The 72,089-nt window shown below is 42.5% G+C and overlaps 1 protein-coding gene across 1 annotated transcript; it reads right to left on the bottom strand.

The window, feature by feature from the left end:
- Nucleotides 1–25,189: 25,189 nt before the first annotated feature.
- LOC146856923 (nicotinamide N-methyltransferase-like) lies at nucleotides 25,190–70,397 on the bottom strand. Its single transcript, XM_085647391.1, has 3 exons — nucleotides 70,198–70,397; nucleotides 32,593–32,797; nucleotides 25,190–29,324 (listed from the first exon to the last, which is right to left on the bottom strand). The coding sequence occupies exons 1-3, from the start codon at nucleotides 70,343–70,345 to the stop codon at nucleotides 28,886–28,888; spliced, it is 792 nt and encodes a 263-aa protein (XP_085503517.1). The 5' UTR covers nucleotides 70,346–70,397; the 3' UTR covers nucleotides 25,190–28,885.
- Between the last annotated feature and the right edge of the window lie 1,692 nt (nucleotides 70,398–72,089).

Below are 72,089 nucleotides of genomic sequence, written 5' to 3'. Positions count from 1 at the left end.
ATGGTACACATGACGGGAGACAGTAACATGAGACAATACAAGATCTAACCTGTAGGGAAAAAAATATAATAGTCAATGCAAGGCAATAAATATTAACCAAAGAACTCTTCCAAAAATGTATATATAATTCTAATGGCCAGTTAGCTATGGGAACACATCTATCTGACATCTCCACAAATTTCAAGCAAAAAAAAGTACATAAGAAGCAACAAGTCAAAACTTTAGATCATCATTTTGAAAAACAGGATGATGCAGTAAAAATCTATATTTTTTGTCTTCTGACGCGCAAGAAAGTCTTTCAATGGAGATGGATCATCATATGTCGTAGTTTTATTATAGTATGTGTCCTTAAAGAGACAAGGGTGAAAAAGCCTAAAACGAGCTCCAAGAGAGCAAAGCATTTGTCGCATACTAAATAATTCCTTTCATCAGTATGCAGTTATCTTGGCCTAGTTCTGGAAGAAGAATAGATCATGTTTAGAACATGTTATACGCTTGAGTTGTCTTGCAGCTGAAATGGCTTGCATTAGTTCTGTATATTCTAGAAAATACAAGATGACTCCTTGAGGTTACAAAGAAGTGGTCAGAATTTTAGGAGAGTGCCATGTCTATGAGCCCATTAAATATTAAGAGATGGGCTTTCAGGAAGATTTAAAATCTGTGGCATTAAATTCCTGAAAAAGGAGATAGGGTTAGTGCCCTCTGTGCCCTCATGTAGCCCGTAAATGCGGAGGTTGTTTCTTCTGTTACGATTTTACATATCCTCAATTTGACTGTAGAAACTTTGGGGCATATTATCAAGGACAGCGTTAAAAGTTATCGCCGTATTAGCGGCATGCCGCTATAGCGGCGATAATAGGTTTGATAATATGCCCTTGAGAATTCCAATAAAAGTCCATGTTTTGGTATCAACATGGGTTTCTATGGGAATTCTCCAGGGCTTATTATCAAGCCCATAATCGCCGCTTTAGCGGCAGTTTTCTGCCGCTAAACCGGCGATAATTTTTATGCCGTCCTTGATAATATGCCCCTAGGTACTTGTCCCTGAAGAATATTAACCTTGGGAGGAGTTTCCGTTAGTTTGCAGAATTGCTGTTCCTCACTGGAGACACGTTCCTCCATAAAATTCCATTGATCCAAATGTTTTCATAACCAAACATTAGTTTCCTCCATCAATGGGCACATTGAGAACCAATTATCAATTGCTGAGAATGAATGGAGAAGGAAAAGAAACACACACCTGACTAGTGATTGAAAAAAAAAAGGTCCTGTATGAAAAGTTGCCTCAGAAAAAAGTGTTAAGTGTATTGAAAACCCTTTAGAATGTACTTGTGAGAGATGGGCAGAAAATAAAACATGGGAGGCAGAATATGTTTCTCAATTTTGGCGTTTTTATTGTGAGAAGACAATGCAACAAAGGAAAGTGAAGAGAAAACAAAAAACGTCTTGGTTCTGGGGTACTGGTTTCGGTCTTTTAGGTCATCTTCTTTCACTGATAATCCTCTTTTTCCATTTCTTCTCTTTGTTTCCAGGTAGTCCCCGGGTTATCAAGAGCAAAGACAAAAAGAGGTAGATAAGTAAATGGCCTGAACAGTAGGTTTGTGTGGGATAGGGACCATCATCAAACCCAGTTGTGTGGGAAAAAGAACCACTTTCGCTCTCTTGTTTTCACCATCTAGACCTTTGGGAAAAGTGGGGATTGTGAATAAATAGAAAATAAATTGTACAATTTGCCCGTAGGCTTTATTAATCTGTGTGCCTCTTGTTTACTTGAAGGTCGTTTTGGGCTCTCCCTAGTCTTCCACCTTGAACCTCTCTTTCTCGAGTAATCACTATTGAGAACATTTCTCTGTATGATGGTTTTTAGAAGGAATGAACATCTAGAAATACTCAGTAATAGTCATATTTTTGGCATTATTTCTGAGCAGGCTCTCTACTTACTCTTTTTTTCTTTTCTTTTTCTTCCTTAAACTTAATAACCGTGTTTGGGCTTTTATTCCTAGAAATTAATAACCGTGTTTGGGGCAGGGACTTTTCTTAGTCTCTATTCTCCAACCCTCTTAGGTCCCTCTCGTGTTTCCCTCCACCTCCCCCTACTATTTCACTAGAATTAGGGTTTTCCCTTGTTTTCTTTTCCCTCTTCGTACTGCCCGTCAATCTTCCCTTCTACCTCTGTCTACGTACAGGGAAAAGCCACAACTCTCCTTACAGTGGGGAAGTTAAGTCTCCCAGGGTGACCACCACGCTTTGCTCCAAGTCTCTGGAGCTTTGTCGTCTTCAAGCTTCTGTTCCCCGGTTATGGAAACTGGATCTCGGGCTCCATTGTCCGGATCGGCCTATTCATCCTCTTCTTCTCCACTGGGCTGGTTATTTTCTCCTCCTTCCTCCTGACATGGACTCACACCCTCTTTTTTGGAGTCTCCGGGTACCGCCCCTTTGTCTCAGCAGGCACTCCACACCCGCCTGTGATTGGCCACCCTTGTCTATGGATCCACCTTCCTCCTTTGTTAGTGATTCTCTGCTGTCTTGATTAACCCGTTCCTTATCTTCTTCACAGGAAATGGGCCGTCGGAGCTGTTTACCGGGCTGAGGACGAAGAGGTAAGTAAGGGGGTGTTACCAGTATTGGGTTGTGATCCCTTTGGGACATTGGGTTATTTTCAGGGTGCAAAGTTGATTCTTTCCTACAGTACTATTTTAATCCATTGCCAAAAATAGAAGAATAAAATGTAAGTAAATTCTTGCTTAGGGAAAAGCCATCCACAGTAAATGCAAATTGTCTATGAAGTGTCAGTCAGAAGACGGAGCAATTCAGAAAAATATTACCTGCAGACCGAAAAATGTTACAAATGTGAAGGAATACCAGTTTCAAACTTGCTTCACGTGAAAGAGTGCACAACTTTAGTCAAGCCTCGCTGGAAAGCTCACTGGAAAGGTTAAATGCAGAGGCCTTTGTGTAAACACAGGTCGCCATGCTTCAGCACTTCTCTTCAGCGCACCATAACTTACAGGCACCTCATGAAGGAAGATGCGTTCCTGAAAGGAGAAGAATTATGCTCTCCCTGCTCATAAAAAGATAATGAGTGGCATCCAGATGGCTTTATGAAGAAATACCTGGTAGAGAAGCTGGTTTTAAAAGAGGGAAGCTGTTCTGCCAAGGCCTCTTTGTGTGCCTTCACATAGAGCCTCAGCAGCATGCTGCCATCTTCTATCGTGCCAAGCCAAGCCCAGATAATCTCATTAGCCACTGATAACCTCCAAGACATTCATTCTCAGGCATGTCTGATAGGGCTGAATATCAGTAATGGGTGAGGACCAAAGTGCCCACAAAAGGTTGAACGGGGTAACTTTGAATGCATGTCAGCTTCCTGGGTAGGCTTCAAATCCCCCTAAAAGAAACCAAAAGGCAAAACTTCTGTGGAACCTGAGCTAGTCAGACTGGAGTAGGATGAATAAATCAGTTCAGACCATGAGCATGAATAGATCACAACATGAAGTAGGTGTTGTGAAATGGGAAGCAAAGAGGAGAGGAAGGGATTTTGTAATGGCCTGTGACTTTTATGCAGATGAGATGGCAAAGGACTGTGCTGTTGAGTACTTTATATTTAACTGAGAATACTCATGAGAATATTAAAATTATGTTGTTATAAACATGTTGTTAAACATTACTGATACCTGGGAGTTGATCCCTCGTTTCGGTCTACCAGATTCACTGAAGTCAGATAGCTGCCGTCATTTTAAGAAAGTAATAATGGAACTACTGTGTGTTGCACTCCAAGTAAAGCAGATGTTCCATTGTAGCTAAAGACCTAAGGCATCTGGCATTGTGGAGTAGGTTAACAGGATACTGAAATCTCAACGAGCAAAGGTGTGTCCTTCTACTTCCTTGACATGGCATAATACCCTTCCCCTGGTTATAATTAGCCTCCGAAGCATTTCTGATAGGAGAACAGGACTTTTCCTCCTCTGAGATCTTAATGGGAGAGTCATGAAACTATATAACGGATGATATGATTATTGACTATTGTAAAGGACTGGCTGACTTCGTACAACCTGACTCTCACCAACTTGAGTTGGCAATTTTATTTTCAAGGCAGGAACAGTGCCATGACCAAAGTCCGGGGACAAATTCCTGGTGAAGAAATACATCAGAAAAACTGGTCTGGAGCCCCACTGGTGTGGCCCTTTCTAAGTCATCCTAGTAACAAATACTGTTATGAAGTGTGGGGACCGTCTGAACTGGATCCATATGTCCCATACCAAGAGAGATAGAGAGAAAGAGATAAGCCGATAAAGGAGCAGTGACCACATCCACTGAAGTGGTTTATTATATGGTGTGGTTGTGAGACCTCACTGTGTAATAAACTCACTAGCTGTACTGGGTTAAGTCACTGAAAAACCTTTACTCATCCCTGGGTATCTGTGGCTCTCAGAAGTCAATTACCATAGAAGTGAGGGAGGAAGAGGAAGAGGCTAGGTTTATCCTCCTGACAGTTACGTAGTGAGACAACAAGTATTTCGAAGAAAACCTGCCCTTAGGGAATTAAGTAGGATACAACGAGAGTTTGTTGTAATCACTTGTCTAGAAAAAATACTTTTTTTCTAGAGACCTCTCATCCACCAGGATTGCCCCTAGGTGGCATGCGTCATCATGCGTCATCATTGGGGTTTCTCCAAATCCTCTAAGGATTGAGGCGTGCTGCAAATTGAGAATTACGTAGCAGCACTTTTTATTGTAGACTATGTGTAGTGCAGTGATGTGGAGTGGAAAGGGAAAGAAAATGTAAAAATTCCTCACTAGTTGTCCACTCTTTGGTATGGTTAAAAATCAGGGGTAGTTACTGAGAAAAAAAAATACCAACTAGGGGCAACCCTGGTGGGTGAGGGGTCTCTTTCTAGACAAGTGATTACAACAAAATCTCATTGTATCCTATCTAATTCCCTTAGGACAGGCTCTCAGAAGTCAGACTTTATCAAATGCCCAGATGTAAAGCATTAAGAAGTAGCAAAACAGCTGAATAAGAAAGAAACCAGGCATATTCAAAATCTGACACCAATTTACAAAAATAGGTTGTATTTTTCTCTTTAAAATGACAACTAAACAACAAAAATCTATCATAGGATTCTGAAGCTATAAATTATTAATCAAATTATAATTTCCATTCAGAATGGAAACACGCATTTGTAACTACAGCGGTTAGGAGTTCACTTTGGAAAGCTTGTATAGAGTTGCAGGCTCTATGGTTGAACCGCTATAGACAATAATGAAGTGGTCCTGATGCAAGGAGTTCAGGATGCTGAAGATGCTGCAGGATGCTGTTGATGCTGGCCCAGTGATACAGGTCTTGCTGGAGCTACTTCTTGGTCACGGTGGGGTGGCTTTAACCAGAGGGGTCAAAGTCCCTCGAAGTCCAGTTGAAGTCCAGCAAACGACAAGTTGTCACTGGTTGCAGCCAAATCAGCAGATCCCTTTGATTGGTTATAACTTCCGTCTTGAGCAGCCAACTACACTAAGAATGACTCTGCCCAGGTGCTCAAACTTGGTAGCATCATCTGATGGTTGGGTCTCCGTCTCCCAGGCTGCATGTTGGTGGTCTGCAGCAGTCAAGTGCTCTTGGCTATCAATTGGCCAATGAAGCTTTTTCATTATTGTGGCCTTGTAGCTGTAACAGGATATCAGCCAACTGACTCTTGCCTCCCCTGCCTAGGATGGATTTCCTCAAGTGGGGCACCAAAGACACAGACCTCTCTTTGCAAGCCCAAGGAGCACCAGGTGCAGTCCAAGCTTGTTGTAGTCTCTCTATGCTGGGCCCAGGGAACAGTAGGGAAGTTCTTCTTCATTCTACTCTTCAGCACAGAAGTGATCTGAGAGCCTGCTGCCAGGGTGTCACTTTTATGCCCAGTTAGTGCCCTTTGGGATGTGGAAAATACAGGCCAATGAGCTACATGGTCCCCTCCCACCTAATGACTACTTCTTGCAAAGGGTGGCATTTATCTATCCAGTGGGGGCTGCTATCGAACAGGGATGGCGGGGTGGATTCATTGGAGCATGAATGAATAAAAGGCACTTACCCGGGTTCTGCCACCACTGACGCTCTTTGTGTCCTTTCTCTTATGACAGACGAAGCAGGAAGCACACTGGCCCCCAAACTCCCCTAGCTAATCATGATGCTGCTGTCACCAGCATGACAGCACCATCCTGATTGTTCTGAGCAGCATGGTTCGGCTATCAGACAGGGACTGGTAGCCTGTGCATGTTCTCCACTTAGGCTGTGCATTACAGCCCGGTAGAGAACATGCTAAGTGTGCATGACTGGCCGGCCCATGATGGCCGTCCAAACCGTTATGCACACTTAGAGAGTTTCCACCACTCCTCCCCTAGGCTGCTCAGGACAGCCCAGCCACACCCTGCCCCACCCGCCTTGTACCTAAACCAGTATGGCAAACTGCATTGCGCTATTATCATTTTTATTTTTCCTTGGTGCACTGGTCTGAGAGCATAGAGCGATGCTCCTCCGCCTTAGCAGGGGGCAGCTGCTGTAGCTGTCCCCGAATGCACTATTCTGCCCACTCCCAAGATGACAGAACCCTTCTCTTGGTCTGAGGAGCTCTCTATCCCACTCCAGAGATATGGCTACATGGCGCTTCACTTCCCTTCAAAAACAGTTTGCCAATGACTTTTCCATCTCTGCCTAATATGCCAGAGTGTCTGCAAAGTAAAAGAGAGTTCTTCCTCTATGTGATCACCATTTGCCCTTCAAAGGCAGCTTTCCCTTTGAAGCTTGCCTTTTGGGATCACACCCAGTTTGGCCTTTAAGCCTGGGGGAGGTCATACCTCCTGCCGTGGCAGATCATTTAAGTTTCTTCCTTGGAGTAATTCACAACTCACCCCTGGATGGCAGAAGGCTGTCTCAAGAACAGAAGCTTGTGTTCAACTGTAAGCGGTCACTGAAAAACTTGAGCAACAAAGTGTCAATGTTCTAAAGTTGCTGTTAGTGCAAAACGTACATTAAATTCGACATGAGCAACACAGTCAAGTTTGATGTAACAATTTGTTTGATACCTTGAAGTATATTTAGTAGTTCCATTCAGAAGTTAGCACTGTTGAGTTGTTAGCAGGGTAAACCTGTACTCGTCATTGGGGATACTAGCCTTTCTACAGTAAAAACAACTATGTAGGGTTTTTACAGTGAAGACATGTCCTACTTTTTAATGTACAACACCCTGCTTTAGGGCTTATTAGGCATGCCTTAGGGGTGACTTACATTTTTTCAAAAGGAAGGTCTGGACTTTGCCATTTCTTTAGCTGACAAAGTTGAGTTAGTAGTTTGAAACCTCTTTACCAGTCTTATGTGGCACCCAGGAGACCTGCTTTACCTTCTCATACCAGGGGTGGCAAAAAAATTGATGCAGTCCACAAGGGCTAACTTAATATACAGGCCCTGGGTACACCGGTACAATATTTTAGGGACTTAAAAGTACGTTTACATATGTCAATTGAGTGCACTTGCACTGTGTCCTAGTCAGCAGGGCACTGTGATTTCAGAGTCATGATACCAGTACCTATTGGTAAAAAAGATAGGGGAAAAAGTGGGTCTGAACCAGCAGAAAGTCATTTCCTCACACCAACTCCAACACAGAATGAATGTTCAGAGGCAGAAGAAGATTGCACATAAGTGTCTCAAATTCACGTCAAAACCAGTGAGTAATCTGAAGTAAATGAACCAAAGGTAGACACAGTGAAACAAGCAGTTGAAACTGAAAGTGTGCACCCCGAATTTAAATGAGGTGCAAGCACTTTGGCCAGATGAGTCCAGAGATGAGAAAAGTGGTTGAAGGGTTGTGAGAGACTGAAAGCTGTTGTTTCAGAGAAACGTTTCCCAGAAATCCTCAGAGAGAAGACAAAGCCAAGTAAAAAAAGTGCAAGCAAAAAACCAGAAGTCAGAAGAATAAACAGACAAAAGTCTCAGCTCCTGAATGACTACCATGCTAAAAGTCGGCCTGATTCATGAACAAATGTGAGTGAGAATTAATAGAGCAATTTTGAAAATCCTACCGGAGGCTAAAGATACCTATGTGAAGATTGATTGATTTCAGATTGACTACACTAAGTGGCCCTCTTCCAGACGTTGAAGATTCTTGTTTATCCTGAATATCCTATGAAATTATTAGGCCCTCGCTCCAGTAGAAGCATACATTTTCCCTTTATGACTATTCTGCTGTAGGTTGTAGATTCTAATTCTGGAAGTCAATTGGACTCATAGAAGTTACTGAACAAACTGAGAGCTTTGCTGATTTGCACAGATGAAACAATGAGTAGAATTACGAATTCTTTTTATCTGACTTGATAGAAACCATGGTGTTAAATAAACTGAAAAGATGTAGAGTGATAATAATAGTAGTGGCAATTGCCTACATTATACAAATACTGGCTTATTACTGGCTCTTAACCCTTCTGTTGAGCATGCTTTACCAAACCCAAACCTTTGATTTAGCTTAATTAGAAGATAAACATAGATTTACATGACCATTTTACAAATAGATAGGTCTGAGGAAAATTACTCAGACAATGTTCTTTTCAGCTTAATACGCAAGTATTCAAAGGCTATGCATGCCCGTTATTGTTATATCTGCACATACTTACCTGTTTCTTTGGTAGTTGGTGTAACTTACCACCACCCGCCATACTAATGAAATTACATGCAATAAAACAATTAGTTTGTTTTATCAGCAAGGTCATTTTGAACATTATTTTTTCTAGCTTTCATGTACTTTGCGATTATGTGGCTATGTATGCAAGTTTGAATCCAAATTCTTGAGCAAATTCTGTGGAAATGATGGTTCATTATTTGAAGTCTGCCACAGACACTTGAATCCCTAAATTTACTAAAACAAGGGTTATATACAAATGTTATAGGCTGAAGCAGGACCTTATTGGAGAATTGAACCAAAGGAGGAAAAGGTTGCGAGAAGGTCAAGGAGATGAGCTAAGATGTGTTGGGAGAAAGAGGGGGAAAAGATAAAAGAAGAAGTAATACATCCAAAGGTAAACTTTGATTTACCATGGGGAGGAAATTTGTGATTCATGAGACAAAAGTTACAAGTTAAGAACCTGGTAGGTTTGCTCGATTTCATACAGATATTTGCGGTTATGGGTGAGAAAATATTTTCTGGGAAGGATCCTGTTGTTCCCAGAGTTTATGCATGGGGGAAGGATGACTGTTTTCAACTTGCTGCAAACTGGATTGGCAGTTGCTATTTAGCTATAATGTTTCCTTAAGGGTATCATGTAAATGAGATAGATGATAAAAGGACAGTAACATGTGGAAGAGCTATACGTAGTGCTTCATAAGTAGAAGATATCTTTGGTGCTACTATTCCTTCTGTAGGTATAGTTTTGAATGATTTGAAAATTAAATAACTGTCAACTTTGGTGGATTACCTTGCTATTAACACTACTGTTTCTTTAACTGCTATTAACTTTGAACTAATTGCAATAAGGGCAATGGTTTTGCAGAATCGATTTGCTTTAGTTATTTTACTCACGAAAGAGAGGGGCGTCTGCCGCATGTTACATTTTCACTACACTTATGTCCCCAACAAAAGTAAAGAAATTAACAGGTTTGTCTCTCACATTTCGGATGTTTCAGGAGAGGTAAAGGGTGGGAGAGAAGACAGGTGCCTGGGAAGCAAGCAATAAGGAAGGTTTTTTTTCTAAGATTAGGAGTGGCTTAGTTGCATTAGTAGTTGATTACTTGGCAATATTTTAACCACGAACTAATCATTAAAATATCTGTGATATTCCTATTTATTTTTATTGGAGGAGTAAAAATGATTACTGCAAAGGGTGTGTCAAGATGCAATGGAGAAAGAGGGCTGCCTGAATCAAAAGCAGAGAAACCAGAAACTTGCGGGGGTGGATTTAGACAAGTTGTCGAGTCACCTGTATGATGAGAGTAAGGATTTGCAAGAATCCAGGAGTGAAAGGTGACAACTATTGTGTAAGGAGGGGTTTTAGAAAGAAACATGGGTGTAATGTTTGGTGACTTCCAGAGTTACCAGAGAAGGAATTCGAAGGTGATTTTTTCCTCATTGATTGTTTTGTACTTTTATTGACATTGACGCAACATGCTAATTTACTCTGTGTTTATTGTGCATGTTTTGATTGACAAAAGCTAATGTAGGCCACATTTAAAAAATGGCTAACGTCTCATTTTCATCTCCCTTTCCTAATGCGTCTTCTTTTTTCAGTAGAATTCAACTCCAAGTACAATATTTTTATGTTTCCTTGCTGTTCTGTTCTCATTTTAAAAGTTTTCTTCTAAACATTCTTTGTAGAATGCCCTAACAAGCTTTTGTGATGCACCTTGAGAGCAAAGCTTGGCCCGAATGCAATATGTTATGTTGCAGATAACTGCAAGTTTGAAGGACATCTAGGTTAGCCTCATTGTACACTAGCTTGAGAAAATATTGATCTTAGTCATCTATTTGTGCCTAATGCCGATTGGCCAATTATGAGGGAACAAACAATATGTAGGTGTAATAACAGTTAGAATTGTGTCATTTAGGCTAATGAAATGTAGATGAAGATTCAGATGCCTTTGTGGTAAAACCTTTCTTTATTGACTCATTAACAGAACCTTTCCCTGACTTAGCAGAGTAGGGTGCTCTTTTTTGTGGGAGACCTGATGTTGATTAACCTTGCTTTGTGAGGCAACTTTATTATAGTTTGTCTTTACTTATATGACTTTGAATTACATGTAACATATTGACTAACATGTTCATGTATGAATTATTTATTTGTAACTTTGCTACCACCTTTAATACATATTTATGGTTTGGTATTTAACCACTCTCTGTCTTCCTTGTGGAGCCTAATGTGCTTCACTTTATTGAATTGTACTGAATTTTGATGATAGCCTCAGTTGTAACTAACGATGCATTCAAGATTATGAACCCGAAATTGCAACAGGATGTTGCACGAAGCAAGGCACTATATCACTGGTGCTACACATGTTCAACCTCCAGATCGTACTTTTTGGGGGGGAGAGGAGTATAAGGGCAACTGAGCACCAAGACATATTTGTAAGTTCTTAGTAATCTCTGCTCTAACCAAAACCAAATCAAAGTCTAAACTGAGCATATCTCAGAATCATTGTAGCCGTAGCCTGGTGTGTAGAGCCCAAACCAATACCTAATTTGGCCTAGTGGTTTCTGGATTTCAGCACCACCTGCACTTCAATGTCAACACCAGCACTTCTGACAGTCTGCCACATGGTGGCACTGTTTGTCTAATTTGGAGATTAGCACAACAACAGCTGTTTATTGATTCAATTTAAATAAAAAATGACGACTACCTACCTCCCAATCCTTTCTTATAGCTTTGGGTACTTGGAATAATCTGAATGTTTACACTTGTAGGAATGTGATGGTTAGTAGTTGTGTTGGTATTGTCATTGCCAGCTCTGGCAGGTGCAATGTGTGGTGTAAGCTGTAGTGGCCTTCTGATGAGGGCCCTGGAAGTTATCTTTTTTTCAAATTAAGCACTGGGTGAAAGTGACATCAGAAGGGACACTCTTTTTAGGATCAGGTCTTTTAATATCATGACGGCTGGCTTTCTTGATGTGATAGCAGATGCATCAAAGAAACTGTGACAAAGTCCTCTATACGCAAAAAAAATCTCCCGGAATATCAGAGACATACGTCTTTCTTGTGCCTAGTAAAATAAAATGCCAGACAGTCTGCCTTTACACCATTCTTTTTTTTGGGGGGGGGCAAAGTAGTTTCCACTATTTAGTGCTATAAAACAAAACAAAAACATTGGGACCTTATTAAAGTTCACCAAATTGTCTCCTTAATATTGTGAAATACCACAGTTATGACTATAGATTTGCCACTTGACGATTCCCAATCATTCTAAAACATTTGGATGTTACGAAGATGTGAATCAGTTGTTTTCCTTTGTGACAGATGGCATACAAACTGGAAATTCTCAAACCTTATCTGCATAGATTATGATTCCACATAGTTCAGAGAGGGATTTCAACTGTGCTCTTTTATACCAATGCCATTAAAAACATTTGTGTATTTAACATTGAAATTAACCATGGATTCTTTGTTACTGTGCAGAGTAGACCCATCAGTTTTACTGAGAGCAAAATATGTTCTTCAAGTCTATAGTAATGTGCAGTCATTATGCTAAAGAAATGTCACTAACAAGTGATTGGCAAAGAGTATGATCAAAAACCTTCAGTTAAGTTAACCGTTTTACTAATTCTACTGCACAATTTGATCTGCTGTGTGGGATTAACAGAAGGCAGCTTGACATTAGCACACAATCCGCTGTTGTGTAGCATTAAATTGACCACTTTAGGCTTTATATGTCTGTCATTATGAGGACCACCAGAGTCATGGTGGCATGGCGGTGGCTGTCCAGCCTCCACCGCAACCTACGGTCTGACCGCCCCATCAAAAGTTGGGTGGTCGGACCACCCTGGAACCGCTGTCACTGGCAGGGAACCACCATTTCCAGGCAGTAGCACAGCAGAGTAGAGGCTGCAATATGCTTGGCAGAACTGCCGCATCCCACCAAGTTTCCTCCCTGCTGGCAGTTTCATGGAGGTTCTACTCCATGAACACCATGGAGGAGAGGAAACAAAGGGGGTCCTATAGGACTAACATGTCCTTGCAGTGCTGCCCTGTGCCAAAACCATATACATGAGGCCCCTTGTTTGCAACACATTCTCCAGTATGAAGAAAAACTGGCCACTATTGTTGGATCACATTGTGGATGGACATATTTTTCTTTTTATTTTGTTAGATTTTTTGTTATTTTAGAGTTGACATAAGACAGTTGTATTGCCATCCTCACGTAGTGAAAAGGATGATGAATAGAAAAATATAGACAAATGTTTGACATATAGACATATTTAAACATAACATCCAATTCCCAAAAACAATTGTGAGTACTCTTTTATATACTCCTATACACCTTTCTGAATTACCCACAAAATACCTAAAATGGGACTAAAGGGAGAATATCAGGAGAAAATTCATACAATTAGTGCAATTAAAAGGACTATGCCTTCTTTGCACTTTTACCAAATAGGATTTGGGTGTTTTGGGGCTCATTTACAAAGGCACGCGAGGACATTTAAAAGAACACTCATGTGGTAGTACTTCAATAATTATAATTGCTTTTGCGACTCCTGTGGGGATTTGGGTCAGGTTTCTTTATTTATTTTTTGGTTCAGCAGTCATTCACAATTTGCTTTCACCAACTAAAACATTTACAGTAATTAAAACCTAACAAAACCTTTTATTTGCACCCATAAAAACAATATTGTTCTCGGATGTGGAATAAAACTAAGTTGGTTTCTCTACCTGTTCCAAGTACCTATACCTGTGCAGGAGAATTCATACTATTCCATTAGAATTATACATGCTAGTTAATTGTTTTTTTATTTAATATTCTTGTAAGCCTAAATATGACATGTTTTCACAATGGTAAGTTTTTATGTTGCATATGCTTATAATAAAAAAATAAAAAATAAACATTGCACCAACTGCTAAGGACAGAATGTTAAAAATTGGGTTTCTGGTTGGCTGAGGTATGCACCCTGTTGAAGCAGGAACCACAATTCTAGTCAGGGGAAGTCAGAAACAGACTTTAAATTAACCTGTGCTCACCCTCTGGTAGCTTGGAACAGAGCACTCTGGCTTAATTTAAGAGGCAATGTGTAAAGTATTTGTGTAACACATCAAACAGTAACACAGTGGAAACACCACAAAAATACTCCACACCAGTTTAGAAAATAGAGAATAATTATATAAATAAAACAAGATCAAAAGCACAAACATCCAATCAGTAGAAGTCTAGAATGGAATTTTAAGGATTAAATGCAAAAATAGCACTAAGAAGCTGAAAGCGCTTAAAGAGTTAATTGGTCTTGTTGAACAGAGACAAAGTGAAGAGTTCAGGGCAACCGTGATGGACCGCAGGCCAGATTGAGGACACACACATGGCCTGCTGAGCAAAGTACTTTGATCCCAGTCACAAGCAACGAGTTGCTTCGGTGATCCCCACGCAGTTAAGGTGATGCAGTAGATTTCTCCACGCAATGGCGGTGATGTGTCAGGTCTGTGAGCAATGCGCTGGGCCTGTGATGCTGTGGGTCCAGTTACGATGAGGCAGGTTCCTCCACATTGCAAAGGCCATCTTCTCCATGCAGTGGCAATGATACATCGGTTTGAATGCAGCGGTTCTGGACTTGATACATTGGTCCCAAGGGCAATGCGTCGATCTGGTTCCCGCAACGGCAAGGATGTTTTGGTTTCGAACTGCTTAAGAAGATTCTACCAGATGCGAAAACTTTATACTCACTTCCAAGAGCCCAGGACTGGATTTGCACCAATGAGCAAAGCCAGACTCACAGAAAACAGAGCCAGGTACTGTTTGCATGTTGAAGAGAGAAGTCTTTGATTTCCCTGAGACTTCAGAAACAAGAGGCAAGTCAACAAGCCCTGGAGACACTTTGGTTCTGGGATATAGAGATGCAGGTCCAGTCCTTTCCACTCCCTGGCAAGAAGCAGCAGGAAGTGGGCCAACACAGCAAAGCAGTTCAGCAAAGTGGCCGTCCCTCCAGCAGAACAGGAGTCCCTTTTCTGGTGGAATGTCCTCAGTTCCTGAAGTGTTCTGAGCTGGTGGTGTCAGAGGTCCAGTACTTCAAAGAGATGCCTTAGTACACAGGGTCTCTTTCTTTCCTGTTCAGGCTCCAGACTCACTTCAGGGTGGTATGTAACCTTGTGTGTGATGACAGGACACAGAACTCTCAGGAGTGTCAACTCCTCTCTCCCTTCCTAGTCTAGATGACCCATCAGCATGCAAATGGTCACTCAGTCACACCCACCCTTCTTTTGTGTGTGACTGTCTAGAGGAAATGCAGGAAGCCAGCTGTCACCCACCCCACATGTGTATTCCAGAGGCAGGCAGAAGGCACCAAGTGTTTACAGTATGAAAATGCCAAATTTCTGAAAATTGTAATTTTAGAATTGCAATTTAAAATCTAACTTCACCTTAAGTTGTGTTTTAAAATTATGATTCCAGAGACACCAAATATGGGGGTGCCATCTTTTCCCAATTGGAACTTACACTTTTAAAATGTAACAAGGCAATCCCACTGTTACCCCATTGGAAAGATAGCAATGAGGTAGGGAAACATGAATTTAAGAACATTTCACTACCAAGGCATTTAAAACTTAAAAGCGCATGTCCTAATTTTTAAATACACTGCACCCTGCCATGGGCTGTCCAAGGCCTACCTTAAGGGTGATCTATATGTAATAAGAAGGAAGGTTTAGGCTTCGCAAGTAGGTTAACTTGCCCGGTCGACATGGCAGTTTAAAACTACAAACACAGGCTCTGCAGTGGCAGGCCTGAGACATGTTTATAGGGCTTCTTAAGTGGGTGCCATAATCAGTGCTGTAAACCCACTAGTAGCATTTGATTTACAGGCCCTGGGCACATTTATTGCACTTTACAAGGGACATATAAGTACATCAAATATGCCAATTGTGGATAAACCAATGATTCCATGTTATCAGTAAAGAGCACATGAACTTTAGCACTGGTCAGTAATGGAAAGTGCCCAGATTCCTAAAGCCAGCCAAACGAAGTCAGCAAAAGCAGGAGGTCAGAAGGCAAAAAGTTAGGGACAATCACGCCAAGGATTCCATGTCTAACACAGACCTAATGGCTTTGAGAATGCTCGCTGATCGATAGTCAACTAGTGATAGTGGTAGATGAAGAGTTAGGGAATGCTCTTTTTTTATATATTTTTAATTAAATTAATATATATTGATTTTGTATATTTGTATCACATTTTATTCATTTTCAATATTATTTTTTATAGGGAGATCTCTTCCCAGGTGGTGAAGGTGTCCACAAGCAGCCAGAAAGTCACTGAAAGGAACTTAAGGTCATAAATTCAGCCATAAGGGTCACCTCCCCCTTATTTGAGGGAGAGGAAACTTGTAAGTCTAAATCTAGCGAGAGATTTCATCACAGAAATGATGAATGCCATCCAAGATTAGATTTCAGCAGTGGTATGGATGCATATCTCTACTCTGTTGACTTCTCTGCATGCATACTTATCTTTGTGAATAGGGCCCCTGAAATAGAAGTGAGGAGAAGGTATGTAATTCAGATGTGGTGAGTGCCCTATGAAATCCCTTCACTCTGCTCTGACTAAATCTAATTTATATACAAGGCAACTCTGCCAGTGATTACCACATAAACAAACGTAATCATTCAACTTTTTTTAGCTTTTTTGAAATAATATGCACATAAGATTTTATTTTGTTTATTTTTTATTTTATTTAAGGAATTTTATAGCACTGATATGATCCAAAGAGTGTCAAGAGTGCTTTACAGCATCATACACAGCAGGTTTATAAACATTCACAATACATGAATAAACATAAATTCTAGATAGTTATCAATTCAATATTATGTAATAAAAGTTCAGTTTCTGGGCTAGACATGTGCAGGCAGAGTTGAGAAGTTTGATTGAGGAGTTGAGGATTGGATCTAAGAGAAGCTTTGCGGCAATTGTAACCGTCATTATTAAGGGATTATAAGGTGGCATGGAGCGGCTATTGTCCAGAGATTTAGGGCTGTTGGTTGAGGCGAAATTCTGTTAGTTTTCGCTTGCAGATTGTGAAAGAGGAGTTAGTTCTGATATGTATTAGAAGAGAATTCCAGATTTTAGGGACATTGTCTGAGAAAGAGCAGGAAAGGGCTTTCTATTTATGTTTTTTGGGGAAAAGGAGTATGAGCGTGTTGGAGCTTCTTAGGTCTCTCGATTGTCCTACTTTAGTGAGTTAGCATTTGCCATTACAAAATGAGCACTTGGAGAGAACTGGGCGGGGGTGAGTAATAAGGGACAGAGACACTAGGCATGGAGACAAGGCAAAGGCATGAGAAAATGGATGTACTGTTAGAGTGATAGTAACAGCCATGTATAATTATTTTCAAGATACCATATCTAATTAGAACATTTGAGCATGTGGAGAGGCAGCCTACCTCTGAAAGGTTTATAAAATTGACAGAGCTGGCATTTTGTACAGTCATGTCATGATGATTGAAAGTACGAATAGAAATAATCGAAATCATTTTGAATACATTAGGGAAGCTCTTATGTCCACTGAATTTGGGCCTAAGAGGTGGTCAGGGGTAAACTAACTATAATATAAAATGTGTATTTATAAAGCATATGTTGAACAAGGGTTTAATTTCCATGAATAGAGATGCTTTATACAACCCATCTTAATGGTACTCATTTTGTTGATTTCTAAAACACAAAAAGCTGAGTGGGCTCACAGGAATTTGACCTTGAGGCCTTGAGGGCGAACATATTGTTCTACAATAAATTAATTACTCCAGTGAACCATCTGAGCCGGTAGATATGGATCAAACTATGTTTAGTAGAGTGAGCACAAGCATTTTTATCCATGGTTAGCAGTAGTTAAGTGCACAGAGTCCCAAAGCCAACAAAAATAAATTCAGCAAAAAGGGGAGGAGGAAGGCAAAAGGTTTGTGGGTGACTCTGTAGAAAGGGCCATTTCCAACAACATCATTTAAGCCACTTAAGGAAGGCCCATCATTAAGCTAGCATGGTCACCATTATGACATGCATACCCACAATGTACCAAGAATCATAAGGGAGGAATCTGTATTATAGCTGAATCAGGTGTCAAGAATACCCATAATTTGTCAAGAAGTACCACTATCGTGCAATGAATTCCCGGAAAGTACCACTTTATTCTCGGAAAATTACTGTGCAGTGATGATGATGATGATGATGATGATATGGGGCTTATTAAGCGCTCGAATTCTGAGGTGTCTTGACGCTGATGGGTGTAGGCAAAAGCAGGGGCTGAGGTAAATCTACTCAGCCGGGTTTCCAAGGCCGTCCTAAAAACTAAAAGGTTGGGTTGTAGTCTCAGTGCCGCTGGCAGCTTATTCCACAGTTTTGCCACACAGAAGGACAGGGATCGGCCACCCCATCTGGCCCTTCGGAACTTGGGGGTACAGATCAGGCCAAGACTGGCCGATCATAGGTTTCGAGAAGGAATATAGGGCCTGAACATTTCCTGACAATCATCTGAAACCCCCCCCCCCATATTGTGCCTTGTGCACCAGGCAGAGTGCCTTGAATTCAATTCTCTGTCGCACAGGGAGCCAATGTAGTGCTCTTATTCCATGCGATGTAGGGTGACCCTTAGGGAGCTTTTAAAATTAATCATGCCGCCACATTCTGCAACGATTGCAATTTGTTAATCTGGTGTTTATCGATGCCCAAAAACATTTCATTGCAATAGTCCAATTTGGACAAAAAAAGGGCCGCCATAGCCGTCTTCTGTTGTTGGGGGGATAAAAGGGAAGATTTTATGAAGGGTCTTTAGCAGGAAAAAACTGGCAGAAGTTAAACTGTTGACCTGTGCTGAATGTTAGGTTTATCATCGAAAATAATTCTGAGATTCCTAACCTTCCTGACAGGATGCGGGCATTCCCCAGCCTCTAGCGGCCACCAGGACTTGTTCAATAATGATGATGTCCCGTATCCGAACTCGATCACTTCAGTCTTTCCTGTATTTATCTTCAAAAAGCTCAGACTCATCCACTTCATGATGTCCTGTAGGCAGGAGTGGAAACTGGCAGCTGTAGTCTCAAGCCTATCTGACAGGGATATCACCAATTGAGAGTCGTCGGCATACGACACAAACATGAAACCATGTTTCCTAACAAGTGTTGCTAGTGGTTTCACATAGATGTTAAACAACGTCGGGGACAGATCTGATCCCTGCGGAACGCCACAGGGCAGATTGAAACTGTCCAATTCTAAGCCGTCCCACCTCAAACTGTGTTTCCTATCATGCAAAAAGAAGGAGAAAAGGGCCAGAACCGACTCCTCAATTCCCCCCTCCCGTAGTCGCCGCACCAACACCGTGTGATTCACGGTGTTGAATGCGGCCTACAAATCGAGGAGAACGAGAATTGCCCTGCCCCTGCCATCCACCACTCTCCGAATCTCCTCAGAGACCACAGTCAAGGCGGACTCAGTGGAGTGCCTTGGCCGAAACCGTGTTGAGTCGGATCCAATAGCCTGTTGCTCTCTAAGTATTCTGTCAGTGTCTTATTGACAGATTTTTCAAGGACGTTAGCTACAAATGGTAGACCCGAGATCAGACAGTAGTTATAAGGTTCGGTAGGATCTAATGTGATCCAGTGGATGGTCATAATATGCTAGAAGCCACCATTTTGCCAGTTTGAACATTCTACCAGGATCAGACTGACAGTACCCTATTTATGCAGGGGTCTATAAGTTGTCATGTATGTGCACAGTATGCCAAAATAACAACTGTTGTTAGATTATGAGAGAAATTGGCACAATAATACAGTGCATGACCACAATAGGATATGAATTGCGACTATTATGCCACTGACAGCATATTACAGGGGTAGGCTAATTGGTATGTATGATATCAAGTTTCCAAGAGCTAGCAGTGTTGTGCCAGAGCGAGAATTTTATTTGGTAAGGTAACCATATCACAGATGGATACATATTTCCAAGAAATACCACGATTCTGTGAGGGTCTGCACTTTACGACAGGTGGCAAAGGTTAATAACCTATAGATACTCCTAAGTTGCCAATAATTACCACCATTGTGCAAGGGTCAACCTTTTACTAAAATGGGTAGTGAGCATAACAATTGTACACACACTTTACATTTGTACACATATAGGCATACACATGGTGACATACAAATACATTCACTTACATGCACACATGCGCACATACACACATAAAACAAGGAAACATTTTGTACTTAACTTCTGGTGCCATCCTGAATATCCAGTGCTCCAGCTGCCTCTCTTCTCCCTTATATGTCTTAATGATCTTCCCCAATTGGCTCTCTTAGAATGAGTAATAGATACATGTGAGCAACTTGGGTGACGTGGCAAAGGGCATGGTGATTGGTGGTGTCCTGAGAGTCATCGTGACAGTGAAGAGTGTGCCTGTCCCTTGATATTAGAAACTCGGAGTTGGGGAAGGTAGTAGAAGCAAAGGGTGGGCTGAGAGAAGTGTGCACTCATCTCCTATTGTCTATCCTGATGTCAGCAGCTCCTGAAGGTTGGTGTTTTGTTTGGGAAGAAAATAAACTGTGATGTCATGCACTAATTTGTTCGTCTGTGCACCATCCTTGCAAAGCCTGCCCTGCACATAATTTCAGGGTTTGCCACTGGAAAACTCACAATAGCAATATACCAAAGAAACACAGTGAGTTGCAAATGGCTTTGCACCTTGCCTTGCAAGCCCTTCCAAAACGCTAGGAAACTGTTGTGGGAAATGTGACTCCACAATATTTCTTTGCCTCCTTCCATAGCATTTATTAGTGCATCCTTATCCTGTTAAGGGATATAAGCTTCAATTGTGGATTGAGTTTTATGGTTCCTCAAAGGCCCCCGTCTCTGCATTCATAGCCATCGAAGAATTCACAGAGTGAGTACTGCCTCATTAATATATATGATTATATGAAATAGAATTTAAGCTAATCTTTGTCAAATGGCCATTTGGAACATTTGAAATTGAAATGATTTTTGGGTCTTACTGCAGCACTGTGCACAAATAATGACTAACTTGAAACCCAAAATCTTGTACATCAGGCTCAAAGAATTAAATGATGGAAGGCAAATTAGAGCCTCATTATGAGTTTGGCAGTCCAAGGACCACCAAACTCATGGTGGCACAGCAATGGTGGGTACGGCCCCCGCAGCACTGGCAGTCCTAATGCCGGATTACAACTTGGGTGGTCGGACCACCATGACACCTCTGCAACCCCCAGGGATGACAGGTCCCTGGCGGTAGCGTGGCAGCATGAGAGGTGCAGTATGCTTGGTGGTACCCTGCAGCACTGCCAAGCATATTACAACTTACCTCATCACCAGCATTCTCACTGAGGTTGTTACTCCATGAAACTGCTGGCGGTGAGGAAAGAAAGGGGGCTTACAGGACCCCCTCTTTGGCCCTGTGCAATGTGGTGCAATCAGGGAGTACATGTTGTGCCCCCGTGTGTGCATGCATTCCAGTTTTTGCAACAGAATTGCACGCCAAAGAAGCCCCAGCAGAACACAAGAAAACTAGTAAACTGGCAAGTGGTTCTCACACTGCTTTGGCGGCATGGCAGCACGGCAGTGGCACGGCGGCCTCGCTCCCATACCGCCAAATTCGTAATCAGGCGCCTAGTGATGATACTACCTCCAGTGAACATGCATAAACACTTTAGATCTCTGCAAGCTAATTTGTTTTGTGGAGGCATATTGTGGCGCAATGAATGTAGTGTTTCTCACCTACCTTTAATATAATATCCCTCGTAAAATATTGAGGTAGAAGTAGTCACAAAATCTTGCCACTGTGTAGATCAGAAAATTTAGAGCCTCATTTATAAAAAATTGGCATAGGGCCGCACCGCAAGCCATTTTGCTGTGCTGCCGTACGCCAAATGGACGGTGAAGCAATGCACCATCTTTTTAAGATATGATGCATTCTCGACCTTTCAGCCAGCTCCGGTGCACATTTTGCAGCTGAGCATCAATGTAGGCACCCTTGCATCATAATGAAACTGTGTCTGCGCTATTGGCATTATTGTTTTTGTGCAGGCATGGACACCTTCCTGCACAAAAACAATCCATGGAGGCTTTTTTTCCTCATTCTATGTGTGTTGCAGAATGCAACACATATGGAAAAAGGAAAAAATGAGGAGAAACTAAACCATTTCTCCTTGTTACGCCTGCTCTGGTAAAGCATATGGTTTTGGCCTTGCCCCAGGTGTACTTGATTTTGTAAATCTGGGACAGTGCCAAAATCCATGGGGTCATGTGGGAAACACACCACACTGCCCATGAAATGTCCCCCTGATGCAGTGTAAGGCAAAACAGTAACTTGTGCTGCATTGCTTTACACCATATCTAGGTGGCTTTGCGTGGCCTTGTAGATATGGCTCTGCAATCTGCGCCTCTGGCAGCACAAATGTGATGTGAGCCTCTTAGCCTCTTGCCCAAAATCTCTTTGCTGTGTCACCAGGAGAGAGTAACTGGGAAGGGAGGATAAGCAATGTGAGGGGTAGGAGAGAATGTCGCGTAATGGCCAGAACAGCCAACTTTGGAGCAGGGAAACTTTTTCGGGTTTTAGATCCCAATTATGATGCGGGCTGGAACAGCTCTGAATGTCGGTCAGTGCCCTCCAGCCCACATCGTAATCGGCTGGTCAGATTCCTTTCTGACTGACCCATTTTGATAAGGTCGGTCGGAAGGGAATCTGAATCGGTTTTTGGAGAGCCCTTTCGAAACCCTGCAGTAATCCCTCAGTCGGCTCTTTCCGGTCGAGGGATTATAATGGCAGATTACCACTGCCTTTCTGTGCTGGCCTTTCTGACACAGAAAGGCATTGGGAATCTGTCTTTGGGGCTTCCAGCTGGGCCCCCAAGGGTGCAAAGCAGTCGAATGGCAGCCTAGGCAGCACCTATGGTGACCCCTGTTGATTCCTGCACCCGGTGGCAGGCACCTTAAGTTGGCTTACACTGGTTGCAGGGATGAACTGCACCTCTACTCTTTGCAATGAGAGCATGCATTCCATTTATTTCCATGCTTCCATGGTAAAGTATAGGATTGCGAACAAACAGGGTTTGGTTGCATCCTACTTCCTGAGCTGGAGCCGATGACAGGATGTTGTTGTTTGGTTCCAGATAAACCGATGTCGGACTGACTCCATCCATCTGACATTGCAATCGGCCCTTAGTCTGGCTCAGCAACATGTGATTCTGGTAAATTCTATTAATTTCCTCATCTCAAAATAACAATGTCTGTGTGTTATGTAACTGGTGCTCCTTTCAAGCACTGAATACCTTCAGGTCGATTTTGAAAACTGAAAGAAAAAAATGCCCAATTTTTGATAGGTCCATTGGACTGCTCAGTAGGACCAAAAGGGACCAAGCTAACATCCCCAAATATACTGAACATTATGTTGCCTGTGAGGCTGGTGGCAAGTGTGCATACTGAAATATTTAAAATGTTATTATCTAACACCAATTTTTTACTGAAGTGCACCCGGTAGACTGAGTGCATGACTGCGTTACACAGTGAAGTCAAGGCGTAACCATCTGTAGAAATTCCTTTGCGGGATCATGCAGCAGTCATAAGTATTGCATCTGTTTTCAGTCCGGTACATGACATATTTAATTCGTCATTGACATATTCACTTTTCCAGACACTACGCATACTGGCCCATTTACTCTTGAAAAGACAATATTTTAACTGTATAGCTGTAAAAATGGTTAAGATTGCTCTGAATCTCTAATAATTCTTATGTGTATCATGTCATGTGCAGATCCAAAAGCATATCAGATGCTGCCTTGATTTAGAAGAGTATGGCATGGAATAACTCAAGGAAATAATTGAATAGGCAGGATCTTCCTTGAAGGTCATGACAAAAGAAGTATATTAAGCATTCAGAAAATAACAATTTCTTGCATGATATATTCATTAGCAAGGATTTTATGAAAAGTTTAAGTTTTAACGGTCCCTCCGCATAAGAATTCATTGTCTGTGCTAACACAAAGAACATCATTCCACGTTTATTATCTTATTAACATTGTTTATTTCATTATTTTGTACTGGGAATATTATAGAATGGTATCACATAACACCTGGATAGAGCCAGGCCTCTTTAAGGCATCAGACATTTTTTCACTCCTCGAGCATTATTCAGGTACTGACAGGTCAAATCAGTTGAGAGTCAGAACATTAAAATATACCATGTGGCATAAATAATGTTTACAGTGATGCACAAAACGGATATTTGTGTTGGTAATTAGTCAGCTTCATCTTTTTTTGTTATATGCTGACTATTTTTGTAATTCTCTGTCAGTCGCAGCTCCTCCGCTAAGGCGGAGGAGCTTTGCCCCACTGCTTTGCAGCAGTGAAATAAAGGGAAAATAAACTGATAATAACTCAAAGTTATTCTCATTTAATTTTGGCCTTCTGCAGCAGCTTTGCAGGTCGGGATGGGGCTGCTTTGATGACAGGATCAGGGGAGTTGTGAGAGCCCTTTGTAAGTCCACATGAATGTTTGACCAGCCGTCTCGGGCCAGCCAAACATGCAGCCGCAATTTGCATGTTCTCCACCCAGGCTGCATTACAGCATGGGTGGAGAACATGCCCATGCTCCCTTTCCCTGGCTGAGTGCTGAACCACGGTGATCAGATCAATTGCAATGTTGTGATTGACTTAGGGGAGCCTGGTTGTGCTTTCTGTTCCAGCGGTGCGGAGGGACAAGGAGGAGAGACAGAGGAGAGACGCGGCAGAAGGTACTTTTTTTCCTTATTATTTTGACCCCATCCCTCCAACCCTGATCCGTGCCTGCCACCACTGTTCTATATTTTCATGATTATGTCTGCATGTCCTTTCACTGTGGTTTATATTACTGTCTACAGGAAACAATATAAGCAGCAGAGATGCAGGGAATAATGGAAAGCATAATAGTTAATCTATTGATATGCTAGAAAGACTGTTTTCTGTTTTAGTTTGTTTTTATCTGAAGCAGAAGGATAAACGATCATTAATTTAATTAATAGAAAGGACTTTATTTTGAAATCAGTTTTTATCATCTGAATAAGTATAGCAAATCATTTAGAGAAAAACTGAGATGTAAAGAAACACTTCTTTTAGAACACAAAGAAAGGGGTCAAATTCCATAGGGTGATGTTTTCCAATTTTGCAAGTACACATCTGGAAGGAACTTTCAGCTACTTGTCTACTCGTTTTATCTTGTTTTATAATCTGTTTGACATCTTGTTAGGAAAGGAAAGTAAATGTCACAGAACATTGATCCTGTAATAATCATGCCGATGGCTTAATGAACATTTATGCAGGAAATGGCTTTCTTATGCAAAGATGACTGCTAGATGTGTACGAATCACAGCATTAATATGAATATTCTTAGAAAGGACTAAATTGTTCATGGGTAAGTATCAACAATGGGATTATTTCTGCTGCTGTGCTTCGAATTGCATTACAGACAATATGAGTGGCACTTGAGTTGTCTGTAAACTCACATGAATTTTTAAAAAGAAAACCTTTAATTTTATATCTTATATATGTACAATTTAACGTTGTAGGTGTCCCTCTTCCACAGTTTCAATCCACAACACCAATCCACAGCTGTCCAGTTCGTCAAGTAAAGTAAAAGGTGAGAAAATCCAAATAACCCCTTAGTGAAGTACGTTGGGATGCCTTGGGAACTGGAATGTCCCTGAGGTTAAGAATGCTTGCCAATTGCAGAAAAGTAGTTGTGATTGACTAAACTGTGCAAGGCTTGACTTGTTTTAGATATAACTTGGAACCCAAAAATGAATCTCTCAAATTGATAGCTACCCCTTTGACTAGTTTATGTTGAGTATGTGCTAGTGAACACAGTATGCAAACTGTTCAATTGACTCAAATGTAGAAGATAATTTTGAGAAACCAGGGCTTTTTGCATTGTCCCTCCAATTTTTGCCCCCATTTTGGCTACTAGATGCTGATTTTCTGACTCCAATTGTGCCCTGGGATCTGCTAAGCAGACCGAAGGTCTGTGCTCTGATTAAAAGTACATGATAATTAGGTATAATTAAAATTTTTACTGAAGATCTAGATGTTAGTCCCTAGTGTATGGAAGGGCATGTAGGTTTAGAGGCCCAGTACATTTAATGCACTTAGGTTTGCACTGCTGTGTTGCCTGCTGTCATTCTAACGGCAGCCCTGCTTTGCGGGCTACTTTTAAAATTAAATTACATGCAAACTCAGCTTTAGAATTAAAGAGACTTGAATAGTCTTAAACTACCTTTTTCATCATGTAGAGGTCAACCCTAAAGTCTCCCCTAGGTGCCCAATGAGTTGGGTGCCTTGTAACTATAAGCAGGGACATTATAAAATATGTTGTGTGTGCCCTGGTGAGGGAAAAACTGCCAATTTTTTATCATTGTGTAGTACATCAGCTCCCTTGGCTTTCATGGGAATACTTTAATAAAGTATAACTATGATAGGAGTGAGCTAAATATATACTTCATAGCATTAAAATATTAGAATAAATCTAACAGCTTGCCAAGGTTAGTTTTAACATAACTGTCACAGAAAACAAGCTATAGAACTTGCTTTTCGGATGTGCTAAAATCCAGCCTCTCAGCAGCATCTCCTGCTTTCCTGAGCAGCCTTTGACAGGCTGAGCCGAACTGCTCTGATGAAGTGTGAAGTGGCCTGCATAGAGACAAAGGACATCTGGTGGGATGAGATCTGCAGCTCCAGAGCAAAAAGCAGGATGAGAGTTGAGTAGCCTAACTGAACTTCAAAGAGAGAATGACAGTAAGTACCGGACAGAGGCTCAGCCACACACCTTGCACCTCCAGCCAGACAGGAGCCCCATCAATTGAAATAGCAGAGGATCTGAAAGGGGAGTGTTACGGAAATGTAGCCACACCAGTGGGTTGACGTAGCCAAATCTTAACCTTCAGGAGAGAGTTTCTCCATTTCAGGTTATTTCAAACAGTGCTTACTGGGATTAGAATTTGACACACTTTGGAGGAAGCTGTAATACCTGAGGGTGGCACTATGTACCTCATTGGTCAAGTGTGCCTGTTGTTTGCCCCCCTAGAAGCATGGATACATATGGGGAAGCTGCCCAGTAACTCAGAAGCCTGCCTTGAAACTACAAGAAGAAGAAGATTGCCTTGCTGAACCCTTGGACTGCACAAAAGAGGACTGCACTCATGTGGACAGCACCTTCCGCACACTTTGGTCTTCAGCCTCTGAAAGTTGAAGGAGTGGACTCCTTGAAAGCAACAGATCAAAAGAGCTCAATCTGCATCATCTCCACCAAGAAGAACACAGCTGGACAGCATTCAGGGGACTTTAGACTGCAAAAGAGAGGACTGCTCTCTGAAGGAATGCACCTGCTGCACTTACAAGGCTTCACAACAAAAGGACTTTGCTTGTCTTAAAGGATAAAGAGTAGGCTCCCTGACCAGCTTCTGGTAGAAAAGGGCTGGAAGGGCAACCTGCAACATAAACAACGAGGACAATTCCAACTGACAAGATTCACTTGGATTTTACTTGGATTGACCAGGTGCATTGTGGGAGTTATATTCCCTGACCTCTAAATGAAAACCAGAAGTTCTAAACCCTTGGCTTTTGTTGTGGGCCACTTTCCTGCATCGAGAAACATTTCTGGAAATAAATGTAAAAAAGTTTCATTACGGGTGGGCTGTACTCTTGAATTTGTCCCAGTCCAGCACAACCTTTTTGAACCCTTTGAGCGCTCTTTGCTTCTAAGCGTTAGTTTTACTTTTAATCTACCTCTGGTTCTCTACCTTGGATTGTGTTTGTTTGGTGTCATATTACTCATAAAACTGTAACCTATGTTTATAAATTAGTGTGGGATTTTTATTGTCTATTGTTTCTTACTTATTTACTGTATTGGTGTTTTTAACTGCTGTCTCCCCCTTAAGCTGGTCTTCTTGCAGCCAGCTACCAAGGGTTGAGCGAGGGAATAATTTATGAACATCTTGACTGTTCCTCATATTTTGTTTGTGGACTTATTACTAGTGGTAGGTCCCTACCCACACCTACTAATAAACTACCTTCCAACAGTGAGAAACTCATGGCAAGCCACACACAGAACCGCTGTCTTCAGCCCTCACCTCCATGAGAGTTTTCCCCAAAATACTGCCCAAAAATATCCTTGAGTCTTGCCACCATTCACAACCTGCCCTGGCAATCCCTCCATCCGTCCGATATTTTGTTAAGTACTTGAATAGATGAAGGTCAATTCAGTCTTTTTTACTGACTGCTTGAGGGAAGAGTGACTCTTACTGTCCCTCCAGGTGATCTTGATTACAGACCAATAGCACAGCTCAGGCTGTGAGGGCACCCAGCTATGCGCTGAACACAAGATTTAGCAAAGTTTTGTCTGAGTGTGTGGGACTTCCCAAGTCTTCTCTGAACAGGGATTGCCTTCTGTGAGTGCTGGGCACAGTATTCGAAAAAAAGGTAATCCTGGTGACTTGACACCCTTTTTTCAGTACTACCCTATCAACAAGAATTTAAAAAGAAAAGTACCTAATTCCCTCTCCACCCTCTTCCTGTGACTCCTGTCCTTTCCTGAAGGTCTTGCTCTTCACTCTCAGTGAGGGAGCAGAGAGCATGTCCTGTATTGCCTGTGACTGTTAAAACCACCACCAGCATAGCCACAAATTCCCTATAGCCACAGATCAGCGCTGCCCATCCAGAGGTTTGAGAGCCAGGAGTGGTGGAATAGCACCCCCATTACAATGCCTCTCTCAGGTCTTTAGATGTCCAAAGAAAGTCAGGGACAGTAGGATGGATATTCTACAGACACCTTCTTTCCAATGTGAGGTGTTACAGGGAAAGGAATCAGATCAGCAATTATCTAGTCACCCTGTCAAAGCTTGGACTTTACTGCTCTTTAGTCTTATGAATTTGAATATTTATTTTTTCTTTTTGGGAATCACGCAGTGTTTTTGGCGCCTGCACTATTGTTTATTCAAAAAATTTAATTGAAAACCTCCAAGACATATTTTATTAGTCTCATTATGTAAGGCGAGAAACGTTTATGCTACCTTTTCCATTCTGTATATTGAGCTGCCCTTTCTCCTACAAAAGTGAAAAAAGTTTAGAATGTGGTGTTATAGTATGGCATGCATCCCTGCTTCTAATGAAAGCAATGCACAACAAAGGGGTTAACATTAATGTTGTCTGTAGCGCCATTTCAGACTATTGCACATTCTTTATCTTCTGGGCTAAAACAAACAGAATACTTTCATAATCCATGGCTGAAAGTGTTGTTAGGTTGGTTCTCTGGTTCATCACTGCCTCCTTAATAACAAATCCCTCGTTCCTCAAAACCTTCCTCACAAAATCCTCATCAATGTATAGTATTGGAAACTTAAGTGTTTCAATGTACCAATATGTACAATTAATAAACACAGATATTATCAAGTGCCCCCCAACTTTTAACAAAGAAGACATATTTTTCACACTGCTGATGAAGGAGGCGTGATCCTTGCAGAGTTTAGTCAAATGGTAAGGGCTAAACAGGCAGTCAGCCTGAGGGAAGATCTTTAGCACTTCTCGGCTGTTCTTATCAAGGTATATTTTTTCAATCTTTTTAATGGATTGTTTTAATATCTCTTCTTTTTCAGTCCACTGTTCCCTGAGAATCAAAAAACAGAAAGCATTACTTAGATTAAAGTACATGAATGTGTACTTGCTGGTGCAGTTTTAAATACAGATACGAATTCTTCCATAGAGTCAGTATTTCTTTTTTATCACACTAGCAAAGTGACTTTAAAACATCTTTAACAACTGAAAATGGTCTAAATTGCCTCATTCGAGTCCACTACGAAGTTAACAGAATACAAAGTCACCAGCACTAGTTTTAGCCCCTTGAATTAGGAAAAAGTGGATTACTTTTGTTGATATCCTTACCAAATAATTTAGCATATTTTTCTTTACGTTGTTGAAAGCCTTTACATTTTCTTAATAAAGTAAGGAAAAACTGAGTTTTAGCCTAACTAGTTCTTTGCTTCAAATGACTACACTGACAACTTGAAGTTAAAAATAGTACCAGCCACATTCCCATAGTTATAGATTAAAAACACAGTCCATTTTATAACTCTCCTTATTGAAGGTTTCGACCAGTAGTCGATGATTTCCAGTAAGAAGTTGAGACATTTTGGGGTCACTGTATAAACAAATCTCATCCACAAATATTTACACCAACAATAAAAAAAGTTGTTTTAGAGTTTGATGCTATGTTATTGCTTGACATTGAGTCTCTAGTTGGTAGAGGTATGCATCCTGTTCAAATAGGGACCACAATTCTAGTCAGGGAAAGTCACAACACAACCTAAAGTATCCTCTGCCCACCCTCTTGTAGCTTGGCACAGAGCAGGCAGACTTCAACTAGAAGGCAATGTGTAAAGTAATTGTGCAATAGCTCATACAATATTGCAGCAAATACATCCCAAAAATACTCCACATCAGGTTAAATGATAGATTATTATATTCTGTCTAAAACAAGACCAAAACAGCCAAAGACCAACAGGTAGGAGTCAAAATATTACATTTTGAAGCAATAAATGCAATAAAGCACTTAAAAGCATGTAGAGCTAAAAGGATTACTCTAGGTCTTGAGGGACCTGTTTAAATCCAAAGTTCAGGCCAACTGCAATGGAGCACTGGACAGCTACAGGGACCCACGTGGGCAAGCTGAACACAGTACCTTGAATCCTGGGGCACAGTCTGTGCAGTGAGGCTTTGCGAGGCTTCACGTCATCAGACGGTTCCGAGATGCTGTGCAGGGATGCTTTGCAAGGCTTAGTGTCATCTGGCATCGGTTTTAAGAACCTTTGCGGAGAGGCTTTGCAAGGCTTCACATTGTATGATGGCAATTCCAAGGAGCTGTCAGCTGTGCTGCGAAGCTTTGCAGAGATATCCGTCATTTTTTTTCAGAAATCGGCTGCTGACCCACTTCGGAAGCCTAGAATTGGAGGGGGCACCACAGGTAACTGATGGCATCAGAGAAAGCAGAGTCCAGCAGCACCAGCAGAATTGCATGAAATCTTTTGTTTCCCTGATACGTCCAACACAGGACGAAAGCTACCAAGCCCTTGGAGATCACTTGGAAGGAAGGCAGAGTCAAACTCTCCTTCAGCAGAGTCAGAGAGAGGCAGGTAGCAGAGGAACAAGCAGAAAAGCCGTCCATCCAGAAAAGCAGTCCAGTTGAATCCTCTGAGGTGCGCTTTAGTTCTTCTGACTTCGGTGTAGGTCCAGAAGTGTCTTATTTGAATGGTTCTCAGACCCTGTACTGATCCCAAATGTGACTTTAATATGGAGGAAACTTCAAAGAGTAGTTTTGAAGTGTACTGGTATCCCTTTTAACTCAGTTCCTGTTCCAGACTACCAGTGGGTAGTAATCAGTCCTTTGTGAGGGGTCAGGCCACTACCCTTTGAAGTGTGAGTGCCAGCCCCTTCTTCCCATCCGCCCAGGAGGACCCATCAGAATGCAGAATGCAGATGGGTACTCAATTACACCCAGCTCTTTCTGTGTTTGTGGCTGTCTAGAAGAAATACACATAGAGGAACTGTCACCTGGCACAGACGTGTATTGGAGACGGGCTCTGAAGAACGTAGATCAGTATGATCAGAGACATGTCCTCTTTTTAAAAGTGGGTTTTCTAAAATAGAAATGTTAAATCGGACTTTACTAGTAATGATGACTTATAATGTCCATTCCAAAGACATGAAACATGAAACAGCTACTCCTTTCTGATCAGGAATTACAGCTTAAGGATATTTTAAGGAATTCCCAATGCTAGCCTATGAGACAAGTAGGCCTTACAGCAGTGAAAAAATAATTTAGCTGTTTGTCACTACTAGGACATGTAAAACATAAAAGTGCATGTTCTACCTTTTACTTACATAGCACCCCACAATTGGGGCTACTAAGGGCCTTCCTTAGAGCTGACTTATATGTGATAAAAGGGGAGTGTAAGGCTTGGCAAGTAGTTTTGAATGCTGAGTGAGATCTTTTTGGTGCAGCTTATCACCCACAGCTGCATCCAGGCATTGGAGTGGGAAAGTAGGCCAGGAGAACCCTATTTGAACAGCCAGATCTTACGTTTCTTGTGGGAATTGGGAAATGGATTAGCAGTCCTGATTTGTTGAGGAAGTTCAATCCAGTTCTTGATGGCGATGAAGGAGAAGCCTCGCCCTCCTGACTTGTTTCTGTGGATGCGAGGGACTCATATAAGGGAGAGAGAGGTGGAGTGTAGCTGTCTATAAGGATGGTAGAGTTGAAGTTAGTTTTTAAGGTATGCTGGTCTGGTTTTGTGGAGGACTTTGTCGATATGGATAAGCAGCCTTAATTTGCATAAGTTTCTGGATGGGAAGCCAGTTTAGTTCAGTGAGGTAGGGAGTGAGGTGAGTGGTTCTGGGGATGTATGGGATGAGTCTGCCATCCGTGTTTTGGATGGTCTGGAGTCTTTGAGTGAGCTGGTTGGAGATGTCGAAGTAGAGTGCATTGTTGTTTATATGTTTTCTTTGATCAATATAAATGCCATCAATTAACAGAAATGGATTATACATTCACAATATATATCACTTCTTTATATATAAGCTGGCACTTGCAAAAAATACATATTTGATTGATAACTAATAAAAATATAAATACAAATCATACATTTTTGAATGAGCCAAAACTGCAGAGGTTTCATGTCAAGAGACAAACAGAATACATGGTAAATATTATCTTGTACATAAGCAGTGTACATATCATGGGACCTGGAACCATGACCAAGTCATGTACCACAATGTTGCAGAGAAAATATCCTTCTCATTAAACCGCTAAACTTGTGACAAAATATATGAATATATGTGTCAGTGAATGATTGAAGATGATTAGGTTACACATTTCATACCTCTTTTCACTTTCCAGAAAAATCTTAAGGGAGTCTTTCCAGTTAAATGACTGTGGGTGATTGTTCTTCCATTTCTTTACATATTGTAGATTGGTATCTAAAACATCCATTAAAATGATTTCCTTGAAGTGATCACAAGCTGAGAAAAGCAAATGAAGATTGGTGACACCACCATAGACGATGAGAATATCCCCTTTCAGAGACCCTGGTTGAAAAATAAGAAATATTTTCAAGACTTTGTTTAGTGTCTATTGCAAAGCTTTACAAACAAGTTTCCTATAATTTAAAAACATACTAATAGCTGAGTGAAGCGACCAGCCCAAGCCCTAGCAGAGTTCTTACATTTTCCATGATTAATGCATGAGTAACTGCCCCAAATCAGGACTACTCTTTCAATATTTGTACTTGTATGGTTGTAGTCTTGATTTTATGACGTGGTAACCATGACTAAAAATAGCAGTAGAATTCAAAGAAAAAGCTCTGCTGTAAAGTTACTCATACATGGAAGGCGGAAATCTGAAAACTTTGGGCAAATATAATACAGATCTCCAGGAGTAGGACAGCGAGAAAAGGTCATGCAGGTTAACAACCAGGTAGCAATTTATTAAGCACAAATTTCTCTGATTTGTCTAATCTTTTCAGATACTAGATCTGTTATTGAACAAGGTCCAGATGATTTAATAATTTGTAGTCACTGCAGGGTTTATGTATGACTGTATTCCGGCCTCCTGTTTACATATCATCATATCCATATACATGCTAAGGATTAGTAAGGTGCAATGGTTGCTGCTTTCTCTTTCCTCTTTTAGCAAATACATTTGATTATTATTGATGTAAGTAGAGAAGCCCTTGCCATAATCTCTGTTAAAAAGAAATTATGGTGCACATTTAGAGTTTGGAGCAAAAGGGCTTCATACTTATAGGGTGAGAAAGCACCTATGTATGCAGCTTTGTGGAAGTCTCCTTGCAAATGTTATTTTTCTGTCCTGTTGGGAGGGCACATTTTTACTGAAACTGCTGTTGCTAGTACAGTGTGAGCACAGTTTGTGGGAAAACATAAATATTGGCCAGACCACCATGTCATGGCAGCATGACAGGTCGGTCACTTTTTTGTTTTTAAACACAATCTGCTGGGCGTGGCTTAGGCGCAGACGAAGATGGATGCCTGCTAGCGTGACTCCGTGGTGGTTCAGGAGGGTTGTGGACTCACCGGCAGCTTCCGTATTGTACTTTTGGAATCTGTGGCGCCATGCAGAATCGGGACTTCAGAAAAGGCCTCTACGTGTGAGGATGCCGGTAATTGTTGTTGCAGCGGGCGCATTTCTTCTCCTGAACTCGCGAGTGCCATTTTGATCTACTGCCACACCGTTTTTGCTGTCACGCGGATTGGCGTTTTGCTTTGCCACGCACCTCCTCACACCAACGTGAGTTTTGTACGCCACCAATAATCCTGGTATTCACAATAATGAAGTACTGTGTTTGACAGAATTTACATTTCTGTTTAAATTCCTGCTTTAATTCTCTCATGGATTTTATACAATGAAGTACCTGGTTGCTCAGCTATAATTTTTCCTACCTTATGTAGCTTTGGGCATATTATATTTTTTTACCACCTGGCTTCATGCTTATTTTTACCCACATAACAATTTAATCTCTCCTGCGTGGCCTATGTCTCTCTCCTTTGATGTTTCTAACTGAAATTAATTTAGCTTTTTATGGGTAGAAATAAGTCTATGTGTTGCACATTCATTGCTACTCCTCCACCAGTACATCTGGAGGATTAATATCCTCTTAATATCCTTTTAACAGGCATGGAGGATTCTAACTGTAACAATACTCCTCCTTCTATGAAAGCTATGCTACCTACATCAATAGTTCTAATTTCAAGTGCCAAGCATGCATCTAAAGTAATTACTTCCGCTTCACTTATAGATGACAAGCGCATTAAAAAGGACCCTCCTTCGCCAGTTACTTTTGCTCCACCTAGTTGCTTGGACTTTCTCCTTGAGAAGATCCGAGCCCTTGGATCTTATGTGGAAGAAACTAACAAACGTCTTCATAATGTAGAGGATAAATGGGTGTGCATGGAAAATAAAATAGTGCAAATGAAACAACGTGTAGCCTCATTTCAAGCCATGGCGATCAAGGTACTGCGGATGCAATTGGAAACTGATAATCCCAAGAATTAAGTGGAAAATCTTGAAAACCGTAACAGGCGCAACAATCTATGTGCTTTTTTATTGTGGCAGAAGGTTTGGAGGGTCCATATCCTATTGCATTCTTCTGGTCTTGTCTTCTGAGGATTCTAGATCTACCGACCACCCCAACTCTGATCATTCAAAGAGCTCATCGTCTGGGTCGCAAACCACGTGACACGTCTTCATCTACTAAACCAAGAGGGCTTATCATCTACTTTTTAGAATATACTGACCTATTGATAGTTATTTAAGCAGCCAAGCTGAAGGGTCGAGTGCCTTGGCAGGGTTCTACTATTTTCTTCTCCCAAGATTATGCTAAGGAAACAGCAGATAGGAGGAAGACGTTTTTGGACATTTGACCCGCTCTTCGCAATCTGAATGCCTGTTTTGGTCACTTCCACCCCTGCTTGTTTGAGGTGATTTATAAAGACAAGACTACGACTTTTGAAGTTCCTGCGGTATTATAACAGCTTCTGGTTAATTGCAGGGAGGAAGAAAGGGATACAAACAGGCTTTCGAGTGTCTGATTTGGTTCTCATATGTTATTTGTTGTTTGGTACCTCTTGGTCTGTTATGAGTACATATTGTGTGTTTGGCCATTAACTGTTACTCATTTATCCTGTCTTGTCTTTCTTTTTATTAGATGCGGTCTTCGTATTTGATCATTACACTTTCAAACCATGTGGCTGGTGGGCCCTTCCCACCCGGTCCGTCCTAGGTTTTCTGGCCGGTTGTATTGTCTTCCTTATGTGGTGTCACTATCCGCATTTTGTCCCTGTCTTTTTTGGTCAGTCAATTTATTCCTTCCTTGTATGGTCCTTCTTTTTCTTGTTCTTTATTTCATTTTTGCTCTCCAATCTATATTTATCATTAAATCATTTGTGTTTCTTTTGTGTCTCTGACACGCTTTTCTTCTTATGCTTATTTCTAAATTGGCTTTTCATTCTTTCTATACTCTTCTTTCAGCCCTGGGAAAACGTAATGGTGTTGACATCTTATGTCATAAAAGGTTGGATGTGCCAGTGATCACAAAAGATACTGACGCGATGGGTAGATGGGTTTCTATTTCAATTGCTAATCAATAAAATACCCATGACAATGTTTAACCTTTATGCACCACTACCCAAGATAACACCATTTGGCCTGATATATTGTCTACATTGATGTCTTACAAAGATGATTATTTAGTAGTTAGGACTGTAACATGGTCTTTGAGACCCTCAATAACCAAAACTCCAAATCTAAATTAATTCCTTGCCGCATGCACACTCAATTCACATCTACTATCCAATAGAGATCTTTAGTGGATGCTTGGAGATTATGTAATCCTACATTTTTAGAATAAACATTATACTCCTCTGTACATCTTTCCCAATCTCGACTGAACTATCTGTTCCTTTCTAAATCTCCTATACAACACATTACTAACTCAAGTATGGGATCCGTATTAATTTTGGATCATGCTCCAGATATTTTGGACTTGGATCTTTATCCACCTACTCAAGAAGATAGAAGATGGAGAATTAATAATTCCCTTTTATTGGATCCCAACTTCATTCAAAGTTTTGAATATTTTGCCAATAAATTCTTTCTTGAAAATGAGAACTTAACAATTTCTTTTCAGGTTATACACTTTTAAAGCCGCCTCCAGAGACTTCATCATCTCTTTTGTGTCTTGTAAAAAGAAAGCATCTTTCAATCAATTAAAGGCACTTACAGTTTGCATTAAACCACTAGGAAAAAAGCTTATCTTCAAGGCAATTTTAAAACTTGTTTAGAGGAGCTTATCAAATCCAAATTCACCTTTAATAAGTTATCTACAGAAAATTAGATTTTTTTTACCTAAATCCTCTGCCAAATACTACAGTGGTCAAAAGAAAGCTGGGAAACTGCTAGCAAATTATCTCAAAATTAAAAATGATCACACTAAGATTGAATCCATCCTCACCTCTTCTAATAATATGGTTTATAAAAACAAAGAAATTTTAAAGGAATTTAATACATTTGTTCAGAATGTTTATATGCTGGAATTTCCAATTGATTTTTCATCACTGGATGATAATATTCAAATTCAGGACATTTCAAGTTCTATGCTCACTATTAAATGAAGTACAGCACAAGGTCCTAATGGATTTACTATAGAACTTAATTAGCATTTCTCTAAACTCCTCCTTCCCAAATTACATAAACTCTTTCTCTCCAATATTTCTTCTCACAGTTCTAGTGTTTCTTTTCAAGGTGCCTTAATATGTCTCATCCCTAAAGACAATAAAGATCATGCATTATGTAAAAATGACAGGCCCAGTTCTTTAATTAATGTAGACTATAAAATGTCGCCAACATTCTAGCTCTTCGTTTAGAACCCTATTACCTAATTTGATTGGTCATGAAAAATGCAGCTGTTTAATGGGCAGACATGTCTCTGACAATCCTCGCCTATTTTTCAATGTACTTAGCAAATCTACTTCTTATAAGCATTCTCTAGCCGCTATCTCTTAGACAATAATAAGGTTTTCGATCAAGTTAGCTGGTCTTTTATCCTTTTTACTCTATCCTGGTTTGGTTTTGGCCCTCCTTTTAATAATTATGTCTCTTTGTTCTATTCCTCACCTACATCTGCTATTATAGTTAGTGGCCTTCTCGCTCCATCTTTTTCCCTCTATGGGGAGGTTCGACAAGGATTTCCTTTTTCTCCTCTTCTGTTTCTTCTTGCCCTCAAACCCTTTATTTCCAAACATATCTTTATTGGTGTTAAGCAGGTATTTCATACATTATATCCAAAGTAGTTGTCAAACCTTAGTACAAAGTCTTGCATTCGTTAAAAAGAACAAAGTTGAAAGCGCATGTTCAGTTCAAATCCAAGCCTTCTAGCGTAATAAACCTAGTGAAACAGGTACAGTGTCTAATAAGATAAAGGCATTGGATGTCTTCACTTTGAGAAAGAATACATGCAACCCGTCTTTCTTTTGCGACAGGATTTTCCTATCGCCCTTCCAACTGTGAAGGTATCCCTAAAATATAATTAAAACAACCAAAAACCCTCCCTCCCACAACAAGTGGCGGCTGTATGGAAAAACGGAATTTCACAGTGTATATATTAAAATTGAAAGAGATAAATATCCCTCACCGAGGGAGGACAGACGGCCAAAGGCAACCCTCGTGTTAGTAAAGCAACCAGTGGTTCCCAATTGTATTCGAAGCTTTTACAATCATTGCAGAATATATCTGTCATCCTCTCGAGACAGAGCAATTTCCATAACCAGGAGTGCCACAGCGACACAGTTGGAGCTTCCTTTTTCTTCCATGCTGCCGTGAATATTACTTTCGCGGCCCCTATGCATGTCCATATAATGGCCTTATCTGCCTTGGTTTGGTGTTTGCGAGCTGGATTGCTGATGCATAGGAGAACCCCTTCTATGGTGGTCGGTATCCAGTAGCCCAACATGCTCTTAATTTGCACTAGGATGTCCTCCCAAAATGGTCTTATTGTGGGGCAGTCCCACCAGAATGTGTTGGAAATAGCCCAGTAGTCCGCAGCCCCTCCAGCATTAATCCGATGTATTCGGGAAAAGCGTTCTAAGTTTAGCGGTATAAAGGTACCTGTCCATCAGTGTTTTCAAGTGGGCTTCCCTGAGTTCCAGGGAATGGGTAAATTTTGTGATGTCTGACCACACCCCAGCCCACTCCGTGTCACCTATGTCCCTGTGTATTACCCCTTCCCACATATCCATACACCTAGGACGAGGAGAGTGTGGGGTTGATAGAAGGGAGTTATATAGGAATGTGATTACCCCCCTCATGGAGCCTACCTTTTCAAAACGTGTTTTGTCTCTTGTAACTGCATCGCGAATGTGTGGGGTAAGAGCCCAGTGTTTGACCTGGAGATAGTGGAAGTGTTCATCAGGTTTTAAATTAAATTCTCGTCTGCAGTTATCAAAAGTGAGGATGTCATAATTATGAGAGAGATAAAAGAGCGCAATACAACCGCCCTCGCTCCAGCGATCAAAGGATCCCTCTTGAACTGCTGGGTGGAATGCCGTATTGAAGTGTATTGGTGTAAAGAGGTAGGGAAACGTGGTCCATTGGTCATTCTTAGATAGAGTCTGATAACTTGAAGGTGGTGCGAGTGGGGGTGCTAATATAAGCATTCGCTGGCCTATCATTCTTGGGATTCCGTATGAGGTCCCAGATTGTCCTCCCGTTAATGGCTCGGTCCATATGGAGCCAGTGCTTCTCCGACTCCCTTTTTGACCATTCCGCCACAATCCGTAACTGCGCAGCTTTATAGTAAAGGCCAAGGTCAGGCAAACCCACTCCACCCTCCGTTCTGAAGCGTCTCAATATTGAGAAAGACATTCAGGCTCTCCCATCTTGCCATATGAACCGTGTGAACAGTGATTTAACTTTTGGTAGAAATTCCTTATCGAGTTCAATAGGCAATTCCTGAAAAAGAATTAAAAGTTTAGGGAGTACCGTCATTTTAATTGCATGTATGCGACCTAGCCAGGAGATAAAGAGGGGCTTCCAATGGTTAATGTCATGTTGGAGTTGGAGAAGAGCGGCCTGTAAGTTAGCTTTGTAAAGTCCCTTGATGCGCAGAGTCAATTGGATTCCTAAGTATTGCAGAGAGTGGCTGGCCCATTGGAGTGGGGAAAGGGTCTGCAGTGCGCCTACCTCTTCATTAGAGACCGTTAGATTAAGTATGTATGATTTATCGAGGTTAACCTTGAAGCCGGCCACCGCCTCGCATCTAGCCAGTTCAGACTGCAGTGCAGGAAGAGAAAGCGACGGTTCTGTGAGGGTTATAAGCACATCGTCTTCAAAAAGTGATATTTTATGGGTGTCCCCGCCAATTAAAATCCCATTAATCGAGAACGCCTCACAAATGCAGACTGCAAGTGGTTCAATGCTTAAAGCAAACAACAGGGGTGACAACGAGGACCCCTGTCTGGTGCCCCTGTCAGCCAAAATGGGGCCGAGAGTGTCCCATTAACCTGTACTCTTTGGCGCGGTTGAGTATAATTAGCCTTAATCATAGTGATGAATTTGTCCACAAAGCAAAAACGTTTGAGTGTGCAGAATAAGAAGGACCAGTCCACCCTGTCAAAGGCCTTTTCGGCGTCTAACCCTAGAAGCACCGCTGGGATCTTCCGTTTGGAGACCTTCTCAATGAGATGTACTATCCGTATGACATTATCATGGGTCATTCGCCCCTTTATAAAGCCTGATTGGCCAGGGTGAATGAGGTCTGGCATCAGATCATTCAGTCGGGCAGCTAAGATAGCTGCGTAAAGTTTTGCATCTAAGTTTAAGAGGGCGATGGGCCGATATGAGGCACACAGGTGTACGATTTTCCCTGGTTTAGGGATGACCGTGACAAACACCTCAGCCATCGAGGGAGTCACCCCTCCATCCTCTGTCATCTTGTTAAAAAGACATGTGAGATGTGGTATGAGGTCAGGTGAGAAGGCTTAATAAAATGAGGCTGTCAGCCCATCCGGGCCAGGGGTCTTATGGAGTTTAAAGGAAGTTATGGTTGCTCCCACTTCTTCTTGGGTTATGGGAGGCATGAGTCTGTGTAGGAGAGTAGGCTCTGCTTCACATGGGTACCCCCACTTTTTGCTGGTGTTTCACTGTTTTTCGACCTTAGTCTGGCTGTGGCCCTGCTGATCAGGACCACAGCCTAGCTGCTTCTTCTCTAAAATGGTTTGCATGTACATTAGGTACATATCTAATTAGATTCTGGAGTCCCTTATAAGCCCCTAGTAAATGGTATACTATGTACCTAGGGCATAGGTACCTCAGAGGCTTACCAGGGGCTGAAGCATGTATTATGTCACCCCTGGGAAGCACTCCAAAATGGCACCACAGGTCTGCTACTGCAGCCTGGGTAAGGGTGTGCTTGCACCCCTTATCGTGGTATAGGCTACCTATATCCACATATATATATACAGACACATATAAACCTATAAGTCATTCCTATGGCAGGCCTTGACAATCATGAAGGCAGAGTGCTTGGTTTTGTGTGAGACGGTGCCCAAGCATGAGCTGAGCCCCTTTCAGAAATCCTTCCTTATATCTGTTCTGTGATACAGCCATACCATATACTCTTAAGTGCATTTTAACCTCGCGGTAAATGCTTACTTTGGAATGGCTGCATCAAAACATGTTGTGTTTGGTGTCAAATGCTTTGGAATACTACACCCCCACCAATTCTGGCGGCGGGGGTAGCATTCCACCCTTCTAGAGGGAGAGACATGTTCACACTGGTCTAACCCGGTAGGACTTTCCTGAGCCCTGGCATCACAAAATGGATGCCTCTGCCACAGACATGGGTCTGGCCTCCTGCTGCTGACCGAAACTCCAGCAGGGGAGGCCTAGACAATAGGTTTCCTGTCAAGGGGAGGTGTAACCACCTCCCCAGACAGGCAGATGTGTATGGGGGCTGGGCGTGAGCACTCTCTGGTGCTTTGAAGTTCTGCACTGGGGGCACACTTGGTGTCCCTGTGCATTGTCCAGTTCAAACCGGTTGCAGAGGCTACCTGACCCTGTTCTGGCATGAAACTGGACAAAGAAAATGGGTTTAATTACCGCTCTTTCCAGACCCTCCCATAGGTGGGTCCCTAGAGTATGTCCAACCCCCAAACTTAGTGTAAGTACGAAAACCCAGTCCTTGAGACTTTAGGTTACCCTGGACAAAACTCTGTATCACATATCCTGGACCTTCGACTGTCTATCACGACTAGAAGATAGAAGAAATCTCCCTTGGGGTCAAGGAGTAACTCCCCTGCTTGGCAGGCACCAAAGAAGCAACTGACCAGTCTGCATCGCTGAAGATCCCACCGGACACCGAAGTCTCTGCATCACCAGAGGGGGATTTCCAGACTTCCCCAAGGCTACCATGAGTCCACAGCAAAGCAGAGGCCCATGGCCATCGTGGGTGATGTGGAACCGTGACCCATGGACACCGTGATCTTTTGCAGCAACAGCATCTTCCTGGGCTTCCTCGAAGGTGTGCTTTGGGCTCCGAGTAGCCCCAGCCTTTAGCACCTCCTGCACTGAAGATTGCTGGCCTCCCCTCCACAAGTGACCCGTGGGCCAGTTTTAAGTGTGACCGCTCAAGGCTCCTTCGCGATCACTAGCCCGTTGGCTAGCAGGTCTCCACGAATGCAACTCCTTTTCTGCTTGGGCTTTCCTGGTTGCTCCAGATGTGCCCTGACTTACCCTCACTAGGTGAGTCCCTCAGACCTTGCTGGTCTGCTCTGCAGTCCTTTCTCTGAATTCCAGTGACTTTCCATTGCCAGGGCTTGTTGGGTCCATTCTGGCTGCCGACACCGCAGCACTTGACAGACTTTGTGGGACAGCTCGAATCCGGCTCGTGGACTTTGTCGACACCTCCTGGACCTCGTGGCTGAAGATTCAAGACACCCGTCAACTCACCTGAAGCACCCGACATCTGTGGGCATTGGTCCATCCTGCCCTCGGTCACTGGCTAGTGACCCAGACTCTGTCCCCTCTGCTTTCAGGTTCCTTCCATCCTAGATCCAGGCTTGGATCTCTTTGGACACTTCTCCTCTTCACGGCAGCAGAAGTTCTTTGCAGGATCCTATTGAAATCGACAACGCGACCCGACACCAAAAGACACCAATGCATCTGGCTTCCCGGGGTGAGGTAACTTGAGTACTCCAGTGCTCCCATGGGTGCTAGCCCCAGAACTTCTTAAGTCCAAAAGGGTTTGGTCCTGACTCGATTAGAAGTGTCCCTAATCTTTAAATTTCCAACCGCGGCATTTTCCATAGAAGATAACGGGAACCCGCGGTTGTGTTCTCACACTGCATACAGTCCCCGTGGGTCCCCTGTGTCACTACCTTGCATGGTTGCTTGGGGTCCCAGCGATTCTACAGGCTCTTGGCCTTGTGTTTAGTTCAGTCGTGGTTCTTATACCACTTTTTTGGTATATGGTTTGGTACGCCCCTAGGACCCAAACGTGTATTTGTGCTATTACTGATGATTGCTCACTTGTAACTTAAGTACTTCGGACTCCAGTCTCGTAAAGAGACTGGAGGGGTGTGTTTGATCTTAAATACATATATTTTAAATATATACCTGGTGTGGTTGTCCTTTCATTTGATCATTCAAGAGATTATAGACTGGTAAAACAAGCTGCTTTACATTTCTTCAAGGCTTAGCCTGAAGGCTGCTCCCCATAGCTACCACTAGGATAGATTTCAATAAAGGTTGTCTTTAACCTATCACCATAAGGGGTTGTTTGGACTGATACAAGGTGTCCACTAGAACTAGTGAACAGCATATATCAGGCCACCTTCTCACAGTCTGTAGTTCCACTCTTGAGAGACCTGGGGGAGGTGGGGAGTCTGAAGATAATTGTTTTACAGCTCTATATCACGTGATTTCACAGTATAGAGTGTTCTGTAAAAGGAACCAAAAATGTCGGCTTTGCCCCTATCTGTAAGGACCAGCTCGCCCCTCCCGTCTTGAATGCCTCCAAAGAATTCCTTTTTGCCTTTTTCTTTCAATTGCCTCGCTAGGTATTTTGTTCCCCTGGGTGTGGGAAATTTGGCAAAGTTTTAATAGTGTGTGTTCCACCTAGTTAGTGTAGATAGCCTTAAGCTTTCCCCGTAGTGCCGTAAGAGAGCGCGCAGTGAACCTTTGGTGAGATTGGTCTTATGTTCCTTTTCCGCTAGTTCCAATTCTGTTTCTACACCCTCTGTCTCCTTAGCCCTCTGTTATTTAGTGTGGAGTTAAGTTCTATGCTATTTCCCTGTATGACCGCATTGAATGCGTCCCAGGTATTGAACAATGAAGTATCTTCTGGTCTGTTTAAGTTAAAAAAAACTCTGTGATCGCTTCTCACATCTCAGTTCGTAACACCTTAGCTCTTGTGACTGAGGCCGGGAAGTACCATTTCAGCATTGTGGATGGGGCCTCTCCCCAGTGTAAGCAAACAGAGATGGGACAGTGATCCAAAATGGAGAGAGGAAAGATTTTGGGTTCCCGGAGACTGCCTGTCAGGTTCTGGCTGAGGAAGATATAGTCAATTCTGGAATATGTACAATGCACGTGGGAATAGAATATGTAGTCCCTAGTCTGGGTGTATAAGGAAAGCCAGGCATCTCTAAAACCCAAATCATGTATCCTTTGCTTAATGGCTGTGGAGAAGGAGCTAGTTTCTGTGAGATTGGGTGCTATCTAAGTCTGCTTGCCAAGTAAGATTGAAATCCCCCAAAAGGATTGTTGGACCTTCTGCAAACTCCCCCACTTCATCTAATAGTGTGGTTAGAAACCCTGCTTTCCCAACATTGGGTGCGTAAGCTGTAACAAAGGTGCACCGCGCACCCCTCATAGAACCCTTAACCATAACCATCCTACCCTCCTTATCTGCCTGAATGGCCAGTGGCTGGAACTTTATTAAGCTATGGAAAAGGAGCGCAATCCCGCAGTGTTTGGTATGTGCGGAAAACCTATATATAAGAGGATATTGTTTGTGTTTAAGCCTCGATTCCTCTTGCCTCTGTAGGTACATCTCTTGAAGAGTCACAATATCGAAGTGGTGGTCTATAAGGTATTTCCAGACTTTCTGACAATTTTGTGATGAGTTGAGCCCTTTAACGTTTCACGACCCTATTGAGAGTACCATCTGTGCAGTGTCGTGTCCTCACTTGCTCTTATATCCCCTTGATACAGGTCATCACCCCCATCCCAGGTTCTTAAGCGGGATAAGCTATCCAGTCCTGTCCACTGCAGTGAGTGCACCCATTCCAAGATTTGTCTGTGTTGAAAATCAAAGTGGAGCCGTCACCACTCCCAAACCCCCCCACCCCAAAAACAGGAAACAAAAACTCCAAACCCCAACATTACCAACAATATTATGCTCCGGATCGATGACATATCTCCGGCGGTAGGTGCATTTATCCTACCGGGTGTGTTGGTGGATGGAGCATCCGCAATCCCCATCCGGTACCATCTCAGGTGCCCAAGATACTCAATGACCACCCATTAGGGTGGTTCAACATTACAAAGTGATCATAGCCTGACTATGTGACGGGATCCATTGGCCAAGCGTAGGCCTGAGTAGTCCTCTGGCGATACTAAGCTGTTCTCATCTAAAGAGCATATAGATCTGTGAGCAATGCGGAATTTTCGTGTCCAGTCATGTGGCCTTGCCTTCATTTGTGACCTCCTCTAGAGCTAGTGGACCATTGGGATGTACACGGGCCTCGTAGATTAGTCCCCTTGGATGGTCCCTGTGAGGTTGCAGGCTCAGCTGAGGGGAGTCCCAGCAACATCGATCCCTCCTGTAGCTCAGTAATGTGCCCTTGTTTATTGTTATATTGGAAACTCAGAGCAAACGGGTATGATCATCCCGCAGTTTTGCCATGATGGGTCAAAACTGCTGCCGTTTCGCCAGGGTGGCGGGTGATAAGTCCTGGTAGATACTGCATGTATGACCTTGGAATGTGATATTACTTTTCTTCTGAGCCGCTTGTAGAACCGCTTCTTTCACCTTGTAGGAGTGAAATTTGGCAAGTACATCCCGAGTCTGTCTCCTTCATCTGATGGCTGGCCCGCCTACGCGATACGCTCGCTCCAACTTGATCTTGACAGTTTGCGGACTTATGATCTCTGCAAAGAGACCCTCAAGGAAAGCTTCAAGATCATCCCCTTCTGCTCCTTCCTCCAGATTGCAGATTCATACATTGTCCCTCCGTGCTCTGTTTTCGAGGTCTTCGGAGTTTAATTAGGTTTGGTATAGTTGTTCCTGGAGGTTCCGCAACTGATCCTGTGTTTCAGAGGTTCGGTGGTACATATCCTGGATCTGTGCTTCCAAGTCAATTACCCTCGTGCCCACAAAGTCCACATCTTGTTGGAGTGTGGCTATTCGAGTGTTTAAATCGGATTTAAGTTGCTCAATGGAGGCCTTTATATCTTGACCAAGTTCCATCCAGTGTTCCACTTTAAAATCTTGTAGGTAGGCCATGAGGTTTTCCTTTGTGAGGGCCATGGTTTCTGTAGAGTCATCACATTCCGACGGCAGGCATTTATCCGCTGTTGAAAAGAAGTCGGAGACTTTATTCAAGGTTTTATTTGAAGTCTTCTTTGGAGGCATAGATGCGGGCCACGTGTTACCCCCAAGCGCTCTGTTGGAGGCTGTAACCACCTGGAGGGCTGGTCACTTCTTGCGGTCTTCAATGCAGAGTGCTGATAGTGGGCAAAATGGTAGGGGCTCACCCCCTCATTGTTCGACCCCCCTTCATAGGGGGCAGAGGTATCCTCTGTAGCGGGGGCAGGACCCCGCATGTACACTGCACTGTCAGGCTCCGCTCTTGGGTGTATGCCCTCCTTTCAATGGACTAGCCACCCCAGGTCTGCCCTCTTCTTGAAGTTCCGCTGCAAAGGTGCTGACTCTGAGAGGGGGTTATTTGGTCATGGCTTGCTGGCAAGTCGCGCTCAGTGACCAGGGAGTCTGGAGGCCCACTGTCCTATGGTCGTGCAGGTCCCGCGGTGCCCAGCCTTAATTTACCCAGAGGAGGTATCTCCCTGATGCAGCCAGAAAGGAGCGTTCCTTAAATCGGCGGGGCCCTGTTTAGCCAGAGAGACCTACCCTCGCCTCATCCGCCATCTTAAGGTCAGGCGTGGAGCTCCAGGGGAAGCAGACAGTCAGCAGGAGGCCCCCGGTGATGGCGCCCAGGCGTGTCTTTCTCGTTTACAACGCCCTACCTGTGTTGCTCTCATTCATCAAAGGAGGTGGCGTGTCAGCAGCCCAGTAAATGAGCTTACCGGCTCAGTGTGTTCCGACGGTCCGCCCCGAGTGCCAGCTCCATTGTCGCCAGATCGTCGCTGCGTGTAGGGCAACCTGCACAGCGTGGTCCTCCCAGCGCGAGTGGCCGGGGCCCCAAGATGCAGCTGGGTGCTCCTTCAGCATCTCCTCCGGTGGGAGCCTTTGCATTGTGGGCTGATGGTGGTCACCATTTTGAGGAGCCCCCCAGCCACTCTGCCCCCATCGCGATCGAGCACAACAACGGTAGCCTGAGCTCAGGTCTGGGTCCCTTCGCAGGCTTGAGGTCAGGAGCTATTGAGTGGTGGCTTTGGTGGCCACTTTGGCGGAGTTCATCTGCTGCTGGGCTCTCGAGACGCCAGCGTAGACCAGGAGCCGAGACTGATTACGTCCGCTCGGCCATCTTGCCCTGCCACGCCCCCACAAACCCTTTTTGATGAAGATTCGTTTAAATGCCCAAACTAAAAGTTTTCTTTATGGTGACAATCAGTTTGCACTTTCTGCTTATGCCAATGACATTTTATTATTTATGTCACCTCCACAAACGTTGTTACCAATCTTCTAAACAGAGATGGAACTTTTTGCATCAGTCTCGGGCTATAAATTTAATCCAGCCAAGTGTGAAATTTTTCCATTAAAAAAATATGGTTTCCATGCTAATTTTGCCTTTTCTCAGTTCCATTGGAGCCCACCTAATGTCAAATATCTTGGTTTATGGTTTACAGCATCTATTAAAGAAACAGTTTCTCTTAACTTTAATGAATTGCATTCCACATTGAACTCGCTTACATCCCGATGGAATCCTCTTCTTTTGTCATGGTGGCGTCACCTAGACACTATAAAGATGATGCTGGTAACTATAATACGTTTGTTATATCTCTAACATTCCGGTAAATGTTCCTAATTTTCAATATAAGTTACTATATTTGAACTTGTCTAAAATCCTGTAGAATACTAGAAAAGCTCATATGTCTATTCATAAATTTGAAAGTCCCAAATATTGAGGGAGAGTAAACTTTCCAGACTTTCATTCCTGTCATACAGGTTTTTTTCCCCTAAAATAATCTTCTGTGTTGCTACAGGAAGACAATGTATTCAACCTACCCTGGTGGACTAATATTGAAAAATTATTTATTTATCCATTCCAGCCCTGCTGTTGTTTGTTTGCCCTCTGTTGGGGGCCCAAGCTAAGAGGAGGTCAGAGACCAGGATCAGGAGCCAGGGAGTGCAGGACTATACTCCCCAGCATCCCCTGCAGCATCCAGCTCAGCCGCCAATGTTCCCCTTGCACCAGGAGGTGCCTTAAAAGGCGCCATGGGGTTCCTGCAGTGTGGGAAGCCCTGCTGTTGTTTGTTTGCCCTCTGTTGGGGGCCCAAGCTAAGAGGAGGTCAGAGACTGGGTTCGGGAGCCAGGGAGTGCAGGACTACACTCCCCAGCATCCCCTGCAGCATCCAGCGCAGCTGCATACGTTCCCCTTGTGCCAGGATGTGCCTTCAAAGGCTCCTAGGGGCTCCCTCAGTATGGGAAGCCCAACTGTTGTTTGTTTGCCCTCCGTTAGGGGCCCAAGCTAAGAGGAGGTCAGAGACCGGGATCGGGAGCCAGGGAGTTTAGGACTACACTCCCCAGCATCCCCTGTGGCATCCGGCCCAGCCGCCAACATTCCCCTTGCACCAGGAGGTGCCTTCAAAGGCTCCCAGGGACTCCCACAGCATTGGGCGCTCACAGGAATGCCTGGGCGAAGCTCAGGCCAAGGGCAGTCCCATCTGCGCCTGTCAGATTCCGGAGGCGGATGAGCTGGGCCACCTCTCTTGGTACCTCGTTATTGGCACTAATATCTGCTCTTGAGACCTCTATTTGTCTAAGATATAATCACGGGATTGACATGAGAAGGTAAAGTAAATCATTTAATATTTTAATACGTTTTAAAAGTACGTGTACAATGGGGAAACGGAAGCCTACAGCAACATCAAAAATAACAGACACAACATTGGACAGTTTCTTGCAAAAAGCGGTAGGGGCATTAGGTAAGGCGATCGAAATAGCTGAACGCAGACTTTCTTTTGCTCCCTGCTTGATCCCATCTGCCTAAATTGACTCCCAAATTACCACCTCGGAAACTGCAGTAGAGCAAAGGCCACAACCGCCTTTATTTTCCATCATAACTATTTCATGGTGTTTTATCTGCCTAAAATGAAGTAACTGACCTGTTCACCGGTCCTGTGGAGAAACCTTCTTTAACTCAATCAGAAAAAGGTGGGAAAAGAAAACAAGCGGATGGGGCAGGAGCCAATTACAGATTAAGGGGTCAATCACCAAGGGGGAAAAGAACTACGAAAATCACCTCAGTTGACAATACCTCAAGGACTCGGCTGGGGGAGGGAGAGCAAATGTACTAAATGTCTTGGATATTAATATTGATGACAAAGTAGATAAACTTTGTGAACTTGTACAAGAGGCGTTGACTCCCATTTTGCTCAGACTAACTAGCATTTAACAACAGCTTGCCCGAGTCCTAATGAGTTTAGGTAATAATCCGGAATTCAAAAACCAGACTGATATCATCACTTGCTTAAGAAGCTCTGACGCAAACACAATTACTTCTTGTGTTCTGTTAAGCAGATTGAATTCCACAAGTGTAACATCTCCTGCAAAAGATTGGGCCCCTCTCATGGATATACTGCCTTTTATTGTTGGCAATCATACTGTGGTCTTGGTAACCCAAGACCCAGTCATGGCTAGGAACACCGGACAGGAACATTATGAGTCTGGGGCAAAGGCAGAAAGGGCCGGTCTGCCACAAGATTACACAAATATAAATGGGACTGGTCGAGAAAATAGGGGCAGGAGGGGTGCTAAAAGCGTGTTGAATTTGCCACCACAATGCACACCGTATACTCTGATCCTGAAGGGGGTTCCCTGCTTGGCAGTTGGCCAGGAAGAAACCTGTCAAAGTCTTATCAATAAATCGTCTCACTAGTGCTCTAAGAAAATCGAATCGAAGATAAACTAGTCGGAAAATATTATTATGGCCAGGCGAGTGAGTTCGCTGGGTCCCACGACCAAGCGTGGGGGCGTGGCGATTGCATTGAACTCAATTTTAACAATGCATGGTGTGTACATTTTACACTATGGCACTTTCAAAGCTCACATGATGACTCTATAGAGGCTTACCTATTGGGTTTCTATCCCCGCAATCTGAATATCTAGTGAGAAAAAACTTGTCATGGATGGGCCCTAGTATAAATGTGATTAAACAGCCACCTTCTTTCAGTCATCGCAATCATTTTGATGTCCTTTCAAGGCTGTCAGAAATTGACTGACTAACTGAGTGTTTCAGCCTTCCAGCAGCATCAGAGATAGCAGGGCTGACTTTTAGACCTCAGTGGATTGGAGTTCATACAGATGTACTGACTAATAGGGATACTGTTGCTCCCCCTGAAATCTGCACCCCAAAAATAATCGCTATTGTGAATAACTGGGATAATTGTGAGAAATTCCCCCATCCCCACAATTTATCTTTAAGTGATACTTCGACTAGGGAGGCCCCTGGGCCCCCCACTATTACAGTCGACCAAGATATAAATAATGAAGCCATGGGGCTGGAAAAGTATGGTCATCAAAAGTCTTTCCCTAAATTCATTAAATGGAATATAGCAGGAATTGGCTCTAAACTGTCTGATGAGTCTTGGTTAACGTAGATCAAAAGATTGGACATCATCTGTCTCCAGGAGACATGGTACACAAAGGACATTGCACTGAATGGTTACTGTTCCTACACAGTTAATACAACCCCCTTATCTTTAGGGAGGGCTAAAGGAGGGTTGGCAATGCTAATCTCAGTAAAATATGAAGCTATAAAAGTCACTGTTGTTGGTACATCCACCTGGTTTCAATTAGTTGTGATTTCTAATTTGTTAGAAGTTGAGTTACTAGTGTTGAACTGGTATTACAACATTTTTAATCACAACATTTGCCAAGTTATTTAGGCTTTACAGTCAGAAATAACATACTTTCAGAGAAGTGGCAACCCTTATGTATTCTCTGGGTTGGAGATTTCAAAAAATCAATCTGCCCATATAGCTCTGGTCATGCCTGCGGGTTGCTAAGCATAGTGGGACAGCCCCTGGCACATTTTAATCATACTCCCCAGGGAGAGGCTCTAAATTGTATTATTGTAGAGAATGATTTGGGCCTTATTAATGATATTGGGGCATATCAACAAGGGCTTTATCTCTGCTTCTTTGGCTTTAAAAGCCAAAAAAGGAGAGATAAAACTAGCGCCCTATCAACAACAGGGTGCTAACATGCAAATTTGCATGTTAGCACCCTTTTACTCTACGCTTCCCCTTGCATCTCTAATGAGATGCAAAGGGGGCGTTCCAGAGTAAAATAATAGGAGAAATGTCGCTAAGCGACATTTCTCCTATTATCAAGAATGTCGCTAACCCTGTTAGAGTCAAAAAAAGCAGCGCTAACCGCAGTTAACGCTGCTTTTTTACGTCTGGTATTTTTCTGACTTAGCCATGATATCCTATGGAAGGAGGATATCATGGCTAAGTTTGCCTGTCCCTATCAACAAGGTAAAGTCGCTGGGTTTCCAGCGATAATCTCACGTTAGCCTGTTAGCGTGAGGATTTTTATCGCTATTGAGATAAGCGTTGCTAATAGCACGCTATCTCAGCGATAACAATTCACGCTAGCCGGCGATAATTATCCTAGCGCTAAGTGCGCTTAGAGATAATTATCGCCGGTTGTTGTTGATATGCTCCTTAGTTAGTAACCCCTTAATACAGTGCCCCACCTATGTTGGTGGAAGTAGGGAGAGTATTATTGATTTTATGTTCATAACACTAATGTTCCTGCAACTCATTGGTGACTTCGAGGTGGATCCAAATAGTGTGAGCGATCATAACCTCCTTATAGCATCCATTAGTATAATAGCTCAGCCACGGTTTGTTGTTGGTTACAAAGCTACTTTTAATTCTAACAAAGTGGTAATACTTAAATGGAATATAGTAAAACCTACTGAGTTTGAAGCTAAAACTGTTAGATCAAATTATGCATCTATTGTGAAGTGCTTAGCCCATAACTTGCCCCCAGCTGAGATTATTCAGGAATTCCAACTGATCTGTTTGGATGTAGCCAAAAACTTGACTAAAACAATTAAGGCAATGGACCATCCGGTGATAAGGTGGTTTAATGCAGAATGCACAACAACACATACAATTTTAAACTGGCCTTGCACTCACACCCCCGAGATAGGGCTCAGATTAAACATGCTCGGAAGGTTTACAAAGATACAGTAAAACAGCGGAAAGAAGAACTGAGGCGCTCAGAGTGGGATGATCTTACAAGAGTGAGCACCCTTAAGGACACAAAAAGCTTCTGGGAAGTCATAAATCGCCCATTATTCAATGAGGAATTGGGCAGGATGGATTCCCGGATATTGGGGGATGTTTGGGAAGCCTATTATGTGGCCATATTTAATCCAAAAGGCTGCCTACATGATGTCCCCAGTGAGGATCTTCCCCAAGACCTAACCTCGGCCTGTCACCTAAGTGTGTCAATCTCAGTAGTTGAGGTTGAGGAAGCCATAGCCAAAGGAATCAGCAGGAAAGCCCCAAGCCCGGATGGAGTGCCACTGGATCTTTTTGAAACCTATCCTATTCTGTGGGCTTCCTTATTGACCAATGTGTTCAAAGCAGTGGTGATCGGCCCTATCCAGGCATCTTGGAGGGAGCATATAGTGGTCCTTGTGTTTAAAAAAGGTAACTGGTGTGACCCTTCCTGCTATAGGCCTATGTCCCTTATTGATGCCACAGCAAAATTGATTGGAAGGGTTGTCCTTGCTAGATTAGAAACCTGGGCGACAGACACAGGGGTGATTGCAAGATCACAGTATGGCTTTAGGAGGGGCATGGGTACTGTTGAACAGTGCCTCAACTTGTCTATGATCATGGGCAAGTACATGAAGACCAGGAGGGGTTCTATTCATCTGGCCTTCATGGACTTGTCCACTGCTTTTGATACTGTATATCAGGATAAGCTGTGGGCACTGATGGGGAAATTAGTTTCTCTTCTACAAAGCCTCCACGTCTCCACATCTTGTAAGCATTAGATATGGCGCCAATGGTAAAAGAACTAGGCCTATCGCATCAACAGAGGGTGTTCGGCAGGGATGCATCCTAGCTCCTTTTCTTTCTATAACTTACACCAATGTTCTTGATGCTTTCTTGTCAGAAAAAGAACTTGACTGTCCAGGCATTGGGGGCACCCGGGTCCCGCTTCTTTCCTATGCGGATGATACTGTCCTGATAGCCCTGACAGCAAATGGCTTTCAAAAATCTATTGATGCATTTTCAAATTTTATGTTATCACTGCATCTAAAAGTAAATTTTATGAAATCTTATGTTATGGTTTGTGGGCCTAAAACAATTAAAACTAGAAACTATGCTGTTAGCCCAAAGAGGATTGATAAAATTAATAATTAAAATATTTAGGGAATATTTTTAATAATAAGCTGAATTGGGGTCCGCTTGTCACCGCAAGGATGCACAACTCAGATAGGGTGGTTGAGGGACTTTTCCGTTTTGCATCCAAACTAGTGCACTTTATAAAGCCAAATGCGTTCCTATTGTAACATATGGTTCAGGTGTCTGGGGGTATCATAACAGTCGCCAGTTGCAAATCATGGAAAATACATTTATGAAAAGGTTACTGATAGTTCCAAATAGTTCCCCAACAAGCTTTTGTCATTATGAGGTGGGGCTTGACTTTGTAAACGATTGTATAAGCATTGCCCCTTTACTTTTATGGGCCAAAATGTGGTTATCGGAAGAGCTGGCATTCACCATAGACCTTAATAAAGATTGCCTTAACCTTGATGGTGCATTAACTGTTCCCTGGCTTCAATTTCTCAGGGATAACTTTCACAAGTTAGGCCTGGGACATTATTTTAATTGCCCAGTCAGTATCCATGAAAATGCGAAAAGGATCATAAAAGAGGTGCACTCTGCAAGGGCAAAAACCCGCCGCTCTCTACCTGAGGTATCAGGCCCTCTTTGTTCATTCCCTGCTCCACAGCAATTTTATTTAATGTTCACCACAAATACCCAGACACGTTCTTATTTAACAAGATTCCGTTTATTGACTCTGCATTTTCTAGTGGCTTTCCTGAAACAAGGGTGGTGGTCCGACAACTTGATGCCCTGCCCTTGCGACAGTTTGGCAGCTCAAAGCACATCGCACCTTATGCTATTGTGCACCCTTTACAAAGAGCCTTATATTGACGGTTTTAACTATTTGCATTCTCTGGCCACATTTGATATATGCACTCGGGGTTCCAATTTTATTAAAGTTGCAATTGCTATTAGGAAACAGAATTAGTAGTTGTAACTGAACCAGTTTAACTAGAATTATCACTGTACTTTGTAAGTGTCTAGTTCAAGATTGAATCTTAAGGATTGCATTCTTTTTATCCTATTTTTATCCTTTTTTTAATAATTGAATTGTATTATTTGCTTTCCATGTTGTTTGTAAATAAGTCATGGTAATTATGAACTGTACTGTTGATTCTATGTACTTTTATGTTTTTCTTTCTAAAACCGAATAAAGTTACTTTGACTTGACATTCCATTTCCAGAAAGTATAACTCTTACAAATAGACCCAATCTTTATCTCTTACAATCCTTAATAACTCTTGTAAAATTCTACAACCTATTACAACTTCTTATCAAGACCCTAAAGAACTATTTTAGCAATTTTGTATTTGGTACAATAAATTTGGTACAATAAATCCTTCAAGATTAATAATACATTTATCTTCTAGAAAGCTTGACGTGCAGGAGGTCTTCGTTGGGTTTATCAACTTTTTCATTATACTCAGGTGCCAATTACGATCCTGTAAAAACCGGGTACGAACTGTCGGACGGAGGCTTTTTTCTGTCCAACTCGTACCCGGTTGTAAAACTTTACTAACATGCAAGTACGATTCGCACGGAAACACCATTTCCGTACGAGTCGTACAAAACACCGACTGACGAAAAGATACATACAAATGTGATCCGGGGAAAGCGCCGACGTGGCGTCGGGACGCTCTCAGGCAGCGTTTCACGAACCAGGAAGTACGATTCGAACCGACAGCGGTCCGGACGGCAATATTTTTACGGCACCCAAAAAGTGCCGGAAAAGCGAAGTACGCCGCGATGCGAGTGGAATTGGGGGCCCGGTACGCGCCGTACCCCCCCCAGCCCCCGTGAATACGCGCCGACCCCCCGTGTACGTATGAGTCATACCCCCGTGTATGTACGGTGCGTACCCCCCGTGTATGTATGGAGCGTACCCCCGTGTATGTATGGAGCGTACCCCCCGTGTATGTATGGAGCATACCCCCGTGTATGTATGGAGCGTACCCCCCGTGTACGTACGAGTCGTACCCCCATGTATGTACGGTGCGTACCCCCCGTGTATGTATGGAGCGTACCCCCCGTGTACGTACGAGTCGTACCCCCGTATATGTACGGTGCATACCCGGGGGGTACGCTCCATACATACACGGGGGTACGCTCCATACATACACGGGGGGTACGCACCGTACATACACGGGGAGGTCGGCGCATACATACGGGGGCTGGGGGGGGGATCGGCGCGTACGTACACGGGGCTGGGGGGGGTCGGCGCGTATGCGGGCACATGTCTCCATGGTTGCTATGGGAGTTCGGTCCGTACGGTGCATTTTCCATACGGTTGTGACATCGAACGCACGGGACGGATCGTACTTGCGCGCTCGGACTTCACTTTTCACATTTGTACGGTAAAACGTCCGGGGATGTGTGGGACACTTTTTCCGACCCGAGGACGTGTGGGGAATTATTCCCAATGCGATTCGTACAGACTTTTTCCCATGCGAATCGTACTTGGCAGTTTGTACGGCACTTGTACGATTCGTACGGTAAAAAGACCGGATCCGAGTCGGACGGGGAAATTTTTTACAGGATCGTAATTGCCACCTAAATGTATTTCTTTTCCATCTGCTCAAGAGCGTTTCTCTTTACCTAATTCCTATGAATCTCGATATTCTTCTTTAATTTCTTTAATTCAATCGGCCTATGATCAACTTTTGTTGGTCCCTACATCTTCCAGCCGTACTATATGTTCATTTCTAACTAGTTCTCCCTCTGCATCTCAACTTTATAAACATGTAACTGCCCCTCTGGATACTCGAGCTAAAACAGAGGTGGAACTTTCTTGGGAATCCTATTTCCAGACGTCCTTTTCTATTTCCGTTTGGAATAATATCTGGACTAGGATAAAGAAAACTTCTAGAGCAGCTGATACTACTCAATCTTTGTTTTTTCATGTATAATAGGCTCTTGTACACTCCTCTTCCCCTACACAAGGTAAAATCTACTCTCTCCTCTACCTGTTGGACACGCAGTGCTGTTTCCAGCAGATTTGAAACACGTGTTGTTTGAATGTTCTCATGCCTACAACCTTTGGTTGCAGGTTTGGCAACATTTCAATACTATATTTTCACACACAAATCCCCTTTAATTTTATTGATCTATTCCTTGGTTGTGTTTCTGAAGATTGGACTGCACAATACAATAATTTCCACATAATTTATTTACTCCTGGCAGTTGTCTTTCAACAGATCACTAAGGCATGGAAAGATTGTACTACAAGGTCTTTTACAGGCCTGGTGGTATGGTGTCTGTTACAATTACAGACAAGACAGAGCGTTTGTTACTCCAGTGTCCCTCGCTATCAAGCGTGATCTTTTATGGTAACCCATCACTAATTTTTTAGACATGTCAGCAGTCAAAACAGGTCTTCATACACCCCGGATTGAAGAAGTACCTAAACCCGAATGAACTGCGTTTTGTATGGATTTTATCATATTTAGCAATTGACTTTCCATTTCTTCTTACTCTCTGTTATTTAATTTGAATTATACAGTGGTTAGATAAGAGTTAAATGTGTACAATTGTAATTTTTCTTTCTTATTAATTATATGCTTCATCTACCAACGTAATAGTTCTTATATATGGATTTTATTTTGTATGTATTGCTTTGTATTATTTTCATTATAAATAAAATCCTTTCTTAAAACTTAAAAAACACAATCTGCCACAGTTAAATTTGTTATTTCTCCTTGTTACTTCCTCTTTCTATGTGTGCTGCATTCTGCAGTACACAGAGATAGAGGAAGTTGCCTCTACGGATTGTTTTTGTGCAGGAAGGTGCCTCTTCATGCACAACAACAATCCTGCATGCAATGCAGGCCTCCGTGCTCCATGGTGCAATGGTGCCTGAATTGTCACTAGGCTTCAAAAACCGTGCCAGCACAGGGGGAAAGTATAGGAATGCACTGTATGCCTTAAATAAGGCACATTCCTGCCATTTCCCTCTGAAACAAGGCAGCACAGTAAGATGACTTGCTGCGCTGTCTTGCTTCAAAATCTTCATAAATATGCCCCCTGCTGTTTATTGTGTCTCTGCTTTGGATAGAGAATTGATATATGGAGACTTGAAATAGGTAAGGAATTGAAAGTCAGTTGCTCAAACATTACGTTGTATACTTAAAATAATGTTTCATTATACTTTAAGGGCCTCATTTACAAGGCCCCTAGTGGCACTTTTGCACCACCGGAGTGGCACTTTTTTGACACTCTGGTGCCACAGCATATTTACAAGGCCACACAAAGCCACTTTACATGGCTTTTCATGGCCTTGTAAATATGTACCCCTTTCATGTTACTGTGGGTGTTCCCTCTCAATACCAATGGAATCTGAAGCATTCCCAGATTTACAAGTAATTGTAAACCTGGGAATGCATCATATTCTAATGCCAACCCAGAGGTGCTGTTAAGGAAGTGATATGAGGAGAAATATCATTTTTTCTCCTTGTTTTTTCCTCTTTCTAAGGTGTCACTTCCTTTGCAAAAACAAGCTCCCTTACAAGGCAGGCACCCTTGCACCATAGCACAAGTGTGCCGTAGTTGGCGCATGACTATGATTGTGCACCAGGGCAGGGGGGGAAGGACAGGAATTTGCCATATCTAAAAAATACAGGGCATTTGTGCCCTTTTTTTTAATGTAGGGCAGCGCAGCAAGGTTCCTGGCGGCACTGCCTTGTGCAAAACATCATAAATGAGGCTCTTTGTAGAAGACTGTCTTTCTGCTTAAACTACAAGGGCCAGATTTATCATAGTGTTGCATTGCCCTTGCATCGCGCAAGGCAACGCAGGGGCAATGCATCATTAAAGTCAGGTTTAGCAAGCATCCTAAGATCACCTTGCATGACAGTGTAGTGCTTGGTAAATGTGGAGTAATGCAAGTCACTGCAAGTTGTTGCCTTATGTTACTCTGCATCAGGAAGGTATTGCATGGGTGGAGTGCGGTGTTCCCCATATCCACCCTTTGGATTTTGTTGCTTTTGCAGATTTACCATGAGTGATAGATCTGGGACTGTGTCAAAATGCTAAGTATTCCCAGGGGAAATGTAACAAGGAGAAATACACAGCATATATAGATAGAGGAAATAGCCTCAGAAGATTGTTTTGGGGCAATAAGGTGTCCCTTCCTCCAAAAACCCAATCCTGCTTTTTAAGCAGGCATCCTTGCAATGAAGCATAAGGGTGCCTGTGTTGACACAAGGCAGCACATTGTGCACCAGAGCAAGGAGAGGGCAGGAGTGTGCCATGTAATGTTAAATATGGCACATTCCTGTCCTCTCACTATTCTCACAGAGCAGCGCACAAGATGTCTTGCTGCATTACCTTGCATGAAAGTTTGATCAATCTGGGCTCAAGTTTATTTGTTATGGATTTTTTTTAATCCGTGAACTGCAGTCACAATTTTAGGATTGATAAACAATCAACTACTTAATCTATTAGTTCTGAATTTACCAATTCTAGCCAATGTAGTTTGATACTCATATTACAAAATGAATGATTGAAATCAACAAAACATTAAATAAGGCCTGCGGAAGTCAAAGAAATAAGGGGAAAGCAATTGGAGAGTGCATTTAAATTTTAGGATGTGGGGTTTATTGGGTGATTTGGTGGTTAGCGTTCAAGTGAAATATATTTAAATTGATAAAAAAATTGATTAATAAATTAAATATTCATGTGGGTAATATTGTGTATGTTTTTGTACACTATTATTTTATGTATTTTTATGGATAGTTTTGTTTTTGGGGTCTGAACGAATATTGGTATGTTAAAAGTGTATACTACTTATTATTATTGTTTAATATTTTAACATTTTCTATATTTTTTATTATGGCAATGTTTTGTATATGGTTTTTGGGTGAATGCTTGGATAGTGCTTATTTTCAAAAATAGGTGTTTTATAAATGCACTTTTTCTATATTATCTGTTTAATGTAATTATTATTTACTCCTTAAGATACACATACTTGTTTGCAGTTCTGTTATTTTAAAGATGTCTTTTATTTTTCAATACTTTAAAAACAATTTAATTATTCTTTTTCTTGTACGAAACAGTTTTAATGTTTATTGTTTTATTTGTAGTTGCACTTAACCCCCCAATGTTTGTTAGACTGGAGTTGTTATAAGCCCTCTCCCAATATTGCCTTTTCCCCACTGTTTGTTAGAATTGCAATTAGAGTATTAAATCTGAAACACCGCTCCACAATGTTTGCACTTTCCCCAATGTTTGGTGGATCTGAGTTTCATTAGTAAATTTGAACTCCACCTCCCAATTGATTGTGCATTCACAGTACTTGTTGTATTAGGGTAATACATTTAAACTCACCATATGCATGTTCCCCAATGTTTGATTGACTGAAGGTTGCTGAGAAGCATCATTTATTTGACCACTTTTCGAAAACAGTTGCATACATGGACGTTCTAAGACAGTGAGACCTGTCAAACCCAACTTTTTGCCAAAATGCTGGGAGAACCTATGTGGGTATCTGAGCGCTCCTAAAATTCGCTAATAATAATAATTTGGATTTGAATAGTAAATATGGCTCCTTTTGTCCCAAGTATGACACCTTCTCTAATGTTTGTTCTCTTTGTTTGATTTTTTGTAGGATTTTAGTTAATCAGCTGTATATGTATTTTTTTTTATTTCTCGCAATATGTACTGGAAGACAATTCAATAGTCTATCAGTTGCCACTGAGAATGCACGTTCACCCCATCACACCTTCCTAAAGTGAGGGACAATAATGTTCCTCTTCCTAGCTGATCTTAACTGTCTACTAGGATATTACCAGTAAAGACAGTTCTCAAATGAGCCCTGATGATTTAGGGTCTTGAAGACCAAGCAAAGGGCTTTGAATGACAGTCTATTCCTCACTAGGAGCCAATGAAGAGCCCTCAGTCCCTCACTCACTGATTTAAGTTTGGGAACTCCCAAAACCAGTCATACTGCAACATTCTGAAAAACATGAAGTTTATTCAGGGAATACTGGTTGGCATTCAAATATATAGCACTACAGTAGTCAAGGCTAATCCTGGGCGGGGTTCGCTGAGTTACACTACGCAAAGCTATGCGAAGTTCAAAAAAAACTCCACCGCACTATGCGGAGCTCTGCGAGCGGCGGAGTAGGGTAGAAAAATACTGTTCGCAGTGATTGCACAGTGCCGGATGCTTGTCCGCTTACCTTTTCTGTTGCTCGAGTATATTTTTACTCGAAAGACAGCTTTCTCACTGCGATCGGTCAGTTTCTCAACATGAACGATGGCGAACATACGTGACCACTCGCAATGAAAACCTGACCCCCGTGTTGATAAATCTCGCCGAGAGGTTTTTTTCCGGTGCTCGCGCTCGTCAACTTGATGTTGGTGATCGCAAACGAGGAAAAATCTCGCCGGGACTTGGATTTTCCTCGGTTGCACTCGCCAACTTGACGTTGATGAATGCGAGCGAGAAAAAAACGTTTTTGTGATCTCCATGAGCTCCTCGTAACGCTGAGTGTGGGAAACTTCACGAGCGGAGCAGAGTTCACTACCCAAGCTTAGTCAAGGTGAGATGTTATAAGCGCAATGACCACCGTTACTCTTAGCTCCTCAGTTAGGAAGGGAAGGTACTTTTTTAGGCACTTGATGATCCGAAAGCAAGAGCTCACTGACATCTTGACCTGGAGGTCAAATGTCAGAGTGTTATCAAAAAGCACACCCAGGCTTTTAGCAGGAGGTTTAGAAGTTGGTAGTGAGCCACATAGATGTTAAACAATGTGGGGCTACAGGAAAACCCCTGTGGGACCCAAAAAGGGTGCTGAAAAACGTTAGCTCTGAAGTCACCACCGCTCACTATTTGGTTCCTATTTGTCAATCAAGGATTCTAGAAGATTAAGGGATGAACCACTCAGTCCCCCTTGGTGAAGTCTGTGCACCAATTACTATGGAGAGATGGTATTAAAGGCTGTGGATAAATCTAGCATGACTAGAATAGCCTCGCCTCCCTGATCTACTTGGTGGTGTATATTTTCATTTGCTGCAATAAGTGCAGATTCAGTGCTGTGGTTCCTCCTAAAGCCATTCTGCAATATATCTAAAAGCGCTGCATCTGAAAAAAACTGTGGTAATTCCTGATTTATATGCCTTCAAGGATTTTGGCAGGTACACGTAGCAAGGACCTAGGATAAAGATTTTTTGCAATCTCCTGAGTCTCCTTTGAGTTTCTTTTTTAGAGGTATAAAAATTCCTTCTTTCCAGCACTGGGGATGCAGTCCAGATTCCAACAACTGGGTGTACACCTTCTCCATAAAAGTGGCTATTAGACCTGGTGCGAGTTGCATCACCATGGGAGGACACGATCATCAGGTGAGCCTGATGTAGTTTGTTCTAAAATAGTTTAGATTTTTGCTGCCGGAAGGCTGGAGAAGTAGGACAATTTGCCCATAAAAGAGGACCGTTCTAAGAGGTCAACTTTCAAAGATGTGGGTACTGGACCCACCTCCACAGCCCAAAATTCAGACAGAATCTTCAAAATCTTGTCCTCAAAGACCGAGGACTCCCTATTTGTAAAATATTAAGAATTTTCCAGCTCTTGGTGAGCTGGCAGAGATGTAAGATCTCAAACCACCTTAAACATTTCCTTAGGTACATTAACCAACTACCCTATTTTGAGACAGAAATAAACCGATTTTGCTTCCTCAATTGCATTCTTATAATTTAGAATTGCCTCCTTGTGTTTATCGTTTTCCTCTGGACTACGGAGCAATCTCCTCTTGGGTTGTTGCTTGTGACATTGACAGTGGAGATCTTTCAGACTTTTCAAAAATCATGAGGCAGAGAACTTCCTCCATCCCCTGATTTTGTAATAATTGGGGCTACCTCATTAATCACTGACCCAACCATCTATTAATTTCCTCTGCTGTCTGTACCTGACTGCTACCTCCTTTTATCAGAGAGGAATCAAGAGCTTTACTCAATGCATTGCTAGAAATTGTGTTCCACCGTCTATAGGTGGAACATCTGTCCTGTCTGTTTTTTCCTCCATTTCACCCTGTACAGCAAACCCTACCACATAATAATCCATCCAGCTGAGGAGCAGGCAATTTTTAACTGACAAATCCATAAAATTGATGAAAATACCTTCTAGTATGTGGCAAGCTGCATGGGTAGGGGAATCCACCCGTTGACAATATCCAAAGCTTTTCATTAAATCAGCAAGGGTTCTAGTGTCATTGCAGCTTTCTTCTAAATAGAAATTTAAGTCCCCCTAGATGGTAAATTTAAAGCAGGAAATAAAGGGTTCCAATACCTGATTTCAATTTCCAATAAACTATATCCGTGGCCCAGGGGGGCGATTTACCAGTAATCCCGCAAAAGTAAATAAAACGTTGCTTCTAATTCAAATATAACCCTCCTCAAAACCCTCCAGAGATGTGGTAATAATTGTTTGAAAATGTCTTGGTATTCCCATGATCTCGAAAAAGAAAATGTGGGTTTACTTTTCGTATTAGAGATGGTCTAAAATGTCCAAACCCATTTGCCATTCTGAGACTATCACCTTAAGAGGGACTTAAAACAATGCAACCCTTCAAATCAGTAAAAAGTGTTCTTATAATTATTTTATTGGTTGGATTCCATTAGATAATTTAATCTCTCTTCTTTCTCTAAAAAACTATGGTCATTAGAACTCCAGCTCAAAAAATGTTCCTTTAATTCTGAAAGAAATTCAACCTCATTTATGGGGATTTGATGTAGGACAGCGCAGCAAGTCATCTTTCCGTACTGCCCTACGTCAAAGTGAAAAAGCAGGAATGCATCGTATTTATCTAATACGGTACATTCTTATTCTTTCCCCCAGTGCTGGGGCGGTTTTGGCAGCCTAGCTCCAACAGAGGCATCCTTGCGCCATGGTGCAAGGGTGCCTGTGATGTTGGCAGGATTATCAGCAGGAAAAGCAATCCTGGGGGCATTTTTCTCTTTCTATGTGTGCTGCAAAATACAGCATGCATGAAAAGAGGAAAGAATGAGGAGAAATAAAGTTATTTCTTCTTGTTATGTCTCCCCTGGGGAGGAGTAAAGTTTTGGTGCATCCCCAGATATACATATTTTTGTAAATCTGGGGAAACGTCAAAATTCATCAGAACACCCACCACAACGCCCATGAAATGCCTCCCTAGGGGGGGTATGGAATTTGCCTGATCTAATTGTTTTACCATGGATGGTTAAACCAGGGTTGTCTGGGTATTATTTTATGTCCCTCTTTCCACTGCAGTTCTGCAATACTGGTATAATCTTGTTATGAATGAATAGCTGGATCAATTATTGATTTAATGCCAGGTGTTTGAGCCTCTCATGTTGCTTGGTCTATGATTGATGTACTATAATGGACTTTAAGAAATGGTTTACTATAAGTGACCAAATTAATCTTTGTATGAGTTTCATAATTGCTCCCTTTTTGATAAAATTATTATAATTCTTTTTTATTAATATTTACAAAAAAAATGTATGTCCCTATTGCAGAGTAGGGCAATGAAATGATTTGCGCTTCCTTGCATTGCTCCATATCTATGAGGCTGTACTAAGCCAGGAAAAGTGGCTTTGCATGACCTCATAAATATGAATTTGTGATATGTGATGCCAGAGCATCACAAGCAGTGATGTTACGGCGGTGCAAGGGGCTCGTAAATATTACCCATTGGCTTTGCTTCTTCTAGACCAGGGGTACTCATAGTACGGCCCGTGGGCCGCCTGCGGCCCGGCAAGCCTTCCTTGGTGGCCCGCGGAGCTTGCAGACAATATACCTGTGTTCTTTTCTTTTTTTTAAAAAAGTGTCACCAAACACCGCCGTTGCAGCAGCCCGGACTCTGAGAGGGGGCCGGCAATTCCAGCGATAGTAAGAGTGGAGCTGCGGGGGCGCTAAGAGGTGAAATACAACAAAGGCTTGTTAGCAAGTGAATGGTCTTTTAAAGACCTGTGAAGTACTGGGGGTGGCTGTGTGTGTGCGCCTGGGCTGCCACACAGGTGGGGGGTGGGGGGTATATGCACTGCCAGCAGCAACCTGCCAGGCCAGTGAGTGCACAACACTTGCATCACCCTCTCTCTGCCTGCCACTGCCTCCACGCTTCTGAAAGGTAAGAACAAAACGTGCATTTGCGTTTAAAATGTCCGTTCCTGCAGCAGCACACGTCAAAGGCCCATACATGACAGTAACCCGATTCAAGGCCCCATTCTCACGTTTTTTTTTTAAAAGAATCTCTCACTTTGCTCTTCTGAAATGTTGGAATGTATGCTAGTACAGTGATTAATAAATAAGCGCAACAGGAACCACCTGCACCAACATACTACGCATTTTTTTCCATGGGTGCCACAGCCCGCCATCCAGTACAGTAATAAAAGGCCTTAATAGAAAGATTAGGCTCCAATTCAATTATAAAGGTAACGAGACAACGTTCCTCCGCGACATCAGTTTCTTCCGCAAGCTATGGATTCCTCATGCTGCGAGTGTCCTGGCCCTATTCCAAGTGTTGTGGCGTTGAGGTGACAGAGGACAGAGGACAGAGGAAAGAGGACAGCAGGGTGTGAGAGTGGGGTGACAGAGGGACGCAGGGAGTGAGAGCCGGGTGATGTGACAGAGGGACGCAGGGAGTGAGTGCCGGGTGAGGTGACAGAGGGCAGCAGGGACTGAGAGCCAGAGGAGGGGACAGAGGGTGACAGAGGGCAGTAGAGAGTGAGAGCCGGGTGAGGTGACAGAGGGACGCAGGGAGTGAGAGACGGGTGAGGTGACAGAGGGACGCAGGGAGTGAGAGCCAGGTGAGGTGACAGAGGGACGCAGGGAGTGAGAGCCAGGTGAGGTGACAGAGGGCAGCAGGGACTGAGAGCCAGAGGAGGGGACAGAGGGTGACAGAGGGCAGTAGGGACTGAGAGACGGGTGAGGTGACAGAGGACAGCAGGGAGTGACAGCTGGCTTTTACATTACACAGGGAGCGGAGGGAGTGGGGGGACTGTCTCTGGGCTGGTGACGGGGACGTGTAGACACAGTACGTGTGCACTGCCCGAGGAACAGAGATAAACAGAGACAGACTGAGGCAGAGACAGACTGACAGACAGAGACAGATAGAGGCAGAGACAGATAGAGGCAGAGACAGATAGAGGCAGGGACAGATAGAGGCAGGGACAGATAGAGGCAGGGACAGATAGAGACAGAGAGGCAGAGACAGATAGAGACAGAGAGGCAGGGACAGATAGAGACAGAGAGGCAGGGACAGATAGAGGCTGAGACAGAGAGACACAGATAGAGACAGAGAGGCAGGGACAGATAGAGGCAGAGACAGATAGAGGCAGAGACAGATAGAGGCAGGGACAGATAGAGACAGGGACAGATAGAGGCAGGGACAGACAGATAGAGGCAGGGACAGACAGATAGCGGCAGGGACAGACAGAGGCAGGGACAGACAGAGGCAGGGACAGACAGATAGAGGCAGGGACAGATAGAGGCAGGGACAGACAGAGGCAGGGACAGACAGAGGCAGGGACAGACAGGGACAGACAGGGAGAGAGAGAGAGAACGCGAGAGAGAGAGAGAGAGAGAACGAGAGAGAGAGAGAGAGAGAGCGAGAGAGAGAGAGAGCGAGAGAGAGAGCGAGAGAGAGAGAGAGAGCGAGAGAGAGAGAGCAAGAGAGAGAGAGAGAGAGAGATGTGCATGCCGGGTCTGGTGGCTCAGTGGACAAAGGCATCCACTGCAGGGGCTTGTGTTCAAGCTCATGGTCACAGTTTTTTTTCTAGCCCCGCCCCCTCCCCCACTGACCCCGCCCCCACCGGTGCGGCCCTCGGCCACAAACCACACTCTATATTTGGCCCCTGAGAGAATGTTTGTGAGTACCCCTGTTCTAGACATCTTATAGTCACCTGAATTTAGTACACTAGAATATGACTCTTTCAGCTTCTAATAGAATGTACTTTATGTGGGAGTCACCTGGTTTTGGTTCACAATCTCCCTAACATTTTTAACATGGATGACCAATAGAAACTTCTCTCCACTAGTCTAAGAGTGTAGATTTGAGTGGACACATTCCACTCTAAAGTCAACCTTCACATTTGCAGCCCATTTGCTTAAATTAAACTATTAATTCCCTCTGTGAAATAGGGTGACAAATGATTCAATCTATACTCTCATGTTATTTAACATCTTCATGATGTTGACTCACTTATTTACTTTATTTGCCATAGGGTCTCTCTTGTACATAATAGTGTTTTTTTACCAGGACCCAGGTACATGGACAATTAAACAATCTCTGCTGCTACTGTTATTTCAAATAGTATCACAAGACATAGAGCCCAACACATCGTTTGAAGGGACGCGAATTCCAGTTGAATGGAGTTCCTCTGTGAGGAAAGCCTGCCAGTGTTGAACCAATCCATTATTTGTAGGAGCTAAAGAAGGCAAAAAGGACCTTGAGCAGAGGGTAAAAGAAGCTGTGAGATGCGCCTCTTGACTGCAGCAGCATGGTTATTGAGTATGCAGAGATTACACATGATTTGGAAGAGAACAAGCAGGATGATGCAAGGCCCTAAAACACTGAGGACAGAAGGTATTAGATGACTTGGTTTACCACTTAGTTGTGGACAACAACCAGGCTCCCATTTGGGGAAAGTTGTAGCATACCTTAGTAGAACAGCCTTGCTAATAATAACTGATTCAGGCTCATTCCCAGCCAATCAATTCCTTCTCACATCTTTCCAATTTATGAAGAGTTGGTAAAAGTGGTTGAACTGCAAAGAAATTGGTGGAAAGCCTCTGGGAACAATTCAGTTATACAAGCCCTGCTAAGCAGACCAATTTTGATGACATATTTTCCACAAATACCTCTGAGAGAATATGTCCTGAAACATCCAAATCCCTTGGGTAAGAACACTCTTTCCTACAAAAAACACAATTTGACCAGGAATAAAGTAGTTTGATACAAAAACATCAGCAGTCCATCCAAAGCTAGGCAAATATCTGGTGGTGCAAAAATAAAAGTCCAAAAAGAATGTGTTAAGACCTTACTTCCAATTTCAGAGGATGAAATGCATGATGGCCCAAATTTTACCCCAGAAAAATGTCATATATTGACTGAGAATACCCATGGGATGCACTTTGTAATAAGGTGTTTGCATGGTTTAAATACAAATTCATCCAGGGGTAGTGTGTCACGAGGACCTGAAGAAATTACACCATGTCCATATTCCAGGATCTGGTCAGGTACTCTACAACAATTTCTGTGGCACTCCTGAGATATGAACAGCACGGCTTTCACACTGACATTGTTAGTCTTATTTCAAACCAGAGCAACATTTCCAAAAGGTACACAGTCAGCCCCAATAACATCGACGACGAAGTCCTAATTCGGTGCTCATTTTCCTGCTTACCCATTATTTCTAACACATGCAACCATCTCATTTGCAATATTGATGAATATTTATTCTACAGGCCTGAGCCATAACATGGACTTATTCCCCAACCTTCTATCTAGGAAAACATGTTTTCCATGAGCACATTCATAATTCCCCTAGCTTAAGATCTGGGCAGGAAAGGTATGGGTCTCCCCAGTTCTTCTTCGTTTTAGTTCTCTGTTTCGCCTCTGATTCCCTCCTTCTTCTTTTTTCCTAATTCCTGTTTGCCCTTCCTTCTAAGCCTTATCCCTCATCCCCACCAGCTGTTGGTTGTATATGGGCATATATGTTTGAAACACTTCCTTCAATAAACAGATTTGAATTATAATAATCAACTGTCTTTCACCCTATATTTTTTATAGCTCATTCACATACAATCCAGGACTAACTTCTTTAAATCTTGTGTTACCCCTTATCTTATTAAGTCCTACCTCAACACTTTTTTCTCACTTTAATGTTCCCCAGCCATTGTGGTTTTTGGGAAATTCCTGGGTTTCCCACTTAGGACCTGATGTACTAATACACTGGATGCAAATATTGGTAATAATTTATGAAAAATATTTTGTGAACAGTGTGGAATTTTGCAAACAGAGATATAGGAGTGGGTCCCAAATTTGACTTACCTCATTATTAGCCATGAGGCAGTTCACCAATAGTAACCCACTGCTGTTGGTGACTGTTTCAAGAACAGTGGCAATGAAGGGTCAGAACACCACTATTTTGCAAAGCTGGATCCAACTGCCTCAAAGTGACTGAGGTGGGTTAACATGTGAAATGATTCACAAAGGAGGTCTAGGATACAATACCGCACTTATTTAGGTTTTGGGAATATTGTTGGCATATGGTGCGATGATCAAAGGAAACAAGACCCCTTAGTTTCCTAATGAGTGAAAAAAAAAATCGCAACAAACAATTACATAAATAGTTTGATCCGCACACATTAAAGGTAAAGAAACAGTTCCACCAAATGTCGTAATTCACACATTCCTTTATTCTTTAAATGTTGTTCTCCTTTCTTCACAGTAGCCAACTCGTTTCGTCCTATTTAAGGACTTCTTCAGGGCTCATCAATTGTCCTTTGAACGTTTTTCTTCTTCTTAAATAAAATCCACCTCGCAATAACTCTTTCTGTATCACTGGGATATTATAGTCCCCAGTTGGATAGTGTGTGTCCTAATGTCTCCTTCTATATTAACAACGATGGTGTTGGACGCAGACAGAGGGACACTTTGCCCGAAATACATCCAATGATTCACGAGTTAACAATGACCTCATTTTACTCCAGGAGTGATATCGCTTAACATTTCTCCAACTTCGGATTACAAACATAGAAGTACAGCTTTTGATGCTGCCACCTCTTCGAATAAGAAATATAGAAGGAGACATTAGGATGGATTTTATTTGAGAAGAAGGAAAACGTATATTATTCAAAGGACAATTGATGAGCCCTGAAGAAGTCCTGAAATAGGATGAAACACGTTGGCTACTGTGACGAAAGGAGAACACAATTTAAAGAATAAAGGAATGTGTGAATAAAGACATTTGGTGGAACTGTTTCTTTACCTTTAATGTGTGCGGATCAAACTATTTATGTAATGGGTTAACATGTGAGTATATGCCAGAAAATTGCACATTATGCTCCAAACACTGTAGGCTAGCGTTTATGTTTTAGAATTGCATAGCCCATCCACTCATGAAATGAGCCACATTTCTCAGTGGAGTTTTCAATCTGACCTCTATGGCCATTCATGTCCTGCTTGATAGGAAAGCATTTATATATGCAGATTTGCTATTTACTATCCAAGCTGGAATGTTACTTAAAAGTAATACTAAGCAGCACTTTGCACTGCTATACCCTACTTTGCATCAATGGGGTATCCCAGGGGTAGTAGAGGGATGTTCCTACAATACAAACCATGGTTTTTGACACAGAGCCCTATCCACTAACATTTATGGACAGGGCTTTGTATTGGAAAGAACAACTTCTTATGGCCCGTGCACAGTATGAGAAACGTTTTTTTCTCCTAAGGTTGCCAGCTTTGCATGAATGCTAGACTGTACAACATATGTGCAAAATGGGACAAGTTTAGAAGTTTGCCTGAGCATAGTATTGTGTACCAGAAGGGTACCCTTCAAGTACTAAACCTAGACTTCATGCACACACATTTGGTCTATGGAGCAATTGTGTCTGCTAGGTGGAAACAGCCTAATTGAACACCAGTCCTTGGGAAGAGAGCAGCTGTGCCATATTTTGTAGACCTGCTGCTGTTCTGCTCTCTACCCTTCAGACAGTGAACTGCTGCATGAAATAACAGCAACGTTGAACTTCTTTCACTGAGTCTGTTCCTTAGATAGCATGTTCCCATAAAGTTACTCGTTACTCACCACATGCAAGAGAAAGGTCCATCAAATTTAATTTGACATCAAAATAATTGTAAAGACTGTAAATTCTTCTTGCACTGGTAAAACACAAACATTTTGTAAACAACTGCATATTTTGCATAGATTTTCAAGACATTAATTCACTCTACACTTACAAGGGATTGATATGTCTCAAATTTTAATCAATAGATGAATTTAAAGAGCCACAGTTTTAACACAAAAGTCCAAATTGCACAGAATTCCTGTTGTTTTTCAACATTTTATAATGAAATACAGAAAGCTCAAGAGAGAAAGATTTTGCATAGCTTTTTTCTACACAGAATTGATTCAAGTGAAAAAAGATAACGAAAGGCAGGAAATTACATACCAGAAGCAAAGAAGTTGGAAATTCGAGCCATTGACTGCACCACTGAATCACTTACGAAGTCAGATTGAGGTGCAAAGTATATTGCCAAACTCTTCTCTGCATCGTAGTATTTCTGGTAGCAATCGGTCCATGTTAAACTGGAGTCCATTTTCTGACTTTGGAATTGTTGATAGGTTGTGTATACTTTGCTTGGATGAGCAAAATGCAGTTTCGAAGAACACCTTAAATGCTTTTTGTGATTCCTCGTTCCGCCTTTCATGAGTCATGATTGCTTTGTGGTTTTTTTTTGTTTATTTTCTTTCAGGCAGGCCCTTCTGCTATATCTCGTGACTTTTTCCGTGTTCTTGCTTGTTGGTCTGTCTACCGAAATTACATTTATGTAATGCAGTTTAGTTACGGCACACTACAACCCAGCCTGTTTCGTCTTAGAGATAGATATCAGAGCTACTTTGGTTGGTCGCATCATATGAAAGGCCTGCATGTGGTGACACTGCAGGATATCCACATGTGTGTTGTAGTTACCATTAGCTGTACTGTTACATGTTTACCTTGCGTTGGGCAGCACAGAGGATTGGGACACTTGAGAATAACTGAGCACAGCGGTCAGAGGACACCACTGCACTCTTTACTCGACGATGCCCCTTTAGTGGGCTGCATTCATATCGGTATATACATAGGGCGGCATATTTTAATGCCCCATATTTAGAAGGACAGGAAAAGCCACCCTGCGTGGCTTTTCCTGTTCTTGTAAATATGGCCCCTTTACACACAGCACTTTGCGTACAAGGGGCGTTCCATGGGTGTTGCTGTGGGTGTTCCCACGCAACACCCATGGAACCTGACACATATCCAGATTTACGAGAAATCGTAAACCTGGAAATGCATCTGAATGCTATGCCTCCAGGCACAACAAGGGGAAATGTATCAATTTGTCCTCGTTTTTTTTCCTGTTTCTATCTTTTTATGCGTGCTGCAGCACACAAAAAACAAGGAAATCACCTCTGGTGATTGTTGATGTGCAGGAAAAAGTGTCCCTGCCTGCACATGAACAATCATTAAAAAAATGATGGTTTGCAAGTTCTATGTGTGCCAATGCAGCACACATAGAAGTTGAAAAACACAATTTCCGATTGTTTATGTGCAGAAAAGGAACCCTTCCTGCACATGAACAATTATTCCCGTGACTCAGGCATTCTTGCACCAATGTGCAAGGGTGCCTGGTTGGCGCATGGCAGCCCATTTGGGTAACAGCGCAAGGGAGAGCACAGGAATGGGACATATTATTGTAAATATTTTGCATTCCAGTGCTTTGAAAGTGGTGCAGCTTGGTGCAGCCAAAGGGCTTGAGGTGCCATGCTGCTTTACTTTCTCGTAAATGAGGTCCCTCTTGCGCACACAACGTGCAAGACGCAGGCCGCCCACATAACCATCCCATCACCAAGCCGAAATAAGAGACGAGACATACTCTAATTGTCTGGTCTCACCATGACACAGCAGTTGAATAAAAGAAAACTACATTAGCAAATGAATTAGCAGTCATAAACTGCTAGATATAAACACCAGAAAACAATTAGGACAACACACAGATAGTACAGCAACTGACTTGACATAAATAAACCAAAAGACATTTCTCCAAGATTCCTCAGTCTAGTAATAAACAGTTCACACATGTATTATAGCCAGCAGCTTCTTTCCACATGCCTCCCCTGCAGGGGCAGGCATCAGGGGCCCACAATTCTCATTCCCTCCTAGGAGTTCTTGGGCAATTTTCATCTACCTTACTTTATACAGCTTTTGCCTCTGACTAGCCAAGATAATTAGGTACACAGAGTTAGCTACATAGCCATAGCATACAACTACAGGGCACTGCATAACTAACAAGCATACTGGAA

Source organism: Triturus cristatus, chromosome 3_2 (assembly GCF_964204655.1).
Source record: "Triturus cristatus chromosome 3_2, aTriCri1.1, whole genome shotgun sequence".
In the NCBI taxonomy this organism is placed as follows: domain Eukaryota; kingdom Metazoa; phylum Chordata; class Amphibia; order Caudata; family Salamandridae; genus Triturus; species Triturus cristatus.
The sequence above is the reverse complement of the archived record's forward strand: the minus strand, read 5'-3'. Positions and strand labels throughout refer to the sequence as shown.

Excerpts from the sequence above, each read along its gene's own strand:
- LOC146856923 (XM_085647391.1), bottom strand. The coding sequence starts at position 70,345 with ATGGACTCCAGTTTAACATGGACCGATTGCTACCAGAAATACTACGAT. Across the intron at positions 32,798-70,197 it reads TTCCAACTTCTTTGCTTCTG|GGTCTCTGAAAGGGGATATT; the intron begins GTATGTAATTTC and ends TTTTTCAACCAG. Across the intron at positions 29,325-32,592 it reads TTTCTGGAAAGTGAAAAGAG|GGAACAGTGGACTGAAAAAG; the intron begins GTATGAAATGTG and ends TTTGATTCTCAG.